General features: G+C 32.3%; 2 protein-coding genes across 2 annotated transcripts in view; both read right to left on the reverse strand.

The window, feature by feature from the left end:
* LOC127719122 (uncharacterized) overlaps window positions 1-498 on the reverse strand; it is a 648-nt gene extending 150 nt beyond the window's left edge. Inside the window, exon 1 of the mRNA XM_052225146.1 lies at window positions 1-498. This exon is cut by the window's left edge and continues 150 nt beyond it. Within this exon, the coding sequence (XP_052081106.1) occupies window positions 1-498 (498 nt within the window).
* Window positions 499-17,350: 16,852 nt separating this feature from the next.
* On the reverse strand, window positions 17,351-56,841 carry LOC127719123 (atrial natriuretic peptide receptor 1-like). The gene is made up of 11 exons (XM_052225147.1): window positions 56,808-56,841; window positions 49,094-49,240; window positions 48,305-48,476; window positions 45,863-46,012; window positions 44,873-44,996; window positions 43,861-43,929; window positions 33,287-33,461; window positions 31,946-32,044; window positions 30,180-30,271; window positions 28,937-29,171; window positions 17,351-17,367 (listed from the first exon to the last, which is right to left on the reverse strand). Exons 1-11 carry the CDS (start codon window positions 56,839-56,841, stop codon window positions 17,351-17,353), a joined length of 1,314 nt encoding a protein of 437 aa, XP_052081107.1.
* Between the last annotated feature and the right edge of the window lie 15,248 nt (window positions 56,842-72,089).

Below are 72,089 nucleotides of genomic sequence, written 5' to 3' on the forward strand. Positions count from 1 at the left end.
GAAAGTATCCTCATATGTGACTCTGTGGAGAGTATCCTCATTTGAGACTCTGTAGAAAGTTTTCTCATTTGAGACTCTGTAGAAAGTTTTCTCATTTGAGATTCTGTAGAAAGTATCCTCATTTGAGACTCTGTAGAAAGTATCCACATTTGAGACTCTGTGGAAAGTATCCTCATTTGGGAATCTGTAAAAATTATCCTCATTTGAGACTCCGGAGAAAGTAACCTCATTTGGGACTCTGTAGAAATTATCCTCATTTGAGACTCTGGAGAAAGTAACCTCATTTGAGACTCTGAAGAAAGTATCCTCATTTGAGATTCTGTAGAAAGTATCCTCATTTGATACTCTGTAGAAAGTATCCTCATTTGGGACTCTGTAGAAAGTATCCTCATTTGAGACTGTAGACAGTATCCTCATTTGAGACTCTGTAGAAAGTATCCTCATTTGAGACTCTGTAGAAAGTTTTCTCATTTGAGATTCTGTAGAAAGTATCCTCATTTGAGACTCCGTAGAAAGTATCCTCATTTAAGACTCTATACACAAACATCATCCTCGCCGCGGTAAAGTCAATCTATACAAAGTATTATAATTTCAAACTATACAAAGTATCATCATTTCAGACTCTATACAAAGTATAATCATTTCAGACTCTATACAAAGTATCATTGTTTCAGACTCTATACAAAGTATAATAATTTCAGACTCTATACAAAGTATCATCATTTCAGACTCTGTATAAATAATCCTCTTTTGAGACTCTGTACAAAGTACTTAATATGAGATTATGTTCAAGAGATTCTTATTAAAGTATTCAATTTGAGATTGTGATGAAAGAGTCTATATCAGTAAAAGCTATCTTCGTTTGAGATTCTGTTTAAAGTATCTTCGTTTGAGATTCTGTTTAAAGTATCTTCATTTGAGATTACATGTATTTACAAACTATTCTTACTTGAGATACTGTACAAAGTATCTTCACCTCAGATTATATCAAAAGAATATATAACCTCATTTGAGATTCTGTTCAAATTTTCATAATTTGAGATTCAAACTTCATGCCAGATGACGGATATAAACTCGTTAGATTCCATAGATTGGTTGCATATGAAATTAAATGCAAGAAATCTGATAGATCGGTTAGATATTATGAGACGGCAACCCAACAATTAACATCTTTATAATCAAAATATTTTTAAGAGTTCAATATTAGGTCTGTAACAGTTGTAAATTGTGTCAAGCTTAATATAATCTCCCAGAGTCTTTACACAACCTTGACACAACCTTGATACAACCTTTTAAAAAAAAATTATTACGACATTTTCCAAAGTCTTTTATTTTCAATGAAGTCTTTATGTTGTACTGTTACACCACTGTCCCAGGTTAGGGGATGGTTGGTGCGCCTTCAAACTAGTTTAACCCCTCCACATTTTGTATGTGCCTGTCCCAAGTCAGGAGCCTGTAATTCAGTGGTTGTCGTTTGTTGCTGTATATCATATTTGTTTTTGTTCATTATTTTGTACATAAATCAGGCCGTTAGTTTTCTCGTTTGAATTGTTATATATTTGTCATTTCGGGGCTTTTTATAGCTGACTATGGGTTATGGGTTTTACTCATTGGTGAAGGCCGTACGGTGACCTATAGTTGTTAATTTCTGTGTCATTTGGTCTCTTGTGGAGAGTTGTCTCATTGGCAATCATACCACATCTTCTTATTTTTATATTGTTTGTCTTGTTGTCTTTTGAAGTTGCCATGGAGCTGTTTGTCATATTTCAACTTGTAATTTTGTCCCCTATTTGTTTGGTATCTTCTTACTTCTTCTGCTATAACTATAGTGATGAGAACAGCATTTTATTCTCGTGTTAAGGCTTGTGACATCCATATTTTTCTTCTTATGATAACATTTTGAAAAGAAAGTTTTCGATTTTCATCATTAAGTTTACAACCGTTACGATTAAATTACATAAATAGGTACCAAACTGAGAAATACAAGACTTTCGGAACTCACTCTTGACATTTCTTTTCGATTCGTTTCGAATCAATTACAAAAACAAAATCATTGAATAATGAACTTTTTTTATGACTTAAGGTTTGGTGACAGTCACAAGAATCATTCAGCTAATAAGAGGTAAAGTAAACACATTAAAATTTGAAAAGTAAAACTTCAATGTTTGTAGATTGTGCAAGTATGAGCCCCTCCCCTCAAGTATGTTACTTGTTTTAACTTAATATTTAGTTAAATCGACATGTAATGTCAAAACCTGTTCATGATTGTTTGTGTTATTTTTCTGGTTATTGAATTCGTGATCTATCTATCTATTTGTTTTCTATTTGTTAATATTGGATAAGGAGATGTGATATGATAGCCAATGAGACAACTATCAGGCGCGTATCTACGTTTACGTCAAAACGCCCGGGTGTGCACATGAATTATGGAAGGAACATATTTTGATCCAAATAAATTAAAGGATCTCTATAAAACACACATGCAATTGTATAGCTTTCTTCGATGACTCGTAATTGAAGATAAAAGTGACGAAATTTTCTGTTTAATGAAATGTTATCATATTATATATTTGTTCATTTTCTGTCAAACTATTTTCTGAATCTACAGTGAATATTCTACTCAGATTACTATTGTTTATCAAAGAAATTTAGTATATGCTGTGATACAATACGTGTGGCTTGCATTTTTATGTTACACATGACCATCTATGAAAGTTAATTATTTCATGCGTCCATTGGCGATATACTTGGATGGAAAGTTGTCTCCCTAGAGATAACATAGACAACTAAAGACTTGGCAATACGAACCCCACCTAAAATCGGGCCCGATCGCAGGTACTCCAGAAGGGTAAGCATATTTTGTTTCACATGTGACACCTGTCGTGTTGCCCATTTAAGTAAAAAATCCGTGAAAAGTCTGATTAAGTATGTAAAATTCGACGGAAAAGAGGACGGAATTGTGGTTACAACAATGGAACATGTCCGTCGTCATCTGTGAAACAGTCAACCAACTCGTGATCACGATCTTAAAATTTTCGAAGGGATGATTTCAACTTCACCACTTGGAACTCTTGGCTTAAAGTAGCAACCTCATTCAAAGAAATCATGATGGGAAATGCAAGTTAATGGAAAGTTCACAACTGGGAAGCTGAAATCATCTCTTATACGTAGTAATTTTTTTTTCTCAACCAACCAAGTATGTTGCTATTGGTGAATTTTGAATGACAGAAATCGTATATATTTTACGATAACGCGTGAGCTTCCGTGGGCTTCGCCCATTACCCGCGGAGGTGCTCTGCCCTGTGTCTGCTTAGTGCCTTCACACCCCTTGTCGAGGTTCGAGCGTACACTTATAAAAGGCCTTGCTACGCCACTGACTATCCACCAAAGACCAAATTACGTACATTGCAGCACTATAGGTCATCGTACGACCTTGAATAATTTATAAGTTTTTTAAAATATCTAATTAGCCTTATAAGCTAATTACCTAATTACGTTGTTAATCAAGGTCTATTCATTCAAATTTTTCTGAGTGGTCAAGCAAATGACGTAATTACCCGGTCAGATTTGATTATAATAATATAAGTTTTTATAAGCTAGACATGTTCATACATATGTTGTTATACGGATTACAAATGTGTCTTTTAGTGGCACGATAACTACACAGAGATGGCAGTACATATTCCGAAAACTGCATGGGCATATAAGACGGTTTTTTTATCCAATTTGCAGCCTCAATGATGTCAAACATAATGTAACTAAATAACAGTGAACGAATTCAGAGGATAGATAATATGAATATCCTTCAATGGTACGTTTTTAATTTAAATTCACGCTATCTGCGCACCAAATACAAAATTAATTGCTGAAGTTATTATTCATGAATTATGGACTATTGACGAGGTCAATCCGTTATATATGGACCTGTTCAGATTAAATTGACCGAGGACGAAGTCAGAGGTTCAATATAATCTAATAGGTCCAAAAATAACGTATTGACTGAGTGAAAATCTTTAATTTATATTACATATGTAAATAGTGTATTATGGAAATATATTTCAGTGTTCTTTCTGTGTATTTTACATTGTATTTTGCAAAATTTTTAATATTAACCGTCAATATATATATAAATAGAAACATAGCGTTCATATATTTTAATACTCTTTGAATCACGTGATCGTAATAACTAATGAAGAAAACAGAATGCTACACCATATGTAATATTATAAAACATTGCCTACACAAAATAAGTATTTTCAATGGAAATTGCAAAATGTTTCACGTATGCGAAAAAAAATATATGGTTGGGTTTATCAATATTTCTGGTGTAAAAAAATACACAAAAAACTTGCACACTAACAGTGCATGTAGATGGTAAAAAAAAAATGTCGCAAAAATATTTCTAACTCAGAAAAAAATCTGATGAAAGAAATGCGCTAAAGTGAAGTACGCGAAATATAAAGACACCTAATATTGAATATCTTATATGCATGGTAAAATGTTCTAAAAATACATTATGTATGTATGCATTTTTTGTCATAAGACTATAATGATATTGAGATTTTTTTTTTAAAGGGGGTGATTGAAAATGTAAGGTCTTTGGAAAGGGGGTGTCCTGAATTTATTTTCCTCTTTCAACGTGGGGACTTGAAAAAGAAAATAAGATAAATTCCAATATTCCCATCCAGGTCCCCCAATGAAAGAAAATGACCAGTCTCTTAGTAGCTATATGGTTTATAAATGTTATGTCTATTAAAAATGGTGGAATATGTCTCTAATATCTGTTCATTTTGTTCTCGGGTGCCTTTGTAAATACTTTATAGTATTTTTTTTGCACCAATAAGATGTTCAAACAGAATTCTCTAATGTCTTTTAATTTTCAACACATTTGCTTCAAAGTTTCCGGCTTGCGGTTTATATGAGGTGTCATATTAGTGATATTAAAGGGTCTTCGAAGATATGGGTATATTTTACCGCTAAAGAAAACACAGACTTTTAAGAAATATACCGGACTATATCTACCAATTTGCTGCATCAATTTGAATTGTTGTGCATCGGTCTGATAACCAAAAACAGTACTTAGCATTATATACCCATCGTTGCCCATGAGCACTTGTGTGTGTGAACGGTGTGGTTGGCATGACGGGCTTACGGTCCCGTTACGACACACCCCTACTTTGTTGCGAAGCGATAAGAACATGGAGAGACATTCTAAAAAGGATTTAATTGCTATTGGCTGGCGGGAAGACTTGGGTACCTTAATATTTATAATTATATAGTTGCAGAAGAAAAAATTGAAATTTAGTGTGACTTGATTGCAATATTACTTGAATGTTTATATATTTCAATGTGAAATGTTTTATTAATACATGTAATAAGTATTATATGATAGAGAAAGAGAAAAACATCAAGAATCAGCAAAAAGTCATTAGCTTAACCGCTTTTTCTTCATTATGGTCCAACACCATTAAATTGAATTTGAAAGTTATTTTTGAATGATTTATATTTGATAGTATTGAGATTCAGTTACGGTGATGACGAAGACAATATTCCGGATTTTTTTCACACTTTCGATTCATTTCCATTTTTTGTCACAATGACAGCTGTTTTTGAATGTCATGTCGCTACTTTTTTTAATGAAGTGTAAGGTAAACGACGTCATAAACCAGCATGGCGTATGAACAAAGTAAAACGATCAAAAACAAATACATAAAAACAATAGACTATTTTCATTCATATAACCAACTTTTACCTCTGGTTTAAACCTGTCGAAAAATTAAATACTCCGGAACCAAAAGTAGGTAATAGTCTATTGCAAATAGTTTATTATGTCTCACTAAAACCAACAAACAAAGAGGTTGGTGCCTCTCTCCATATAATCCATTTCTTTATGTTGTTCCCGCCAGGAAATTCGATTTGTCAAATTAGTATGCAATATTTTTTTGCTTCCTCAAATAAAAGAAAAGAAAAAAAGACGAGAAAACGAAACAAGAAAAAAGGCCCGAAGAAGTTGTGTTCAATAAATATTCCTTCCGTTCACTCTTAAAAAACATTTCTGATATTTCATTCTTAGAACTATATTCAATTTTCTTTAATCAGGCAAGAAAAGAAGTCAGAGTCGATATTTTTTTTGTACAACACACAAATGTGGTTATTGCAGCGGTTAGAACAAAAACGTTATTAGATAAGTTACATGATTTGTAAATATTTTGAGCAGATATAAAGAGGAGACTCACACGTAGCCTCTGGCTGTTGGTAATCCTCTTTAAATAAATAAAGAATCAAATTAAATATAAAGTATTTGAGATTTATTTGCTATCGACAAGTGAAAACATGACCACCATAAGCTAGTCTGTATGATCGGCTTTTTTTGAAATATTACTCTTAACCATCAAGACCATTTATGTTTCAAATGACCAGTGCAATAAACGTCAGTGAGACAACAACCCAACTACACAGCAACGAAAAGATACGTAAAGCTCAAAATATGGTCTTCATAAATTGTAGACAAATGTCAGGACTAAAGAAAATTTAAGAATGAATTTAACAGTGACTATCCCAAAACATTAAATTCTCTAAATGGAAATAAAATTCCGAACATAAAGCTTAGTACGAGATTCTGAACACAGAATCCCATTTGATATTCTGTACAAACTATCCTCATTTGATATTCTGTACAAACTATCCTCATTTGATATTCTGTACAAACCATCTCCATTTGATATTCTGTACAAACTATCCCCATTTGATAGTATGTATAAACTATCCAGCCCATTTGAGACTGTACAACATATCTCCATTTAAAACTGTACAAACTATCCCTATTTGAGACTCTGTACAAACTATCCTGACTTGATATTCGGTCAAACTATCCCTATTTGAGATTAATAATATGTTCAAATCAAAATTCTCAAAATTTGAAAGTCTATTAAAATGATGTTCTCAATTCAGATTCTATTAAAATTATTCCCATTTGAGATTCTGTTAAAATTATCCTTATTTCCGATTCTATTCAAATTATTCTTATTCAAAATTCTGTTCTAAATATCCTCATTTGATGACGAATTTCGGATAAACAATGAGCCAGTGTAGACGAGTGCCAATTAATAATCGCCCTGAGTCTTGACAATAGTATTCCGGTGTACTCGTACAAGTATCAAGATATTTTTCGTGTTGTCATAATTGTTCTGGCCATGGTGTTTTCTGTCTTTTCGACTTTAGATCCCCCAATTATGTTTTTTTTTTTGGGGGGGGGGGTATATCTTCTCACTATTTTCTGTTATAATTATAATGATGAACCGTGATTATATACTCACACGTGTTTAGAAATGTAACATTCATGTTTTATTTGTTTCTTTTATAACAGACACATGTGTGAAAAAAGGCTCTCCATTTTTAACAATAAATTATACAATGATAAATATACATTAAATAAGACAGCAAATTGCATCGTGTGAAGTACCAAACTGTAAAAATACGGCCCTTTCGTAACTAATTTTTGACATTTCATAAGTAAAAACTCGCATTTAAAACCATTGAAACCTAATGCATGTAGGCAGAAGTATCATTCAGCCCTGACATTTGTATAAGACTTGAGAGATAACAGTTCAGAGTTTTCTACATTTTGTAAGTATAAGACATTTTCTAAATTATTAAGTAAAAGAGACAATTTCTCATGTATGTTTATTTTTGTCTATTTGATTATTGAATTATTTATTTATTAGTTTATAATAATATTAATGTAATAATAATAATAATTATTATGATCGTATTTAGACAGGAAAAAGACATTTTTTATATATTTTCTTAGTTTTATTATAACATATTTTTTGTCTACATGTAATCATTATATCGTCCTGAAAATGCATGAAATATTTGCCACTGGACATTAATTATGCAAGAAACAATTAATCAATATAAATATTTATCTTTTTTTATAATTTGTTGACTGGGCCTTTTTAACTGCATTATCCGTTATTTTCAAATAATTTAATTTGGGATGTAACACGTCTTCTGGTAGGCTGAAAGTGTTTTGTCTATCAGCTCATATACATAATTTTATTTGTATGACCGTGACGTCACCAACGTTTTTATCATAATTTACTCCTTTATAATTAAATTATAAGGAATGACTGTAATATTTTTTCTGTCTATTCGAAATAACCTAAAAAATGTGGTGCACACTGTACGCGAGTTATTCCGTGTTCACCACATTTTTGATGCTATTTCTTCATAGACAGATTAAATATTACAGTCATTCCTTAGACAACAACCCAACTAACTACATAACAACCAAAAAACATGTAAAGGTCAAAATACGGTCTTCATAAATTGTAGACTATTAAGTGTCCCGACTCAAGACAATTTAAAATTGAATTTAACAGTAACTATCCCAAAACATTAAATTCTCTAAATGAAAATAAAATGCCGAACATAATGGTTCGTAGGAGATTCTGTACACAGAACCCCAATTTGATATTTTATCAAACCAGAGTTCTTGAAATCTCTCAGTCTCCCCCGGTGGTCCTTGTAGAACATTTGCTGGTCTTCACTTTTATTTCTATTACAAATGACCAGAATTGTGTAGGTCCTTTGCAAAATTTTGGTGGTCATAACCTTCGGACCACCACTTTTCAAGAACTCTATCAAGCTTTCCGCATTTGATATACTGTACAAACTGTCCCCATTTGAGACTCTGTATAAACTATCAAAATTTGAGACTGTACAAACTATCCATGTTTGATACTCTGTACAAACTATCCCCATTTGAGACTGTAAAAACTATCCCCATTAGACACTCTGTACAAACTAGCCCTATTTGAGGTTCTGTTCAAATCAACTTTCTCACCTTTTGAGATTCTGTTCTAACTATTCTCATTTGAGGTTCTATTAAAATTATTATCATTTGAGATTCTGTTCAAATTGTCCTTATTCGAGAATCTATTCAAAATATTTTCATTTAAAATTCTGTTCTAATTATCCTTATTTGATGAAGAACTGCGGATAAAAAAAGAGTCAGTTCAGACGATACCAACTGATTTGTTTACGAATCCTTTTCTTGTGAAATGGATATAAAAAGCTCGCTGGAGCATATATTTATGTCTGATCTGGGATATGGGGTTATCTATATATAAATGAGACATTAACCCAACAAATAACAAATAATGAATACAGACAAGACTTTAACGTCTGTGAATTGAATATACAAGTGTCAAGGTAATAATCTCCTTGAGTCTTGCCTACAGTTATTCCTATGTACTCTAACATGTCTGAAGTAAAATGTTTTCAACGTAATGATATTTTTCTAGTTGTCATAATGCGTCGTTTTAGAATCTTTTACATTCTGGTTAATATTTTCGAAAACGTACATCAGAGCAATGTGATTGGCAACCAATGGCGTGACGCGTATATCATTTTGGGGTACAATGCAATTACCCATAGTCCTTTATCGATTCTGAAATGTCGAATTGTTCTGACCATGGTGTTTTCTGTCCTTTTCGACTAATGATCATCCATTATTGGGTTAATATCTTCTCAATTCACTATTTTCTGTTATAACTATAATGATGAGACCGGCATCCATTATACTCCCTCGTGTTTAGGAATGTAATATTCATGTTTTATTTTTTTCTTTTATAGCAGATGTGTGGAAAAAATCTCTCCATTTGTAACAATAAATTATACAATGATAAATGTACATTAGATAAGTCAGCACATTGCATTGTGTTAGGTACCAAACTGTAAAAATACGGCCCTTTCGTAACTTATTTTTGACATTTTATAAGTAAAAACTCGCTTTTAAAACTATTAAATCGTAATTTATGTAGGCAAAAGTATCATTCAGCCCTGACATTTGTGAGACTTGAGAGATAAAAGTTCAGTGCTAGTACATTTTGTAAGTATAAGACATTTTCTAACTCATTTAGTAAAATCGACAATTTCTCATGTATTTATTTGGTTATTGAATAGATCATTTATTCGTTAATTATAATGATAAAAATAATTATTATTATGATCGTGTTTTGACAGTATAAGGACATTTTTGATATATTTTCTCAGTTTTATTATTATATAATTTTTGTCTACATGTAAACATTATATCGTCTAGAAAATGCATGAAATACTTGCCACTGGACTTCAATTATGCATGTGTGTTTAAAAAAAAAAATGATACCGTAAATAATTTACACTATTGAACCAAATGATCCATGTGTTATAAACTTGTTATTATCATCGGCTAAATGGTTGCATATTTCAGTATTTCTAATACTGAAAATTCCCAGGTATGCAGATGATAATTAAACATAAAAATGAATTCTTAAATATTAGTGGCCATCAAATTATAAACCTTTGTGTAGTGTATACTACATGTATATGTACAAATGTCATGTACAATTAAGTGATCCTATAATTTTTTTAATGCTAGTATTTTAATTGAAACGGCAACTGCAAAAAAGAAAAAAAAAAGAGAAGTTCACTGTTGGCAGGCGCTTTTACATAGTTTATATTGCGCAATTAATCCTTTAGTGTTTATACAAGATACAATTATTTTTTGTATATTTTCTCAGTTATTATCATTACATACTTTTTGTCTACATGTAAACATTATACCGTCCAGAAAATGCATGAAATACTTGCCACTGGACTTAAATTATGCAAGAAACAATTAATCAATATAAACATTATCTTGTTTTCATAATTTGTTAATTGACCCTTTTAAACTGACATCATACGTTATTTTCAAATGAAAATCATATTTCATACTGAGAGAAGTGTTATAATCGCTCTACCATTCTGTGAGTTAATTCCGCCAATGAATATATGTTATGTAGACATGTGACCAGTCGTCTGTCACTGTTTGTCATTTGGGCATCGTTGTGCCGGTGTCAGCAGCAGAGTCTGTTGATCTGAATCAGTCATTTCAATTACAACAGCGTTGTTAAAGTTATCATTCAAACAGCTGGTGGATAATTAGCCCCTATACAATAATAAGAATTTCATTATTTTCTGTTAACTGATAAAAATGAGACCGGTATTATACTCCCACGTGTTTTAGGAATGTAACATTCATATTTGTTTTGTTTCTTTATAAAAGATGTGTAACAAAAAGCTCTCAAATTTAAACAATAAATTATACAATGATAAATTTATATTAAATGAGACAGCACATTGCATTGTGTGAAGTACCAAACTGTAAAAATACGGCCCTTTCGTAACTAATTTTTGACATTTTAGAAGTCAAAACTCGCATTAAATACCATTAAATCGTAATGTATGTAGGCAAAAGTATCATTCAGCGCTGACATTTGTGTAAGACTTGAGAGATAAAAGTTCAGTATTTGTACATTTTGTAAGTATAAGATATTTTCTAAATTATTTAGTAAAATCGGCCATTTCTCATGTATTTATTTGGTTATTGAATAATTCATTTATTCGTTAATTATAATGATAAAAAATTATTATTATGATCGTGTTTAGACAGTATAAAGGCATTTTTGATATATTTTCTCAGTTTTATTATTATATAATTTTTGTCTACATGTAAACTTTATATCGTCCTGAAAATGCATGAGCTATTTGCCACTGGACATAAATTAAGCAAGAAACAATTATTCAATTATTATATAAACATTATCTTTTTCTTATAATTTGTTGACTGAACCTTTAAACTGACGTCATCCGTTATTTTTAAATAAAAATCAAATTCCATACTGAAAGTGTTGTATTCGCTCTACCATTCTGTCAGTTAATTCAGCCAAAGAGTTTATGTTTGATAGGCATGTCGCCCGACCAGGCATCTGTCACAGTCTGTCATTTTGGAATCGTCGCCTGTGTTAGCAACAGAGTTTGTTGATCAATCAATTCATTTTCAGTAACAGTGGTGTTAAAGTGGCATCTGGGACTATTATTCTAACGTTAGTATAATATTCCCAGGTTGCATCAAGGATGTTCGCTGATCTTCTTTTTGACTTTTTGTCAGATATTCGGAATCCTCTGGTTTTACCAATGTAATGCCGTTAAAAATGTTGCCACTCTAACCCCCTACTTTTCTTTTTCATAATTTTATAGCATATACATATGTATTTAAAAAAAAAACATTTTTGGAAATATAATTAAATCCTTGTTATTTTTTCATAGTTTTAAAAGAACAAGTTTCGCTGACGTATCGATACACTTAACTGCGGCCAAGCTTAGAGAAAGGTCGTGCGATATAATCAGTCAAACAAACTTTATTAGACCAATTCGTAAAGGAACGATCATTGTCATTGATCAGTTCAAACCTGCGACCTCAAATAAACTTTCAAGCCCCGCCCAAACACACCTGGGGAAAAAACATAGCCTGGTGCGTACATGATTGGGTACTTGATTATTTCATGGCAATTTAAGCTGATATACATGAACATGAACATGTAAATTTATCTTTGATATAATGTTGTGCGATAGTTCAAATAAGGTCATTTGTATTAAATTATTGAACTTTATAACGAAGCTTCTCTTTTTTTTCACGGCGAATATTGAATCCAACTTTCTTCTCAAATAGTTCTGGATTAACTTCATTCATCTGTTCTATATATTAAGGTTGAATGATTTATGTGTTTGCATTAAGAAAAAAATATGAAATATGAAAAAAATGACTCGGTGATGTTTGATAAAGGTAACTGAATCCATAATTAACGACCGAAAAGACAAAAATACAGATATTGCATTCGTCACAACTCGGCCGATTCCGTAACTCCATCGAGAGAAGCGGAGTCACCCGAGGTTTGCCGATTGACAGATATTGCTAAATTTTACAGGATTGTGAAATAAATTGTTCAAAATTCATATTATATCGGGAAGCTTGGGGTTTTAGGAATTCAACTCGGGATAGTGTGATTTTTTTTTCTTGGTCAGTTTACTCTGTTTTGAAAAAAATTTCCAAGAAAGATGGGTTTCTACTAAATATTTGTATTCTATGTAAATTCAGAGAAAGTAACCATACTGTGTTGATAGAAAAATGGAGATGATTGTGTAACGTATTGTACTTTATGTAATCCCGGTGATGTATTTATAATTAGTATTCTGCTGTTCTCAGCTGGAAAACAAACGTAAATTAGATCTTTGCAAATTTTTATAATGCCAATTAACTAACTCACTGCTAGGTTATGAAAAACAATCAGTTTAAAAAAGTGTGCTTATTCATTATGTGTAATGATAAAAAGGCTAGTCCATCCTTGACCTTGTATGTATATTGTCATCCTTAATTTCTTTATATCTCGTTTAACAGTTTATTAAATATGTGTTATTTCATATTTCATCTTAATTAGCACACTACATTTGTTTACCTTCAATTGTCGATGTGTATGGAAGGGAATATCCGCCAAAATTATACATTTTTTTAATTTGTAATATGCAATTTCTTAATTTGTAACATGCAATTTCTTAATTTGTAAAATGTAATTTCTTAATTTGTAACATGTATTTTTTCCATCCGTAATATGAATTTCTATATTTCTTGATTTGTGAAATGTAACTTCTTAATGTGTAAATGCAATTTCTTAATTTGTTAACGTATTTTCTTCGTTCGTTACATGAAATTCAACATTTCTTAATTTGTGAAATGTAATTTCTTTGTTTGAGTCACGTTTCGGGAGAATGTGTCGGTGTAATTATTACCGCTGCCAGCCAATGAAAAGTTCAGTTTCTCAAGAATAAACTACAAGTTACAAATCAAAAAGTCTTACAAATAAAGAAGTTTTACAAATTAAAAATGAAATAGTTCCACAATATTCCGCACGAGGTCGCTGTGGATCCATGTCAACTCGTACCTTAGCCAACTCGTACTCCACCAACTCGTACTTTTACCAACTCGTACCCAATATTTTATTATTTATACGCATTAAAGTTTTCATGTTCTTTTATATAATACACAAAATACTATAAAGTACAACTTTATTGATTGGTAATCTGATGCAATTTGTTTTCAAATCAGAAATATCTAAAGTTAATCATTCGTCTTTAGAAGTAAGAGCTTATGTTTGTATTGTTATATGTGAACCGAATCAAAATAAAACTTTCGTATTTCGTATTCGTATATGAAATTGTTTGAGCGATAATTTATTTCATATACATGTTGAATGATTATAATCATACAATGTTCTAATCAGTGATCATTAGTCAGTGCCTTTTGTATGGTGACATATGGTTGGAACTCCCCTTTTTATATGACTGACATGTGTTGGAATCCCCTTTTAAAAATGGCAGGATCGCGCCTGATTATGGATAATAGGCTCGGACCTACAAAAATATAATGGGGTTATTTAAAAGAAAAAGGACATAGAAGGGTTTATGAAAACACAGATTTCGGAATAAATGCTGCACCAAAGTCCGTTGATTTTTACTTATCAACTTTGTAAAAGCCAAGCTTTGGGGAGGGGTGGAATAAGGGCGAAATGTATGATCTTACATTTGTAATCATGGTTCGTATCTGTTATAGTATATAAATAACTGTATATGTAAATAAAGAGCTGCGCCATGAGCGCATGATACACCCGTTGCTTTTTCAAAGAATAAAGTTCCATAACTCCTCAATGGCATATCAGAAATTTATAAAAAACTAAAGGGAGGTTATTCTAATAGATATAAACCAGTCATCATTGCTCAAAGCACCTTTCAGTTATTGTCCGAAAACTGGATAATCCCCCTTTTTAATGAATAATACCCCATAACAATGAAACGTAAAATCTAAAATTTATAAAATTAAAAGGGAGACCAAGTCAATAGATATAAACAATTCACCAAAGTTTCATGAAAACTTCTCAAAGCATTTTTGAGTTATTGTTCGAAAACTGGAAAATCCCCCTTTTTTAATGAATTACACCCCATAACTCGGAAACGTAAAATCTAACTTATAAAAATCAAAAGGGACATTACGTCAATAAATATAAACAATTCACAAAGTTTCATGTAAATTGGTTAAAGCATTTTTGAGTTATTGTCCGACATGTTGACGACGGACGGACAGACGGACGGACGGACAACGGTATACCATAATACGTCCCGTAAAAGGGCGTATACAAACTTTTGGACTATGTTTTATTCCTGTGCTTGCTTTATCGCTTCAAAAAGATTAGAAAGGCTTCATATATAAACTAACTTGAAAAATCTTCTTGAACACATGTTCAACGCAAAAATCAGTAAACAATATTCTTCTCCCATATTCTATGGAGCTTCTTTTTTTTTAACTGGTTTTTGAGATGAACATTTTGTTCAAGAAGATTTTTCTAGTTAGTTTATATATGAAGGCATTTTAAATCTTTTTGACAAGCATTCAATTCATTTTACTTTGGTCACCTGTGTCAATTCACGTGCACAATTCGATTGTTGCTGTATTTCTATCTTTCGGCCAATAAAATGGGACGTTACAAGTTGTTTGTTTCTGATTTGCCAGAATGTTATCAATGAATTACTAAACGCTAAAGGCAGGTGAACGAAGTCAACTTTGGAGCGCTGTGATTGGATGTAAGAGTACAATATATTTTTTTATTTATCTATAAATAACTGCAGTGTGTATATTTACAAAATAAATTTTGAAACCAATTCCCTCCACTCCCATTTCGATGTAGTAAAACAAAACTCAACACATAAGTAGTGATAATCATATTTTGGCATAAATAACATTTACAATTATATACATGTCATAAATAATTTTTCATTTAAGGTCCATATTAATTATATAAAGATTAACTTCCAAAATATATAAATGCACCAAACCAACGGCTACTATAAAGTGACCAGTGTTACATAAAAACTACACTACAAAATGAACATGCCTGATAATACAAACAACAAATACTGGAATCCTGCAAACTAATAGAGGTTCACAGGTAAACCAGATGTAGAAGTAATGGTCTAGCCCAGCTTTCTTGACCATCATCTTCTGAAAAATAAAGTAAAAAACCACAAAGTATCTTGACCAAAAGAGTACATGTAAATACAATATTCTAATTACAAATGATTAACTACACCAATAAAAAGTTTCGTATGACAGAAACCCCAAAATAACTTAAGTGTAATCTATCTTTACAAAAACATTTTCTTTTATAAATAGATCCTGGTTGCTGAACAAATTGCTTGTACGTTTAAACAAATAAAATACTTCTCTTCTACGTTAACTTCGCCAATGCTTTATTACAATCTATAACAGTTTGTTTTGTATCATCAAAATCTATGGGTCTTGACAAAATTGCCGAAACTATTATCTTTAAAGACGGTAAAGTGTTGCAAATAAAATCAATTAAATTATTGTAGTATTGAATACTAGTTATCAATTTGCTGGATAAACCATTCCCAAAATCATTTGTGCCTACATGCAATAATAAATGTGTATCTTCTCAACAGTGCTTTATTGTCTTTCACAAATTGATGAAGTGTGTATATATTAGCACCTGATATAGCATTGCATTCCAGCCAGTTAATGTTATTCACATATTTACAAGTAGAATCTGACAACAAGAAAACCTTATTTTTTGACACATTGTCTGCAAAAAAAAAAAAAAAAAAACAATTAGTGGGAATTTCTTTAGCCATAGCTCGTGATATAGACAATTTGTCATGTAAATCAAATTCTAAATAAACTTTATAAGCGTCACTACGCCAATCCCCGTGAAATTGTATTAACTCAGAAGGAACTTTACTGTGAAAAGCCCATGTAGCCCCTACTCTGCGAAAAGAATTAGAGGAAAATTTAGAAGAATCTAAACCACACATTTCTAAAATGTGTCTGAGTTTTCTCTGAAAATATGAATAACATACAAATTTTATTGCTTAATTTAGTTTGTGGAATAAAAAAAGGCGGGGTCATTAACATCGGCTGGTACTAGAGTGCACATACGATTGTAAGCATTATACGGACAAAGCGGGGAATCCTTTATCTTAACCAATGGTAACTCAAGTTTAATTCCTATTACCAAAATGAATGGTTTTTGACCATTCCATTTTAACCAACAAGTAATCACTATAAACAATGACGTTATTTCTGCATAATTGTTTGCATAAATAAAACGTGTTGAACTGACCAGTAAACTAATTCAAATAACAAGGGAATTTCAAATTTGCCAGAAGTGAACAGATTCTTCTATCAACCAATCAGAGGAGATTAAAATACGGATGATAAATTATGCATACAAACAGGTAACGAGTAATGTCGAAAGTATCCGAGATGGAATTAAGCATTTTTAATTAAAATTTACCCATTGAAATATTTTCTTGAGAATTATTCGAAAAGACCACCAAAGATTCATAAATTTGATGTAAAATGACGGTGGGCATGGATACCCTAAACAAGCTCAGTTGGAAGATGGTCATGACACTAATTGACTTCAATTTCTAAAAAAGAATAAAAAAGTGCTAATGCCACACATGACTGTATTGTCCAGGTTTTTATCATAAAAAGTGGTTAATTTAGAAAATGTTAGTATTGTCGCCTATGGCAGCATAAATACTACCGTTTTCCCTAACCTTGACTGCAGTTCAGTGTAATACAGTAAATTGCATATCGGAGTCGGTTTCGAGCTCCGGATTCGGCACGACTGGTGTGTTTTCCAATTTTCAATGGCAACAAGAACACGAAGGACCTTTCATTTTTCCTGCTTTTTTAGTTCCGTTATTTATACACTATCAATTTGTAACAGTCTTTTTAAAACGACAACCTGACAAGGATCCTGACTAAGAATCGGCAAATGGACACTTGATGGTGTTTGTCTTCTTTTGGGCAAAATTACTTAAGTCGAAAACTATCGATTGACTGTCAAAGCCGTGAAATGGTGGTTTGAACCGGTTTTAACCAGATATATCTATATGCCATTTATAAAACATCGATAATATACTGTGAACCAAACAACTAGAGTGTCAAACTAATTAACATAAATAATATACTTGATATTTGATAAATTAAACGGTTTATTGCTTGAATGCCTAAATCCTTTAATCTGCCGACAAAATACATGTAAAAATATGTTGGCATAGAAACAAACAGTAATAATTATAATATGTGCAGGTAGGCTTAAACTTCCTTGATTAAAATTCAAGGTAATATTTCCTTTTTTTTCTGTTTGCAATGAATACATATATACATATTCGTCTTTTATGTTTGTTTGAATGAGGAAATCTTTTTGGGAGGAACGGTAAAAAAACGTGTATCTCTTGTTGACAGCTTAGAGAAAGCATATTCAAGATATATAGAATATATTCCTCTAGAATAAGGAATATATATTGAATGAGGTAACTTTAAAGGATACCAATAATGGGTTCAGCCTTTTTGTGGGAACTACAGTTATCTTTAAGATATATCATTTTCAATGACAACAAGAACACGCCAGACCTTTCATTTTTCTGCCTTTTTAGTTCCGTTATTTATACACTATCAATTTGTAACAGTCTTTTAAAAACGACAACCTGACAAGGATCCTGACTTGGAATCGGCAAATGGACATTCCGTTTTGAATTTTCATATTTTATTTTTATTTTTATAAGGTATCAATTGAAGTATTGGCAACTAATTACTTTGTTTAAAAGTATGATTATAATTAAAAATTTTGAGATTCTTTGAAACTTTTCTGTTGGGATGCATAAGATGTATTTGCTAATGGTGCATTCAAGTGGTGTTGTCACTTGCTTTCATGTCGATTTTTTGTATTTTTCTCCAAAAAATATAGTGTAAAATCAGAATAAAATTTAATCTACAAATTGGCGTAATCGTATGCTAAATATTTGGAGCAAATGGTATTACATGTAGGTTTTCTAAAATCCAGTGGCGCAAACGTAATACAAGTGTAGGCGCAAATGAGTTGTGGCACAACTGGACGCATTTTTGGAGCAAACGGATTTCTTCCCCAATAATCATGTAAACAAGTGCATAGATATATATACTACGATAATAAAGAACAAAACAAACACATAAATATCAAAAAGCACATGCCACAATCGTATACAAATTAATAACACACATATATTTAAAATTTACAACTTGAACTACATGTATGTCGAATAGCAAAGGTTTGAATAAAATACAGTTCGTCTCTACTGGGAAGGAACATTCTAAGTATACAAACCATATTTTGGAATAAAACACATGCAGTATGCAATTTCGACAAGAACAATATATAAGCCAGTCCATGATCTGAAAAGACTCTGGACCATTGTTGGTATGTTTTGTGCTTTCATTTGGAACAGTCGTCCACATTCTTTGCGGTATTATAGACTCACTGGTGACGTAATTTTTAAATAAGTGACCTATAGTTGTTAACTTCTATGTCATTTGGTCTCTGGTGGAGAGTTGTCTCCACCAGAGACCAAATAACATCGAAGTTAACAACTATAGGTCACCGTACTGCCTTCAACAATGAGCAAAACCCATACCGCATACTCAGCAATATAAGGCCCCGAAATGAAAATGTAAATAATTTTCAAACGAGATAAAACTAACGATCTGATTTATGAACAAAATAATGAATGAAAAACAAATATGATATATAGCAACAAACGACAACCACTGAATTACAGGCTCTTGACTTGGGACAGGCATGTATATACAAAATGTGGCGGGGTTAAACATGTTAGCGGGCGCCCAACCCTCCCCCTGACCTTGGACAGCGGTGTAACAGAACAACATATGAACAAACTATATAAAAATCCACAAATATTGAGCACAGATTTTACATTCTTAAACCAAGCTTTGTTTCCATTGTAACTACCAGTAACAAGATTGTATAAAATAACGGGACGTTTCTTTTCTTCTCCGGTTACAAGCTTATCCCATTAATTGATAGTTCGCAATTTGATAAAAATATCCAGTGGGTATCAACCAAGTTCCCCATATATCATGAGGTCAGGTGTGGATTTGTTTTGATTAAGCAGTAGTTTACAAAAATTTAAGACGAAAACGTTATATCCATTCCCCAGACTTCACATCCGTAGAATAATATTGGCTTAACTTCTTTGTCAAATAATTCTAGTCGACATTTAATGTTCAAATTACGTAATCTCCTTTTTTTTAAATATCGTACATAACCCTAGTTGCTTTCTCAGCGTGTGCGTTTTTCGATTCTGTAAAACTTCCTGGAATGCCTTCATTTTATAAAATATATTTATCCATTCCTCAAATGCCAACAAAATAAATTGAATAGATGTTGTTTTTAGTGAATGGGTGTTGTTTTATAACAAAGTTTGATCATTAAGAAAAAAGCAGTTTTAAGGTAAATATTATTTTGCACATCAAAGGAGTAGGGGCAATAAGGCCCTTATTTGGCCCAAATATTACTGCAAATTTAAAAGTTATCATACATATTCTGAAATTTGTCATAACTACACTAAGGTACCAGGTATTCAGAAAATAAAAACAAAGTTCAGGTTTAACGAGTAACCATGGCAACAAACCATGACGAAATTTGTATATTTTTGTAAAATTTCTTGATTTTCCTTGTTTTTCATCAAATTTTAAGTATATTTTAGATAGGCAAAGTATGTGCGCACACAAGAAACAACTTTATATTTGGTGAGATTATGTCAATAGTTATAATAAAGCTTCTCTTAAATTATTTTGTTGTTTCTTGGCTGCGCACGATGTTTCCGTAATGGAAATAAAGATGGAAACTGCATAAATTCTGTATTTTTCATCGTTTTCATGAAAACGGTACATATTATGACGTAATTGTGACGTCATTAGATAAAAATTCTTATGTTTTTCATTTATATTTCCTGACTCTATGCATTTCTAAACAATATGTCCAAATTGGAAATAGTTGTCAAATATTTTATTTTCTTGGGCCAAAACCGGGCCTTAATGCCCCTACTCCTTTGAAATAAATTGGAAAAATAAGGAAAATAATATAAAAACTTAAAAAAAAAAAAAAATAAAACAATTAAACGGAATAAGTTGCATTTGTAGATGTTTTAAAATTACCGAAACGGAGAGGTGAAAGATAACAAAGGGACGTCCCACAGAGGATTATGTTCCGTGGGAATCGAATCCAGATTTTATTTCTCCACCGTTACGTTCTCGTGTAATTACTCCTCGGGATTCGGATCCCTTCGTGAATTTCGGATCGGGATCACTCGGTGTGCTTACGAGTTAGAACGTTAAAATCCGAATCCTCGTGTCGGTCTTGTACGAAACATGTTATCTTTAAGTTTCGTCGTGAATATGCATGCAATAATTTCTGCGTGACATAAAGTAGATATCAAATAAACAAACACTCACTCACGAGACAACATTAAAAGATGTTTAGGAAAATGACAAAATATCAGTACAAAAAGCTTTTATTGCTGAGCATCATCTTGACATTTGCTGAAAGGTCTTTCGGCAAAAGGTAGTGCATACATATTGAATATCAAGAAAAGAAAACACAACGTCGAATTTGGCGCTTTACTATTTTACATTCAATGATTCATGTTTAAAGGTTTTGAATAATCGAAAGCTTAATTTAATATATTTCAAGTCTTAAGTCTTCCATGGTGTTTAATTTTAAGAATGTTAAATATATTCATTCTACACATATATAAATCTGTTTCTAGGGTGATAGATTTTTCACAATTATTACAGAACCTCAATTGAACGGAATAGTTTGACATTTACACAGCTAATACCAATCAAAGTGAGACAAAATGGAAAAGAGAAGCGTATCAATATTCGCCATGCTCTTCTATGCTATAAGTTTTAAACAGAAATGGACCTTTATCGATCTTCTTTCTTATGTTTGTTAAGTCTTGGACAAATTGAACAAAGATTTGATCATGGATTCCACACTCATCTGCATCGAAAGAAAGAGACGGCAAATTGAATTGAAATCATATAAAAAGTGCCGATAAAAAAGCTTTATACAGGAATGATAAACAAAGCAGAATGACTTCTAACGAAACTAACGTCAACGTCACGTCAGAACTTGAATCTACGCCGATTCTAATTGCCACAATAGTTTTGATACCGATATGTACTGCAATATTCGTATTGAATGTCCTTGCTCTCGCCGTTCTCTCGAAATCCAAGAAACTGAAGCAAAATAGATTTCATCGCCTGACATTGTATCTCAGCATAAGCAACATCATTTCAAGCATTTCGTCATTATTCCTGATTGCAGATTTGTTGCTCAGATTGCAAGACATCTCTGTACCGTACATATGTTCCGGAAGCACTCTGGTGACTTCAATTACAGTATTGTTTTCCTTAGTACAAGTGCTCTTCATTTGTTTTGAACGGCTGTTGGCAACATTTCCAAGGACACAGGCCAACAAATGGAGCAATGTTTATGATTTCCTAGGAATCGGGTCTTTTGTTATCACTGGTGCGTATTGTTCTCTGATCCACATTTTATTTGAAGACAAACAGACCCATGGCTGCGATATGAAGTCCCTTTTTGGTGACAATCTGTGGAAATTCCAATTAAGCCTCGGGATTGTACACTTAACATTATTCACGATTATTTCAATTGTTTACGCTCTTGTCGTCCGAAGATTACGCAAAATGATCTCTCCTCTTAAGCCCATAAGCAGACACACTGACAGTTTATCTCAAAATCTGACTTCCGTTCGACATAATACTATCGGTCCCCAAAATAATAACAAAAACCAACAAAAAGAAACATCAATTGGCGGAAGAGATCAACGAGTAAGAAGTCTTGAAAGTAGGGCGGTAACTGTCGACATTAATCGCACAAAGTGTGCGCTGTCCACGCTTGGTATGATAATATCAGTGATGATCGTAAGCAGCCTTCTTCCGGTAATAATGAATTTGATGTCTGCAATTACTGCAGACGTTTTTAGCCCAGATATACTAACTTACGTAAATGGACTGTTCATGATTAATCCATTATGCGACCCGATCATATATGTTTTGCGAATCAAAGAGTTTAGGAGTATGACTACATGTTGCAAATGAAAATATCGTCATTGTCATATGTTAACATCGGAGTTGTCTGGTATATGTTTCAAGATTTATTTGAAAAAAGTTGTTCAATATTTGAGGGTCTGGATGGGGTTTATAGAATAGAGAATAATGTGTCAATACTACAGAAAGATGGAACAAAACAAAAAAGAATAGAGAATAACGGGATGCTAAATTATAAAGAATATAGAATAATGTCTTAAAAAATTAAAGAATGTAGAAATGAAGGACCTCCCATCCAGACCCTCATACTTTTGTTGTAATGGTCTTAAACTATTGTTAACTCGATTTACATCAATAACATTAAGAGTGCAGATTATTTTGTATCGTAAAATTATAGTATAGCAATAAGCAATAAATTTATGCTGAAACTTATTATGAATGAATGACGATTCCAAAGAAGTCGGTTCGATAATATGGATCCAAATTCTAGTTTATATTTCACAGGAGAATTTAAGATTTTCGTAAATCGTTCTTGTTTGTTTTTGAAGTCACAATTAACATCAATTTCAATATAAAAATAAGAAGATGAAGTATGATTGCCAATGAGACAACTCTCCACCAGAGACCAATTGACGTAGAAGTTAACAACTATAGGTCACCGTATGGCCTTCAACCTTCAACATTGATCAAAACCCATACCCCATAGTAAGCTATAAAAGGACCCGAAATGATAAATGTAAAACAATTATAACTAACAGCCTGATCTATATACAAAACAATAAACGAAAAACAATTCTTATTTTTATATTGACAGACAGCAACAAACGACATCCTCTGAAGTACAGGAACCCGACTTGAAACAGAATGTGGCGGGGTTATACATGTTTGCTGGCGACAAACCCTCCCCCTTACCCAATCAATTTTCCACCGAATTCAATGAAATGGGCCACATTCCAATGATTTCAGGAAGGGAAACACTATAAAGCAACAACAAAAATATATTGTAGCATTATCGTTGTTAAAACCAATGACATATTTGACTTGAATATTTAGTTTGTTGAACACTATGATCTATGTTTCCTAGGCCTAAGGTTGTTTACAATCTATAGGCTTTGTTAAATTTCACCAAAATCTATACTTTTGCACTATTTTGCGTGAAAATGTCAAGGACTCATTAGAAAATTCAACACACATCGCTATATTTCACTTATTTTCATGTTTAGTCTACTTGAACCAAACTTCCAAACCAAATCTTTCTATCTTTGGAAGAATTTAGTAAAGGTTTCAAGTATTTTGTGGTAACGAAATCCCTGACTTCGAAAGGACCATCACCGTCTAAAAAAGGAAAATTGACAAAAAGCGGTAATAATACGTGTACACTCATATTTTGGACTGAATAACGATATTGTATAACACTCGTTTTAATATTATGTAATTTACTAAAAGATATTTGACCCAGTTTGCATAATAATTGATGTCTATCAAATATGTGACCACGTCAAATCCATATCGACATGACAGATAACTTGAAATATTAGTAAAGATTGTCCTGGCGAAGGTATTCATATTGTTTGTAACTATCTTAAAAGTCAATTATGATGCATAGAAAAAAACTGCACATTACTCATGAATTACGGACAACACAATGACCCCCTTCCCCCCAAAAAACAACAAAAGATGGACAAACAACATTAACCTAAACACTACACTGAATAGAGATTAAGCAACACAAACCCAACAAATAACACAGGAATTAAAAAAATATTGAATTTTCATCTGGAAAGTTTGACTTTTAATCTCAGTTTGCTATTCTGTAATTGAAAAGGGAAACATCTTGTATTAAAGTGTGTAAAACAGAATCAAATCGGTAATTGGCGATATACTGTTGTAATACAATGGAATAGATTTGGAAGACCGGAAACGGATCAAAGTTTTTTTTTAAGATCCAAGCTGCATATAGAATAACCTGAAACATAGCAAATAGTTTCACCTTCCATCCTTGTGTTTGGATGACTGGTCACATAGGTCTTCTTCCGACTGCCAGTAAAACCCATGCCAAAGTGGGGCGTCCGTTTGGCTGTGCGGTTATTACAAATACGCAGCCACGTCCGGTCATAATGGGCACGTTAAATGTCACGCTCTCTGAACGTTAAGAACCCTTTCAACAAATCTTTGAAGGATCCGTATAGGTGGCTTGTTGCAAGGCAAGATTCCGGTCCCTATCCAATATACGCTCATTTTCCATTGGCAGTACAAATTCTCCAACCTTCATACCGGAGGGCCTATATTCTCTATTACAGGACCTACATAATGTATTTATTGTGAATTTGTTCTCGTCCTGAACATGCAGGAACTATCTGCTACTGAACATTAAGCAACCAACACTTGTGTTTGTTACATCTACTATGGATATAGATTTCATTTTTTCAAGACAGGTATTGTGAAAAAAAACTTCAGATATTTTATTCCAAACAGGTTTTTTATAATGGTCATCCAGCTCGTAGCTGCACCGTGCAAAGTTTTTTATTGTGTGTTTTAGTTTAACGTTATAGTGTCTAGATAGGCAAGAAGGGAGGAGTGTGCACATGTAAAACTGATTTAACCCCACTACATTTTATACCTGAATTTATCAAATCAGGCTATCTGAACCCAGTCTCCGAAACAGCGGTGACGTTGCTTTGCTTAACTTTCAACGTACAAAAGACGACTTTACCACGGTTTCTGAGTTCGATCTGAACCATGTGTTGTTCGTTGTTGGTTGTCTTTGTTTGTCTCTATTTTTAGGAGTCCGGTGTTGACGTAGTCTGTTTTACTTCCCAGCAATGTTTCTGGTTCCTATTAACGTTGTTATGAATTATAAATAAACAAATTACAAGCATGATATATGCATACGGCCTAAATTCACGACCCAAATTTAAGAACAGTTAAAAAGACAGGTGAAATTCAAGAAAACTTTTGCATCTGAGTCCATGATCTAATGTAACCACTTTAACTGCTGGCCTTGCATATTGTCCTAGCTCCTAAGGATACTCTGTTAACATTCCGAACATAAAGCTTTACTGGCTTTGACAACCTGGTTGCCGGTTGTGGGGTGAGCATTGCCTTTTGAAGTACTACATGTTATTAGTAACACAGTTTGCTAGTGACCTAATACGATATATATGGGGTCAGTAAATTCCCCAACAGTGTGCTAGTGACATAATATGATATATACAGGGTCACTAAATTCCATATGGTGCGCTCGAGCCATATTGAATTTACTGACCCTGTATATATCGTATTAGGCTATTAGCACACTGTGTACCAAATTTATCTTAGCGACTATCTAATCAAAGGTCAGTTAACTGTCAATACTAATAAAACAAAAGTAACGGTTTTCATGGAAACAGTTAATCACAATCATTTGTTCCTCTATAAACATCACCAGTTATCTGTAGTAAAAGAGTATACTTTTCTTTGAAATATTATTGATATTTAAAAAAGATTTAAGAGTTCCATACAGGATCTATCAAAAAGTTCTCTTTGCTGTGACATTGGATAGAGAATGGGAATGTGTCAAAAAGACAACAACCCGACCAAAGAGCATAAAAAAGCCAAAGGCCACCAATGGGTCTTCAACGCATCGAGAAAATCCCGCATCCGGAGGCGAGCTCCAGTCTGTCCCTAAACAATAATGTTTGCTAGTTTAATGAAATGGACGCCACTCTAAACTCCTCTAAACACTTACCTTAACATTAGTTTGTTATAAATAGATATAAGAAGATGTGGTATGAGTGCCAATGAGACAAGTCTCCATCCAAGTCAAAATTTATAAAAGTAAACCATTATAGGTCAAAGTACGGTCTTCAACACGGACCCTTGGCTCACACCGAACAGCAAGCTATAAAGGGCCCCCAAAATTACTAGTGTAAAACCATTCAAACGGGAAAACCAACGGTCTAATCTATATAAAAAACGAGAAACGAGAAACACTTATGAACCATATCAACAAACGACAACTACTGAACATCAGATTCCTGACTTAGGACAGGTGCAAACAAATGCAATTATAACCCTATAAATGTAGTCCTCACAAAATACTAAATAGTGAAATGCATTTAACCAAGAATTAAACGAAGTAAAATGCTGATTTCATGCAGTTATCCAATCCTTTTCTAATGTGGAAATTTTGGCCACATATAACGATATAGGTAATCTAGTCGTAAATGAATATTTTAATAGTTGATTTAATGCCTTCAAAAATACCATAAATCAAATGTCTTGAAAAATATATTAGATTCTACATGTAGTTGTTCAGAGTTCTTTCTCAGCAAAATAACAACAACATTATTAAAAAAAGCTTTATTACAGCTAATTACAGATTTCCACCAAATATCAAATTGTTACTTTGGATGCCCATACTTTTCCAAATTAAAATATACTCCAAAATTATACACAATAGGAAAAACATAATATGTTCAAAATATACTAACGTTGCAACATGTATTGCTTGTTGCCGTCATGGTAACTCGTCAAATGTAGAATACATTTTTTTTTACTTATTTGACCATATGGCAAATTAAATATCATGTATGGTAACTTTTAAGTTTGTCCTTAATTTATTTGGCCCTTATTATCACCACCTTTGATACCTTAAAAGTTAATAACAAAATCTTTAATTTAAGAAAAGAAACCAGCAAAAGGACAGAAAGGGAAGTTATAGAACACTTAATTGAAACCAAGATGAAACGTTATTGGACGGGTTTTGGTGTTAAGGTTGCCAATACACAATATTGACCTATATATGTTAAGAGGAGGATTTAAGATACAACGTGGTAATGATATGATTATTTACTATTTGACTATATGTAGAGCGCACGGTCTTCAATGTAAAAGTGATAATTTCATTCTCAACAACTTGCGTGTAGTATTTACGTCACACCACTACAAAATTGTTGGCTGCTTTGTCGGCCCGTACGAACACAACACCCGTTTTGAATACTTGAAGTTTGTTTTAAACCTAGTCTGGTTATTGCGTATATCAGTAGAATATTAATGCACGGTTGTGAGATATGCAGTCCACAAAACTCCTGTGATAGATAAATTTCATCTGGACTTCTTTAAAATACTAATTGTCAAAAGAACGACATCAAATGTGATGGTCTATTTCGAATTGGGTTGATTTCCATTTCAATATATTGGAATTCGTAAATTGTGGTTCAAAACTTTACATAGTAATAATTGTATTGAAGGTTTTGTTATAAAGAGCTCTTATTAAATTGTGAAAAAATGATTGAATTGGGCAACATGCATATGAAAATATATACATTTCACATTCAGAATAAGAAACACTTCATTTGCATTGTACACAACATAAAAATTCTGACATCACCAATTATGTATATATATATATATATATTATGGATATTATTTGTAATATGGCATGCGTATATGCGTTTTGTATAGTATACATTGATGAACCGTACGGTTCAAACTTGATATGAAAATAAAAAGATGTGGTATGATTGCCGATGAGACAACTCTCCACCAGAGACCAAATGACATAGAAGTTAACAAATGATAATTCACTTGAATTTGAAAGTCCGCCCTATAGAAAACGATTCGATCTGAAATCGTTGTCCCTAACATATTCTTTCAATGGACCAAAGGCACATCTGCCTATAACTATATCGAGGTAGTGTTATCTTTAGAAAGTCTACCATCAGCTACACTTTCAGCGATTCTAGGTTTACTTACACAACAAATTGCAATTAGATGTAACAGTTTTACAAAGGAACTATCCAAAATAAGGGATATGAATACTTTTATATCACATAACTATATAAGGTCAAAGTTTTGTATGAGTTCTTAGATTTTATGTCGTATGATATATCATTTTTTATTTTGTCTAATATTTTTAACATATTCTTCAGAAATATCCAAATTCGTCGTTGTAAAGTTTCACTTCTACTTCAAATTGAAATGTGATCATTGAATTTTGAATAGCACCGCTTCTGCTTCAAATGTTTTCAAAATAGGTTGAATTATCAGAACTTCTAGTCGAAATGTTTTCAATGTCGGTTAAAAAAATATTACTTCTAGCTGAACCAGTCCCATTTCTGGCTGATATACCACAACTCCTGTTTGAAATATCTTCATATTTGATCGAAGAACCAGTGTTTTTAAGCGAGATCATACTTGTGGATGGAAAAGCACCATTTCGTAGTGAGATTAAATCATTTTCAGTAGACATGACTCCATTCTCTGGTAATGAGCAACCCACAGAAGGGGATTCCCCCAACAGCCAATACGTTGTCATTTCTCCTTTGCCCTTCAAAATTATCATTAATACTAGAATTATTATCATCATTGTTATTATAAACTTCAAAAAGACAATAACTTTGTTCCATGTATTGTTCCATTACCATACTTATTTGAATGCAATTCCATCTTAGTAAAAAATATCAGAAATCAACACATTCCAGAGTATTATATAAAATATCCCAGCGCAGCAAAAATGAAAGGATTACTATCACTGGGTAATATAAAGGTACTAAAACATGTATCTCTATTCGTTTCAAAGTTAATTAAAATATTATAAAGTATAGTAATTATTAATATATTCCATTCTATAGTTGTTTTATTTCTTTCTATGATTGTATGTGATTGTATTTTGTATATGTTTACCTCTTGTTCACATGTGAAAGTGACAGAGTGTTTTTAAATAAAGCATATTGTATTGTAATTGTATTGTATTGTATTGTATTGTATTGTATTGTTGTATTGTATTGTACTGCATTGTTGTATTATATTATATTGTATTGTTCTATTACCTGGCTTCGAATGTTTCAAAAATACGTGTCGATATAGCACTGTTTTGCTCTTAGGCGACGTCAAACAGTCATCGAGCAGTCGAACAATCGATCGAATGTTCCCTTTTTTACCGAATTTTAAGAAAATCCGTTCTAAGAAATGAATCCAAAAACAAATCTGTTTAAGTGGACAGGTCCGTTCAAAATTAATACTAGTGATTATTATTCCAGGACCTGTCACTTTTTATTTTTCGGGGGGATAACTGTTTACTGCATTATATTTTTTGTATACTTAGCCAGACATTTATATGCATTTTATAGGCATGTTTCATTTACTGTGCGTCATGATAGTGTAGTAAATATCACAGAACTTGCCACGAACCTCAAATATAATGAGTAGAACTTTGTTGTACTATTTGTTTTAATTCTGAATAACAGTTCCTTGTTGATATGTTGCCAGGACTTTAATTCAAAGAATTAACACTAGTTAGGCTATGATTGTTATATGTCTTGAGTTTTTCGATTACCTTTATTTGAACAATGCCCCTTGATGACAGACTGAATAATCCAAAGCCATCTAAGAGCAACTTTGACTGCGGACTAACATGAATCTTCATTGCTGCAATATAAAAAAACATAAATAAAATTGGATCTAATTTAATACAACCTCTTTTATTATATATTTTTGATATATGCAGACATTTAAGAATTATACTTTCGTTCTATACCATTATATACTTTCAAACACTCTAGCAAAGGGGGAATGTTATTCCTATTACTAGTATTTATTTTTGCTGATTTCCATCCAAACAAACTTTCAAGCAACCAATTTTCAAACCTGAAACAAATCTTACCACTACAATGTAGATTCCATCAGCCATACAAAATACCAAAAACAAACAAGTGGAATTCCGTGTTTATAACACTCCACTGCAGCTGGAGGCCAACAGCCAAGTAGTCAGCACTTCTGTGTTGACATGATAATCATTCATATTGTCTCATTATAATTTAACTGTTTACAACACTTTGAATTGTTTAAAATACTAAGGATCTTTTACCCCTTGAATATCTTACCTTAGGTGTATTTGGCAAAGCCTTTCGGAATTGTGGGTCCTCATTGCCCTTCAACTTCGTACTTTATCTGGCCTTTTATTATTTTTATTTGAGCGTCACTTGTAGACGAATAGCGCTTCTGGCGTACAAAATTATCAGCCTGGTATCAATTATGAGTTTATTGACCATGAAGTTATCGCTCTCACTAATAAAAGTTATCTCATTTGGGTCTTACATAGCTACCAACGGTTTAAGATTGTACACATACATGTTTCAGTAGACACAGTATATAGTTCTTTAAAAATAAGATTATTTCAAAGACTCGAATCGTATACCAAGACAACTACATAATTTTGATTTGATGCCTTCCAGTTTATCATTTGGTTTACACGATTCAGCTGCTACACATGTTCAAAGTCTATATTGGTGCCGAAGGAAAATCGATTGGAAAAAAACCAAACAAATGTTCGATACATACATACAAGTAAAGAGATTGTATTTTATTGTCCATGTGAATCCATTCGCTTTCTTCCAATGTCCATGTGACTCCATTTAGATTCATACCTTTTCCGGGTGACTCCATTCACATTCTTACCTTGTCCATGTGACTACTTTCGTATCATACCTTGTCCATGTGACTCCATTCGGGATCTTTCCTTATCCATGTGATTCAATTCGGATTCTTACCTTGTCCATGTGACTCCATTTGGATTCTTACCTTGTCCTTGTGACTCCATTTGGATTCTTACCTTTTCCAAGTGACTCCATTCAGATTCTTACCTTGTCCATTTGACTGCTTTCGTATCATACCTTGTCCATGAGACTCCATTCGGGATCTTTCCTTATCCATGTGATTCCATTCTGATTCTTACCTTGTCCATGTGACTCTTTTCGGATTCCTACCTTGTCCATTTGACTCCATTCGGGTTCTTACCTTGTCCATGTGAATTCATTTAGATTTAATTTGTCCATGTGACTCCATTCGGATTCTTACCTTGTCCATGTGAATCCATTCGGGTTCTTACCTTGTCCATGTGACTCCATTTGAATTCACTTTGTCCATGCGACTTCATTCGGATTCTTACCTTGTCCATGTGACTCTATTCGGATTCTTACCTTGTACATATGACTCCATTCGGGATCTTACTTTGTCCATGTTATTCCATTCCTATTCTTACCTTGTCCACATGACTTCATTTGGATTCTTACTTTGTCTATGTGACTCCATTCGGGATCTTACCTTGTCCATGTGACTCCATTCGGGATGCTGTGTTTACAGTATCACCGAACAGACAATAACGTGGCATCTTCTTCCCAACAACACCTGCACAGACTGGCCCTGAAACGAGAATATGAAGAGATGGAAACCCAGTTTCATTCTCTTGTATATGCATTTACTTTGTACAGTTTTCTTGATAACAATATTTAACGGTAACAATGCATTTCCCCCCTATTCGCAGTTCAGTAATGCTCGATATAAATCACATTACCAAACGTTGAATAGATGATATAATCGAAAATGGCAAAAAGTATAGCAAAACCCGATAAAGAAATCAGAGCTATACACGAAAGAGATAAATTCTAATTGCCAATGGTTTCCTGATATGTTTCACTGCAAATTTTGTAAAAAAAAATCCGCATTTGCATGCCATTCTGAATAATACATACAAAAGATAACAGGAATTTTCAAAAATTTGGACAGTTCAGGTCCCATCAACCAAGGCCAACTGAGAAATGAACCAAGCACTGGAACCAAGACAAACAACACAGAACAAAACAACCGTACTACTGAGCAATAAAATGGTTTGACTTCCCATGTTTTATTTGCATCAGAATTCCAGTTTATTTAAAGTTGGAGAAGTTTGGAACACCCAAGAAACAGCAACCTTTATTTGGTGAGATTACGTAAATAGCTATCACGAAGTTTCTTTTAAATTCTTTTATAGTTTCGTGACTGTCTGTAAATATGGATGGAAAATACATTTTAATGTGTATTTTCTACATTTGGGTTTGAAAGACGAATTATATGACACAACTCTGACGTTATAACATTGAAAATATCTAACTCATTTACATTTCTTACTTCTATGCATTTCATTTAAAGTTTCAATAGTGCCCAAAATCTTAACTTTCTTTGACCAAAAAATGGCCTTGAAAGCACTTAAATTTAAATTGACACAAACTCCAAACTCGGTTATTTCACTCGTCTGACGTCATACAACAATGGGTGTTTTCAAGACGTTCTCGATGACGTCGCATCTAAGCAAATTGTGAATGCGTAGAAAAAGATATAGTTCCTTGTATTTTCTACTTTTATTCCATTTAAAACCCCATTGCCGATGAAATAAAAAGAATAACTAATGAAAGAATTCAAATATCGAAAAATATTCAACTCGTAACCGAACAACACTGATAATTAACTCATGCGCTACGCGCATTCGTGAATAAATGTGTTGTTCGATCACTCGTTGAATATTTTTCTGTATTTGAATTATTCAATTATCTATTATATAATTTTCAAATATTTATGGCCATTTATTGATCCTGGTAAACTTTACATGGAAATTTGTTTTTTAAATACCTGAATGCAGTCCAATACGAGCTTCCAAAGTAATGGTGGGTAAGTGACGAATCTTGAAGTTACCGATTTCTCTAAGAATAGCTAGTGACATTTGAGCAATTTGTTTGGCATGGTCATTCCCATTCCTTGCAGGTAGGCCAGATACTACCATATAAGCATCACCAATCGTTTCTACCTACAGGTATAAGTTAAATCAGTAATCGGTAAAACCTTTTCAAGAATACCAGAGTTGAAATTAGATATGTCAGACGTGCGTTTCGTCTGAACAGGACTAGTCAGACGTGCGTTTCGTCTGAACAAGACTCGTCAGTTACACTCTTATCATAACTGTTGGAAGACCAAATAATTTATGAAGTTGAAAGTTGAAAGCATTATCGGTCACTTTACCAGAGACATATATGTTATATCCGAGGTAGGTAATTTTATAGCTATTATAAATTGTACGAGTTCAGAGGCTTGTACGAGACATCTTCGCCATTAATATCATGTGTTTCCTGAAACAATTAACATAATAAAAACATTGAAAAATTGACGAAATCATATAAAAAACGTATTTTGTGTGCATGTTGAGTGTTTCGATCAACGATTTATTACTCTTATCTTGTTTTATACAATATATAGTTGAATGAAATTGGGATAGTTGTTTATTTTGACATCTCGGGTATTATGTGTAAATGCTTTGACATAATTGGGACTGTTGTATTTCGACCACTTTATGTATTTTGACATCTCGGGTATTATGTGTAAATGCTTTGACATAATTGAGAATGTTGTATTTCGACCACTCTGTTTATTTTGACATCTCGGGTATTATGTGTAAATGCTTTGACATAATTGGGACTGTTGTATTTCGACCACTCTGTTTATTTTGACATCTCGGGTATTATGTGTAAATGCTTTGACATAATTGGGATTTTTGTATTTCGACCACTCTGTTTATTTTGACATCTCGGGTATTATGTGTAAATGCTTTGATATAATTGGGACTGTTGTATTTCGACCACTCTGTTTATTTTGACATGTCGGGTATTATGTGTAAATGCTTTGACATAATTGGGACTGTTGTATTTCGACCACTCTGTTTATTTTGACATCTCGGGTATTATGTGTAAATGCTTTGATATAATTGGGACTGTTGTATTTCGACCACTCTGTTTATTTTGACATCTCGGGTATTATGTGTAAATGCTTTGACATAATAGGGATCATTCGTAATATTTCTTCCTGTAGACGTCGCTGGTGTTCCATAAGTGGTTGTCGGAAACGTTTTAATCACTTGGACGCTTGAATCGCATTACGTTGCACATGTTTACATAAGTAACCACAATCGACATTCGCTAATTTCACCAAACTAAGCTTCAAAATTGTTGTGTCCCCGGCTGCAATTATTCTGAAGGGGGACCACAGATTCCCAAAAGACCATGAAATTCTTTTGAAATGGAGAGAAGGCATCAAGAGAGTTGATCCACCCATCAAAAATATCTAGGGAAACCCGGCGGAAAATTCGACCAAGTTTGCCATAACCAGCTGATAACCATGTCATGCCAGGAGATTATATAACAACAGGATTAGGTTATTATGTATTTATATTTTTCCTATATTTAGTACATTATTAAACCTCTTTGTTTTATTTTTTCTCGATTAAACAGCCCAATAATTTGACAGGTTATTATTTATTAAAATAGGGGGATGACACAGGGATGTATTTTATTCTTCAAATATACCCTCACACTTTGTAAGTTTTTTCCTAGTCTTCACATTTTTTCACCCTTTTACCTTTGTTTGCATTGACCCGATTGTAAAAAAGAAATAATAATTATGTTGTGCACTTAATTATAGCAAGTGAAATATATTTCCCTGACAAAACAATGCATGAAAGGAAGAGAACTGCATGTATTGGGAAATATGACAATCCCTATATTGCATTCTAAAAAAACCATGGTACACATGAGCATAATTTTTTTATTTGTTTGTCGCAATAAAGTCTGAATTTTCTAAGGACTTTACATTAAACTTATGGCAAAAGCTGTCAGAACAATTTTTTTTTATTCTTCAAAGTTGGAGATCTAGAGTATTTTTGTGAGAAAAAAACATCACACACATCCCCGCATTAAACGCTTGTCCTTTATAAATGATAAGAAAAATTTCCGAACCTGCAGTTTATTAAATAACATGATGCTTTGTGGTTTCCTGTTTTAATATTTCAGAAGCCATCATGGATAACAGACTGTTAACCCAACCAAGAAGTGATGGATTGGATACATCTTTATGTTTGAAATGAATTCATGGTTAAAATCCAAATGGCTGCAAGTGCGAGGACCAATACTTCTGTCAGAACCAGAGGTAAAAAAAAAAATTTGACAAAGGTGACAACAAATGGCAAATAGTGGAATTATGGAACAGGATTTATTTACTAGCCAAGACAGTTCCTTATATTAACACACAAACTTTTCTGAAAGGGAAATTCCAACTAGATCAGAAGAAAGTAGTTTGTGATAGAAAAATGTCGTCCAACCGAATTCACATTAAAAGAGTCCTTGTATTGTCTAAAAGTTACACAAGGGTAAAACTTAATGCCCCTCCTCCGCTGTGGCAGGGGCATAAAAAATCTGAAACATGTAATTCCACGTGGAAACTTCAAATTCGACTTGGTTCCAGAATTATCTATGTTTGCTGTGTTCTTTCTAATTTCATAAAAATACATTGTAAATAAATATGCATAAAAGATGAAATGGATTTACATGCAATTGATTTTATTATTTGTTCTAATGTGGTGCTGTTTCGCCACTGCTTTCCCAGTTAGCACCAAAAAAAATAGAAAAATGTTGAAAAAATATTGTAGAAAAATATCAAAATCATGCAAAAATGTATGGCGTTAAAAATATTTTCAAAACATTTTCATGATACTTTTAAAACATCATTAAAATGTTACTGAATTTTGATGACAATGTTTGTAAAATGTCTTATAAATGATTTGCATGTGTTTGTTAATCAAATATCCCTGAAACATTTTAAAAACATATAAAAATTCATTTCTGCAGGATAAAATGTTTTGAAAAAGTTCAAAAAATATTTTTTAACAAAATGTTTTAATAATCTTCATATTCTCAAAAAAATCATTAAAAAAAATCATTTAAATGTTATACGAAATATCATTATAAAAATGTTTTCTAACATAATCTTTCAAAAGTTTTTTTATAAAATATTCAGAAACATATTAACAATGATTAATATCAGAGACTGAATTAGGAGTGGGGTGCTTGGGTTCCCCCTTTATGGCCCTTATGAAGCTACATTTATGGTTAATCCAGATTTTTTTATTACTCTCAAAACTTTGTCTAGTTTGGGGCCTGATGACCCCTTTTCATGCCCCCGCAACTGAAAGTTGGGGGGCATATTATTTTACCCCTGTCTGTCCTTCTGTCAGTCCGTCCCATTATGGGTATATAGTTATTCAGCACAACTCCTTCTACAGTTAGAATCCTAGGAAGTTTTCACTTTGGTGTCTGTTTGTACATATATCGAAGATGTGCATGTGCTCAGGGTTTTGATTTTTATTAATATTTGCTCTTTTGGGAGATAGTTGAACTTTGTCATTTTTGGGGTATAAGCGGTTAAATGGTATAGTTATTCTAAAATAACACTGTGCATCTACGGGGGCATCAATTGTGTCTCCCAGACACAATAATATCTCAAAGAAAGTCCTACATTGACTTTGTTTTAATACAGTTACTTCAGAGTGGAGTGGGGGGTGGGGGGCATCACTTTATCTAGATTCAAAATCCTGGATCCACATTTGAGAAAACAACTGCCGTCATACTGATCTTTACCCCACATCTCCTTTTACATTTGTATGCATGCTGTTGATACCAGCTTAATCTACATATATTTTGGCTATTTTTGTCGGGTTGATGTCTCATTGACAAACCCCAATATTTCCTGTCTTAGATATCAATTTTATTGAATAGTCCATTTTTTGGTATTTTGCACTGAACACATATGAAAAAGAAGATGTGGTATGATTGCCAATGAGACAACTCTCCACAAGAGACCAAATGACACAGAAATAATTACAACTACAGGTCACCGTACAGCCTTCAATAATGAGCAAAGCCCATACCGCATAATTTGTTTCACTTACACAGAGGTAATAATTTTTTCAGATTATAAATATCCTCATGCATTTCATTTGGTCCAGCATTGAACAAATTTTTTCTTAGAAGTGTTTTTTTTTTATCTTTTGTTTGATCATGTGTAGCATCTGTCATTTTTTTATCTGAACAGCTTTTCGATGGTTTCCTTTGCTGTCTTGGTCAACAATACACAAGATAACAACAATACACAAGATAACAACAATAAGAAATGCAAAAATTTTATTTAATTTTGTCATTTCACTGTTCTTTTTCTATTTTTCTTTTGTTCCATTCTTTTTATTTCTCTTGACTTCTGCTGGCTTCTGTAAAGAAAATGTTAACAAATTAGTCCTGTTGTTTAGTGAGTAAACTAGTGGAGATAATTTAAATTTCATCAAATTACACAAGAAAATTTTATTTTAATCCAGTCTGGTTTCATAAAAATTTATATTGAAAAGCGACATCTAATCAGTGTGGCTGGATTCGGAAGGAATATTTATAGCTGTTAGATATACACGTACATCTGTGGAGTTTCAGGTGTATTATTATCATACGAGTCTGTAACGGTAGAGTTCACCAGTACTAAAATAAAACTGTACAGTACCATTTTCCCAACTGAGATTAGGACCTGTAACCTTTACTTGGTCTTACAAAAAATCAACTCTCTTAATGGTAATTGTATATTTTAACACAAATACATTTTTGTGATATAGATTGAGGCTATAAAAGGATAAATACCTTCACACAATCTGCTCCTCCAGAATGTTTTGAATCTAAGCTTATAAATTTTGGCTTTTCTAATTGATTCTACAAAAGATAAAAAAGAAGTCAAAATATTAAATAAAATACAGTCAAGAAAAAATCACATTGTACTAGTCAGCTACAAAGGTCACAACATTCAAAAATGAAAGAAAATTCAAACAAGAAAACTAATGGCTTGATTTTAAATTATAAAATAAGACAACTAGAGGCTCTAAAGAGCCTGTGTCGCTCACCTTGGTCTATGTGCATATTAAACAAAGGACAGATGGATTCATGACAAAATTGTGTTTTGGTGATGGTGATGTGTGTGTAGATCTTACTTTACTGAACATTCTTGTTGCTTACAATTATCTCTATCTATAATGAACTTGGCCCAGTAGTTACAGTGGAAAATATTTTGTAAAAATTTACCAAAATTTACAAAATTTATGAAAATTGTAAAAAATTGACTTTAAAGGGCTAACTCCTTAAGGGGTCAATTGACAATTTTGGTCATGTTGACTTATTTGTAGATCCTACTTTGCTGTACATTATTGCTGTTTACAGTTTATTTCTATCTATAATAATATTCAAGATAATAACCAAAAGCTGCAAAATGTTCTTAAAATTACCAATTCAGGGGCAGCAACCCAACAGTTTCAGTGAAGAATATTTTTGTAAAAGTTTACGAACGACGTGATAAGAAAAGCTCACTTGGCCCTTTGGGCCAGGTGAGCTAATAAAAAAAACAAATATATATGTATATATATCAGAAATTAACCAACTATAACTATTAAGTTAAAGGCTCCTGACTAGGATTGACACATTAACAATTATCTATACTTACAAAAAATGTATCTGGTCTGGCTTGAAGGGCTAGCGTTTAATCACAGGCACTTGTCTCAGAAAAAAATTTCCTATATACCTTAATAACACGTGTTATATTAAGGTATATAGGAAATTTTTTTCTGAGACAAGTGCCTGTTTTTAATCATGAAAACTGTATAATGAATATATTGTCTTTCATGGTTACAAATATCTACCAGTAGAAAATGTCTGCAATATTTCACTATTTTATATTACTTTACTAACTAATACATTGTTGATGACGCTGAAAACAGCATACATAATATATGCTATGTCTTGCTTTTGGACTCTGTCAAGGCAAGACAAAAAGGAAAGAAATCAACGATTCAAGTTCAAATATATTAATTGATTGTTGGAATCTTAATGTCCAGTGGCAAATATTTAATTCATGTTCCAGCCAAAGTTTAATTAAACAAGCTAAGGAATGGTTTGAATTTTTTTAAAACATGTAGGTAAAGATTTTTTATAGTACTATTACATAGATTAAAATGTTAGGATTACAAAGGAGGTTTCTGCTTGCCATGAAATATTTGAAAAACAAGATATCAAGTGGATTTAATGGTATAACTAATGGAATTTTGAAAAATTCTTGTATGCTGAATGTTGGGCATGATATGTATATAAAATAATGAAAAACTACTTTTTGTTGAGCCTTCGACTTTAGTCAAAAAAGCGAGACATAGCGATCCTACATTCCGTCGGCGTCGTCGTCGTCCACAAATATTCACTCTGTGGTTAAAGTTTTTGAAATTTTAATAACTTTCTTAAACTATCCTTGATTTCTACCAAACTTGGACAGAAGCTTGTTTATGATCATAAGATAGTATCCAGAAGTAAATTTTGTAAAAATAAAATTCCTGTTTTTCCGTATTTTACTTGTAAATGGACTTATTTTTTCTGCCGGGAAACATTACATTCACTCTGTGGTTAAAGTTTTTAAAGTTTTAATAACTTTCTTAAACTATCCTGGATTTGTACTAAACTTGGACAGAAGCTTGTTTATGATCATAAGATAGTATCCAGAAGTAAATTTGTAAAAAAAAAAAAATTTCCGTATTTTACTTATAAATGGACTTTAATTGTTCTGCCACGAAACAATACATTCACTCTGTGGTTAAAGTTTTTAAAATTTTAATAACTTTCTTAAACTATCCTGGATTTGTACCAAACTTGGACAGAAGCTTGTTTATGATCATAAGATAGTATCCAGAAGTAAATTTTGTAATAATAAAATTCCTGTTTTTCCGTATTTTACTTGTAAATGGACTTATTTTTTCTGCCGGGAAACATTACATTCACTCTGTGGTTAAAGTTTTTAAAGTTTTAATAACTTTCTTAAACTATCCTGGATTTGTACTAAACTTGGACAGAAGCTTGTTTATGATCATAAGATAGTATCCAGAAGTAAATTTGTAAAAAAAAAAAAATTTCCGTATTTTACTTATAAATGGACTTTAATTGTTCTGCCACGAAACAATACATTCACTCTGTGGTTAAAGTTTTTAAAATTTTAATAACTTTCTTAAACTATCCTGGATTTGTACCAAACTTGGACAGAAGCTTGTTTATGATCATAAGATAGTATCCAGAAGTAAATTTTGTAAAAATAAAATTCCTGTTTTTCCGTATTTTACTTGTAAATGGACTTATTTTTTCTGCCGGGAAACATTACATTCACTCTGTGGTTAAAGTTTTTAAAGTTTTAATAACTTTCTTAAACTATCCTGGATTTGTACTAAACTTGGACAGAAGCTTGTTTATAATCATAAGATAGTATCCAGAAGTAAATTTGTAAAAAAAAAAAAAATTTCCGTATTTTACTTATAAATGGACTTTAATTTTTCTGCCACGAAACAATACATTCACTCTGTGGTTAAAGTTTTTAAAATTTTAATAACTTTCTTAAACTATCCTGGATTTGTACCAAACTTGGACAGAAGCTTATTTATGATCAAAAGCTAGTATCTAGAAGGAAATTTCGTTAAAAATTTTTACCTGTTTATCCGTATTTTACTTATAAATGGACTTAGTTTTTCTTCCAGTTAACATTGAATACAGTCTGCAGTTAAAGTTTTTAAAACATTTAGTAGATTCATAAAATATCCTGGATTTATACCAAACTTTGACAGAAGCTTCTTACAATCAAAAGATAGTATCTAAAGGAATATTTTAATTTTTTTTTCTCATTTTTGTTGAGCCTGCGATTAACAGCAAAAGTAGGCGAGACACTGGTTTCTGCGGAACCCTTACGAATTTTTTCTTAAAAATTGATAAAATTTTCTCTCTAGCAAGAAGTTCTTATTGGAGAGAAAATTTATTTAAGCCATATTCAAAGGAAGATGTTTTAATAGCCCTTCAAACAACAGAGGTATAACCCTTTTTACTAGTTTAGGAACATTTTTTTCTAGAGTATAATAGTTTAGAAAACTATTTAGAATCTTATAAGATTATCTGCCAAGAACAGATAGGATTTAAAAAAAGACGTAGAACTATAGGGACCACATTTCTAAGTTTAAAAAAATATTTAGTTGGGTTAGTTTTCATAATTATTTTCTAATCAATTTTGCAGAATATGAAATTATTCCATATTTAAATAATTCCTTGTTTGAACTTGAATTGCAAATAAAACTTCATTATAGATGTACATATTTTTAAAAATTTCTAAAAATGGCCCAATCATGTTATATGTAAAAAGTTTGCAGAGAAGGGCCTTTATATTTTTTTTACAGTGTCTTTTTTTAAGTTGATGAAGCTGAGACATATTAAAAGATTTAAAGCTTAAAAATGTAGAATCATGTCTTGTTTAAAAGTGGTATTGGGAGGATTTAATACTTTCCTTGTGTAATTGTCCCATTTTCAAAAGTAATAAATTGTTTATATATAACTGGGACTATTATACTATTAGTATAACAGTCCCAGTATATAACAAGTTAAATTTAATTTTCCCTTGCCCAGTCTGCATGGTCTGTATCACATTTCAAGGCCAACAGATAATATCTGTATAGAACCCCTATTTTTAATTATTATTATACAAAATCATTTAAATGTATATATCCTAGAAAGTTTAATTATAAATTCATGACTATTTATATGTTCAGTGGGTTTTTTTTTTTGGTTTTTTTTCTAACTTGGGGTACATGTATTTGTCACTTGGTATTTCACACTAAATATTTCATATAAAATTGCATTTCAAAAGATTATTTAGGGGACATTTCTGATTTTATTTTATGCAACTTGGTACCAACAGCAGAATAATTATTTGTTTATTTTCATTTTCTTCTGAGATAAACATAAATATTATTGTCTATTATAAACAATCTTGCTATATATTTATATTTCAACCAAATTAAATTGTAAAAAATAGTATATGTGTTCACATCAGGAGAAAATAAAAACAACTGATGACAGAGCTATGACAAAACAAACAAATACACTGTATATACAATTCAGCGTTTTTCAACACATTACTTGTAAAAATACAACCATAAATGCCTCCAATAAACGTGTTTTTATATGAAATATATAGCCCAAAAATGTAGGTGACGAAATCTTTTTGGCCATGTACTGTAGCGGCGTTTCCGCTTATAATAGAAGAAATCTCAATATTTTTTAAAATACATCGTTTACCTTTCTATAAGATCTATATTTCTTTCTCTTGTGACAGCTCCACGTAACGTTAGTTCTGGAACATACCAGGTAATGTAATCATCGGATGCCATTGTTTACGTTGTAAATACAGATGCAAGCGTTTTACGTGATTGAAGCGTTCAAGTAACCACTTATGGAACCGCAGCGCCGCCACGCGTGAAAAGTCGTGAATGATTCCTATTGGGATTTTTGAATTTCGACCACTCTGTTTATTTTTACATCTCTGGTATCATATATGTACATGCTTTGACACAATTTCTTTTTATTAAACACTTAATTTTAGAATGAAATTGAAGTGTTTTTTTCACATATGTGTCTTTTATTTTTGTATTTTGTCTTTACTTCTCATATTGGTGTTCGTATCGAAAAACGAATCTGCATGGTATATCTATAAGCTTCGAATGGAAAAATATAAAACCTTATAGGATTTAACACATTTTTTCTAGAGGTTATTGATGTGTAAACGGGGGCGATTAACTCGCAAACTGAATAAAAGACATCAATAACCTCTAGAAAAATATGTTAAATCCTTATAATTCTTAACCAAAACATTTTCAATTTTTAATTTAATTTTTTGTTTAGTGGCTACTATTTATCGTCAAATGCACAATTGACTTGTCGTAACTAAGGAGTTAGCCACCATATTGACTTTCTAAAACCCATAGATGTTCTAAAATGAATAAACACCTACCTCAGTTTTTATTCGTATGACGTCATGTTTTGCCATGACGTTAATAAGCCAAGGTTATTCATGAAATTTCGCGGAATTTTATTTATTTAAATATTATATTTTTTTCAACCTTCAATGCATTATTTCTTTTTTGTTATGAATTATAATAGAAATACATGTTATGTCTTTGTTTTTCAATCTCAATTTGGTTGGAACCCCTAGATCCAATGCAATGTGTATCGCGCATGAATATATTATAAGGTTATGAAAGTAGTTTAGGCAACATGGTCTATCGAAGTGTAACACAAGGGGAGAAATTCCAACAGACCAATCCGATTCAAGTATTTGTAGATATGCAAATCATATGAGAATTGTGTCTGTATATTGCTGTAAATCCCCTCGTTAAAATATGTTGATTAACTAACGCTTTTTAATCATCTAAAATCTGATGCATGGCGTGTTTTGATAGTTTACCCTGAATTTTATTTTTGGAAACTATATTTAATCATACATACCTTATACACATCGAATATGTCAATAATGGCATCAAACATGGTGTATAAATCATTCAAAAGATCAACAACCTGACAAAGAAAACATATAATATAATGTAACGTTGATATTTCGCAAGGGACGATTTTGGTCTATGAAAACGTTCGCAAGGGAACTATAAAAACTTAACCTTTATCAGTAGAAAAGTGATATTGGAGGAATTTTGTTTGAAGTCTAATTGAAGTTCCTTTTTTATTTCACCATATTTCAATTTTAATATCCTAACAGTTTTCATAACTCCGGGCTTTTATTTTGGAAACAATATAGTGGTGTATAACCAAAGTTACTGATATAATAACTAGTTACCTGGATCTAGTATATGTGAAAATAATACATTAAAAAGACAACAGGAATTTCCAAACATATTGGACAGTACAAACAAAATAAGACAACAAGGAAAAACACTTGATTCAGATAGCCCGGCTTGGTTCAGGCAAACGAAAATGTTGGGGAAACCGGTGTTATATACCAAATTATCTCCTTACCTATATACATCACATGTCTTAAAAGTAAAATACACGTTAAAAAAACATGCACAGGAGAGCTACCAATATCATGAATATGTTAGCGCTAGTTTTGACAGCTGAAGGAAATTAAAGGCGGAAAATAATTGCAAAAGCAGAGTAAAGTTTGTTCGCTACTACGGAAATATTTGTAAGGTAACCAAAGCTGTTGGTTGAATACTGCAACCAAATAAAAAAATGAAAGAATACACCATTTTGCAAAGTTTTAGTTGTGATTATGACATTACAATAAAAGTTAAGGTGAGCAATATCCTCGAATATCAATTTTTATAGAAGATGCTGATAACGATTGCAGAATTTTTGAAAATACACAATTGTCTGTGGTATCTTCAAGCTCAATTTCTATGTTTGGAACAGTGATAAGACATCAAGGATTTCATGATATAAAATATTTCAGGATATTGTGAAAAAATAATGATTAGTATGATTACAAATCAATAGATTTACTTGCCTCTATGGCACTACTCTTAGCCGATATGGCTGTGAATCCAACAATATCACTGAAGTATATAGTTACACACTGGTATGCTTCTGGATCGACAGGAAGACCATTTTTTAACTTTGTAGCTACACTCCTTAAAAAAAATATCGCGGTAAATTTTATTGTCTTCTCATTTGTATCGTTCAACTCCATTTATTCTTTGGCAGTTTACGTATTCCAAACGGATTCTCTGATATTAAGTTTGCGTTGAAATAAGTAACGAGCAGAAATCTTTTTCTTTAGATGAATAAATATTGCCTTCGTTTTTACGTATTTAAAGGATGCATATAGGCAATTATAATCTCCTTATCTTAGTTAATGTTGAATTTACCATACAAATATATATTACAAAATTATTTCCAAATATCAAAAACGTGTTCTTATAAGTTTTTGGAAGCTACAATAGACTGCAGAGATGTTTAAGTCCTCAGATATGCTGATATATAAAAACATCGTCAGTCAGTGCAGTGTGGTGGGTTATCAGTAAATAGAATTTTTTATTTACCTTTTTAACATGTTTTATGTCCGTTTTATTTCCGTAAAAAAAACTGTTGCATTAGTGTATGTCACACACTTATTTGGAATATTCTAACTGGTATTCTTTGTCTTGTTTTAGCGTCATTTGTATTCTATTTTGGTTTCTTGTTCTTTTATTATCAATATTTTCAGAATTCATATATTGTACTTCGAGCTACACCGATGAGAAATAAATGTTCACATATCTTGAACTCTTTGTTATCTGTTTTGTTCTAACAGATATAGCAAATAGGGTGACAAAAATACCCGTATATTGCATTGCAAGCAGGAGATAATCAGCATATTGTGTATTAGATTAAATCCTGTATCATGTAATAACGTTTTTTCAAGAACACTGGGTCTAAAATCTAACGAAGTCTACACTTGGTAAACGTTTGACAGGGCTACACAAACGGTTTCGAGATCAAATTCATGGACACAAACCTCGGTAAAACTTGATCTAATAATGCTTCTGATTTTCTCTTTTCTTCAATTAATGCATCTGTTCGTTGACTGACCAAATCTTCAAGATTATTAGCATACTGCTCCATACGTCTGAGAAGCGAATCCAATATGTTATGGCTGCTTGAAATTCTACAATATTGAATTAAGAATGAAACCAGGTAAGCAGTCACATCTTCAGAAAGAGTTAAACTGTAGGGCCATTCATGTTATTACTTTCAATTGAAAATAATAGTTCATGGAATGTACAAGTTAGGCAGAAGGAAACGTTTATGCGAATTGAAATCCCTGACAAAAGCTTATCAATACTTTATAAAAAATTAGACAATATTCTTACTTATTCTTTTTAGTTCATAGAGGACATGCAAGCAAGATTTTTCATCAATATAATTAAAATATGTCTTTTTCACGTTATAATTTTGATACGACTGGACGGGAGAGAAAATGCGAAATAAATGGAGTTAAACTTTCTTATGCGTTGTGTTATTTTTGCTGGTTATAGATTTGATTCATTCACTTTTCTTATTCCTCTAAATGATTTGTTGTTGCTGTAAATAGAGACTTTTTATTTTTCATTTGAATGAAAATCCCGCTTGTTTTATTGTTGGAGTGTATGGTGTTCTCTTTTTGCAAGATTGTCTTTCAACTTTAACATTATAAAGAAAATACCTACTTGGGAATAATCATGATACCTATAATTGCAACATTTGTAATTACACAGTGAGGACTCCAAATAATTGTTGTTCATCAGTGTAGATGTTTAGTTTAAAAAGTATTTATTATTAAAAATTATAACAGCATAATAGTGCAATTTTATAAGTAGTCAAAAAGGGAATTCGGAAACAAGATTTGAAAAAAACTTTTATAAATCCGTCTCTCGAAATGTACATGTTTAGTTAATTCTAACGCATCTATCCCATCGAACTTGAAATAAAGGATACAACAGATACAGTAACGTCTCCCTCATATCTTGACTAGAAATTGACAATGAGGGTCGGTTGAAAACAAAACTTTACGACAAAAGTGATGATTTCGGCTTCCCAATTGTGAACTTTCCATTTCTATTTAGCAACATTCGAGCAGCGCCTGTATACGGAGTATATATATCCCAGTTGATACGATATTCCAGGGCTTGTATTTCCTATCATGATTTCCTTGATAGAGGGTTTGCTGCTCACAAGGAAGCTATTAAACCAAGAGTTCCAAATGGTGAAGTTGAAATCATCCCTTCGTAAATTTTACGGACGCCATCACGAGTTGGTTGGCCGTTATGGAATATCCATTTCACAGATGATAGCGGATATGTTCCAAATATCGTAACTACAATCCTGTCACCTTTTCCCCGAATGTAAACTTCCGAATTAGACTAATAGCCGGGTATGTACTAACATGAGCACACGACGGGTGCCACATGTGGAGCAGGATCTGTTTACCCTTCCGGAGCACCTGAGATCACCGCCAGTTTTTGGTGGGGTTCGTGTTGCTCAATCTTTAGTTTTCTATGTTGTGTTTTGTGTACTGTTGTTTTTCAGTTTGTCTTTTTTCTTTTTAGTCATGGCGTTGTCAGTTTATTTTCGATTCATGAGTTTGAATGTCCCTTTGGTATCTTTCGCCTCTCTTTTTCTAACAAATCAGACTTTGAAATGAAAAGATACAGAATACCTTAAATGTTCATGAATAAAAGGAAAACTGTTTCAACTGATGCACGAAGGTTCAATGAAAATGTTAACATTATTTTTGTTAATATAAAGGAAATCTTTTTTTTTTTATATTTTTATAAAAATTATGCCAGGAACAATACGTAACACATTCACCAAAATAAATGCTTTCAGGAACATTGTGTCTTAATTAACACATACAAGCGTATTTCTTTAACGGAGAAAAATAACAAAACGAGCATTGCATTTTTATGCTTTTAATTTCACTCTTATTAAACACAAGAATAGCTAATTTTTGATAACACATGTACGTACAATTTTTCCTTCATTGAACAAACAGGATGGCATGAAAATCAGAGATCTTTTTTTACATGTATCGATTGAGATACGAAATTTCTCCACTTGATATAAAAAAAAACTTTTGATGGATTATATTTCTTACCTTTCCGAAGCAACTGAGATCACCCTCGGTTTATTTTTGGTAGGTTTCGTGTTGCTCAGTCTTTTGTTTTTCTATGTTGTGTTGTGTAAACTGATGTTTGTCGATTGGTCTTTTTTTTCATTTTTTGGCATGGCGTTGTCACTTCGTTTTTGACTTACTACTTTTCATTATCCCTTTGGTACCTTTCGCATTTCTTTTATAACTTCATAATTAAGTCAATCGTAGAAGATGGTATAACATTATTACCTAGTATCCGTTTAAAGAAAACTATACCGAGCCCTAGATATCAATGCAATTTGGAAAAACTTGGTGAATATAGCATACCCAGTTAGTGCCTTCAGTTGTTTTTTTATCGCTTTGAATATTGGTCTATTGGATAAAGATTCATCCCAGCACTCCTTCATCAGCTCAATGATCGTTGGTTTTTCAGTGTCACCAGGCATTGTTGGGCGAAACGGTTGTTGTAGTCCATCATCTTGTAACTTACTAACAATCTCTAAAACATTGAATTATTTACAAAAAACGTGATAATTGGGATGTGTTCGATACTGATTCATTCTTCCGCCTCTTTTCCGCGAAACAACGCCAATGAAGGCATGCTTAGGTTTAACTAAAAGAAAGTTAAGCTAAATATATAAACTTGATAGCAATAAGAATAAGTTCTTATATATGTAACTGATTAATTGGCTGAAATAAAGAGCATCTTGTTAATCTAATCAACTGGATGATTTTCTTATCTGAATGACCAAATTTAAACATTTGGTTGGAGCAAGCCTGATGAAAGACACCATCTAGGCCATAGTTATGAAATATATTTATACAAGACCTAAATAAATTAAATTGTTCAGAAAATAAAACTTCTAACAGTGAGTATAGTTGAATTTGTATGACTTTTGAAGAGCTTGTGCGCATCGCCTTCCAACATTGCGGCAAAGGGAAACAACTCTAACTCAAATAACATCAATGAAAACTAATGTAGAATAAAGTTATATTGATCTTATTTTAGGCAATTAAATTTCAATGAGTTGTTAGAAGCGATGGCGATGTAGCAGTTGGACATCCTTAGGGTATGTGTTGAATAATTATACTTTGATTCGTGTAAATAGAATTTACCTTTAACCGTCAATAAATCCAGATCTAGTTCAAAAGGCGCCATACGCGTGAGGACCTCAAACATGATAATTGAGTAACTATAAACATCAGCTGCTTGTGACACGTTACATTTCCCTCTTAAAACTTCAGGTGCAAACCATAAATATTCTACAAAGGAATTTATTTTTATTCTGAATGCAAATATCATTTGTCATTTACTTTTTTATATAAACTGAGCTAATTGATTTTAAGGAACAATATTCTAGAAATATTTTATAGTTTCATGATTATTATTCTTATTATAATGGTTATAACACAACTGCAGAACGTGAACTATTTACGTCATGCAACACTTACTTCTGCATTGTTGCGTCCGACATTTTCTCTTATGACGTCAATATTTTACAGGAACGTCTGTGATGGCTAGAAATGGTGGAAAAATATCGAACAGATGTGTAAAATCTACTACTTTTTCTACTTATTTTATGGTTGTACTTATTGCACATTTAGACACTTTTTTTATTACAAAAACAGGCGGACTATTTAAATCAAATTAGTCAAAATTACAATAATGATATTTATACATATAAAAGACCTGGTTCATTCTTGACTGATTTTAAGGGATCATCTCCACGAATGAAATTCAAACCATATCCGTTGATCTTTAGGACAAATCGACTGTCTATCACACATCGTTCACTGTTCAGTCGACCATGAACTAGAAAAAGGGAATCGTGAAGAAACGCCATTCCCTGAAATTTAAAAGTGAATGATTTATTGGATTATATCAAAAATCCAAACGAACAAAATTGGTCAATTGAATCGAAAAAAAGTCATGCAAGTCAGCAACACCAACAAACTATTCAAAAAATAAAATATTGATTTTTTTTTAAATGTGATTTCACATGCTCGAATAAATATGGAAATTATAATGTATTAATTATGAATGTTTCTGAAAGCACGAAAAGTTATTATTAACTTACATTAGTAAGATCAGTAAGCAATGCCGCTTTGAAGTCCCAGTCTAAATGGATTGAATCATTTTGGACAATATCCTAAAAACAAACGTTTAATTAGTATAGCATGTATAGTTATTGTTTTTGTTTTAAGTTTTTGTGAAAACGTTTTAGGTATACCATCCATTTGGAATTTATTTTTATACTAACGATACTTACTATTGACAGAGCTAATACAAACGATTAAAAATGTAGGTTGTAAGTAGACCCATGAATTTATATGCTTTATATGAAATATATGTCTTCTAATATTGAGTACTCCAGATGTGTTTCTTAAACATAAGACTCATCAGTGACGCTCAAAACAGTTTAAAGGCCGACTTAAATACAAAGTTGAAGAACATTAAAAACCTAAAATTCCAAAAAAGTTGTGCAATTTTGTGGTCATTTTTTGTATTCCTGTCTTTCATTTTTGCTTATGTGCTTTGTCTATATGCCATTTTGTTTTTCTTTGGAGGCATATTTGTCTTTTTTTTTTTTTAATAGTGATTAAGATTATATCACAATGTTGACTGCCGTACCCGTATTTTGACATTTTTACCTATTATGTCTGTTTGTTTTGTTCACACAATGATGTCAATATAATGTTATTTTATACGACTGTCATACAAGTGAGAGGTTTAGCTAGCTATCAACCCAGGTTTAATCCACCATTTTCTACATAAGGAAATGCCTGTACCAAGTCAGAAATATGACAGTAGCTTTCCATTCGATTGATGTGTTTGAGCTTTTGATTTTACCATTTGATAAGGGACTTTCCGTTTTGAGTTTTCATTAGAGTTCGGTATTTTTGTTATTCTACTTTTTGGTAATTCTCACAGTAAACAAGTTTATCTTAGCTAGTTGTGGCATCCCTTTTCTGGCTTTATTTCCTTTTATATGTTTTACATTTCCTGATTTCCAAATTTGGTCTTGAGCATGACTGATTTTTTTTTATTTTGTTATGTTGTTAATGTGTATTAATGATGTTTATTGGACATCTATCTATTTATACTTAAAACCATTTGAGAGTTCCGTCTAATATGACATTCAAAATGGCCGCTACAACTTATTGTGCTTTACGTTATACCTGTAAACTACCTCTACTGCTGTACTCTGTGATTCTGTAGATACACTTTTCAAAGTGGTACAAACCAATAAACTTTACCAGATTTGGACAAGTCAAATCTCTAATCTGGAACGGAAAAAAAACTAAAATAAATAAAGAAATGTTATTGCTGAGAAATTTTTTTAATTTATTTTAACATTTTTGTTTTAACCCTTTTGTTCTAATTTCAAACATATTCAATACTAGCGTAATGGCAGATTGAAAATCACGTAATGGATATACATAAATTAAAACGGATTTGTAATTATAACTATATGTCGCAACTCGTCTTTTTAGACGCTAGGCAAACTTTCATATCTTCCCTCTCGACATTCAAAACCTTGGTCAAGCTTTAACTGTCCAACAGGAAGGTTGTATGACTGAACACATTCCTTGGCGAATGAAATACATTTTTATATAACTTCCTCTTTACCTCATGTTTGGTTTCGAAAATGGAATAATATTCTGATGCTGTACAATCCGATGATAATGAGGGAAAAAAAGAATGTAGGGATAAATATTCAGAACGTGACGGTGTTATAATTTTCATTGCCTTCACCTCACAACGATAATGCCAAGGCATGATAACAAATCAATTAATACTAAAGAAAACTTATGGTATTAAAATGATACATGCATCTTCAATGTATTGAAAAACAAATTTTTCATCTGCCTGTGTGTTGTTAAAATAGAAATGAAACCAAATGCAAAAAAAATCATGTTGACCTGGTTAAGTTCGACGAGTTTGGCACGGCTCAAGTTTAGATTTGTCAGCTTTGTTCTCTTTAAAAACACAACATTCCCCTGAAATTGTAAAAATTCAAATATTAAGTAAAAAAATATCGATAATTTTCGACAGAATCGATTTTGCTTTGTTTTGTATTTACAGATCCAGAATGTTGGATGAAAAGAGAGATAAATATAATACCAAATAAACTCATCACAGATACCAGGATTGAAATTGTGTACGCCAGACGCGCATTTCGTCTACAAAAGACTCATCAGTAACGCTCGAATAACAAAAAGTTAAAAAGGACAAGTAAAGTACAATGTTGAAGACCATTGAGTACCCAAAATTCCTAAAAGTTTTGACAAATACAGCTATGGTAATCTATTCCTTAGGTAGAAAAGCCTAAGTATATCGAAAATTCAAGAGGGCAATCATAAATCATCAGTCGAATAAAATAGCCATCACTATGGTAAAAAAAAATAAGCGACGACAAGATAAAACAGTCCATTTCACAGAATACTAAGGATTTAGGAACACGAACCACTCCAAAAATGACAGAACAACTCCAATGATCCGGAAAGGTACGTTATTCCTACTCAACTAATAGAAACCGCGTCGTGTTTCTCATAGCAAGTATTATTCCGACTACTATATGCAGTCGTTAATGTCACAATCAAGGAAAAGAGGACCCGGTTGTGGGCATTGGAATAAATGACTTTTCTTGTCAAATAAGAAGAAAAACATAAACTATAATTGATGAAATGTCTTTCCATTAACCCGTTTTTCTTATTCATAACAAAAGACCCTCCCCCCCCATTCGTTTCTGTGAATAGTTCCACTGGTAATCATTATACATCTCATATCTTGAGATTACCATTGGAAGTATTCTTTCCTTAATTCTTTTATTGTCAGAATTAATTCATATGACATGATGAATATGACTATACGGTATGAGATCTTTTTCTCATATACAGAAGGCAATACGGCCACTCCTTTTGAACTCTAGTGGAGAGTTGTCTTATTGGTAATAATACCACTTCTTCTAATTTTCATATTGATATATTGACAGTTATCCACCAGTGACCAAATAAATGCATATAGATTACTCACGGTCACCCTACGCAAATGAAGCTAACAACTTCATCGTCAAGTAGTGGCAGGTTAAGCTGAAAATACATTTGATATAACACGTCATTTATTTCAAAACATTTAAACTAACATTACTTTTACCTGGTACATCCCACAATGATCTCCTACAAAAGCACCAAATGTGTCCTTATATGAGTAAATGTCTTCTGTACTCTACAATGAGTAAAATAGCAAAGTTATGAATTAGAAAATATAGTCTAGCCAACCAGTACACTAATGTTAATAATGTGACACCAATAGCATCATAAACATGTAAAACATTTTGGATACAGATATTTTCACAGATATTTGTTAACATTTGTCATAATCCAAACCCAGTTTCTTAATATTATAGTTGTATGACTTACCGAAATCTACATGTACCTCTTTTTATATCAAAGTTTATCACATTGGTCAACTAATTTTTAGGGTAACTTTCAATATCAAATAATATTATCGTTGTGAGAATTTAATGCTCCAAAGGTTGTCTGTTTAGATTAAAAACAAATAATATTTATCTATACAAAAATATTATCTGTTTTAACAGTTATGGTAATATAAATTCGTATCAAACTTTTGCACAGACATGTGCGGTCTTTTAGATTTGATTTGATGTAGATTTTTGGTGTTTTAACGCCACTTTTAAGCACCGCTTTTGGGCTATTTCGTGGCGGCCAGTTTATATTGGTGGAGGAAGCCGGAGCGCCCGGAGAAAACCACCGATCTTCGATAGGAAAACTGACAATCCTAGTCAATTAAGATTGGAGTCGAGTGCACCCGCACGAGCGGGGTTCGAACTCACAACCTCAGTGTTGACTGGCTAGTGATTACAGTAGTAACTACTTAGACCACTCGGCCACCGAGGCCTTCTCCGCGGTCTTTTAGATGTATAAGTATTAAATGTGTATGTCCTTATAGTGGCCATCTGAATTTGCCTAGTGAATTAACTCCTCCATACATGTTTATTGTTGCTTAATTACGGTATACAGCATGAAGGAAAATACATTGAAGTTGGAACATGAAAACGTTATTCGCATAGGTAAAACCGATTTTACGCTTACTGTAACTCCTTTACGATATTTGAACATCCGTTAACTATGGTCGCCTTAAACTACAGCCAGCTGTTCCCTATTACATTTTTTTTATATATCGGATGGACATACGGTTATTGTGCATATGATGAGTTTTTTGTATGAAGACTCGTTTGTTTTAAGTATTACTAATTACAAGAACGTTTTCTCGCGAACTTATTATCAATTACATCCTAGCGGATAACATGTCAAACATTGAATAGTTGTTTGTAAGTTTTGCAGCGGGGATTATTTTTTTGTCGCTAGATTTCCCTACTGTATTCGGGTAATTTGTTACCAATGCCACCTATCATTATTGTCTGTTATAGAAATGACAGTCTGAAACAAACGTGATAACTTCCTTTTTCTTGGTTATTTACCTTTAGCATAGAAAGGCGACTCCGTCTACTACTATAGCTATTATTTTTACTGTTATTTAATTTGACATCACCAGACTTGATTTTCCACCAATTACTTTTAAGCTCTGCTTCTTTTTTCATTTTTCTGTAAATTAAAACGATTCATTAACTGATCTGAATTCGGGAAAGGGTAATCCTCAACATGTAAGCAGATAACAAAATAGAATGATTTCCTTGAACAATTACCACTGTAAAATGCGCGATTCGAAACCGATACCCCATGGCAAAGTACGCTACCTCTCATCCAACTGAGCGAAAAGAGTATTCCATAGCGCAACTAATGGAAGGCGGTTTAACAACTACTGTGTCACGCGAGGTACTGCTACTCCTAATAATTTGGAAAATGTGAGGATTCAGTTTTTAAATCCATCAATATCTTTCTAGTAGTGATAAATGTCATTGTAAAGATATACTGTAAAAATAGTAAAGACAGAATATTCAGACAGTTCTGAAAAGGGGTTATAACTGACCCTATCTCTACTGCTATGCGTCATCACTAAATAAAATGTAATGATATGACAGTTAATTTTTATAAGTTGCGATAATGTACTCGGACTGTGTATATCTTACTTTTACTATTCAGTTCAATTAGTCTATTATTTCTTTTTTGATTAAACAAAACTTTCTGGTTTTTATTGTGCTGCTATGAATAAAAGGCCAGTGTGATATATGTCGATGAGACAGACACCCAAATAAATTTAAAAAAAACATAGATCTTGTAGTGTTTTTTAATATTCACTTTTTTTGTTGAAAAGTCAGTTGATTAAAAACATATAACATTGATTTTTTAATCTTTCATCGTCTCATAAATACTAAGATACAAATGAAATAATTATTGTATAATTCACTCACCTGTATCCAAAAAGCACAACAAGCAATATAAAAACAACCATACCAACCAGAGACCCAGCAACTATCGCCAACACGTTCAACTCTGAAGCAAAAATTTGATGAAAGTTTCATTGAAACATATCCACGAAACATTTTTTGGGAATCAAATATTTGGTTTTGAGCGTTCCTGATGAAGGTTAATCCAGAAAAAAAAACGCTTTGGATGCATAAAACTTTTATATAGTGTTATTTCATTTTGTTAAAGCACTGGGTCGATACCACTGCTGGTGCACCATTAGTCCCCGAGGTCCCTGAGGGTATCATCAGCTCAGTATCCAGTTGTTTGGAACTGACATGATTTATAACAAAAATTTCTTTAAATATCCGTTTATAAATCTAGAATTTATTAAGAAACCAAGGTTTCAACTCCCTCACGCAGAGTTGACCTTAGATTAGTTTGGCTATTATTGTAGGTCCCTTTTGGTCACATTTCTCTTCACTTATTTCGGTACTTACAAATCCTTGACTTTCAAATATTTGGCTTTAAGCGGTATTGATGAAGGTAAATCCAGAAAAGCGCTTTGGACGCATGGAGTTTATAATGTGTTTTAATTTTTTATTGTTTAAAGGAGGTAGACCCAGGTTCATGTTCATCACTATTAAAACTGGAACGTTTGTGTCAATCATTTTTAATAATATATCATCGGCAAAAACTATTTTTTTTATTTTGTTGCACATGAATGCTTTAAACGTATTGTTGTAATTCACTTTCAAAAAAACATAAGAGAGAGGCCAAATGATATTAAAGGGACATTCAAACTCATAAGTTGAAAAACTGACAACGCCATGCCAAAAAATGAAAAGTAACCAAAAGACAAACAACAGTATAGTAAACACAACATAGAAAACTAAAGACAGCAACATGAACGTCAATAAAAACCGGAGGTGATCTCAGGTGCTCCAGAAAGGTAAGTAGATCCTGCTTCACATGTAGCACTCGTTGTGTTGCTCATGTAAGTACACACATATAACTGATCTAATGGGTAATCTCCTTTGAACCATTTCTTTCCTCTTTAAACATGTTAAAGAATAATTTCTCATTTTTAGAAATTCTTAACTTGGAGTGACAGCTCTTGAAATCTTTAACAAAATAATTTGTCATTAAGTCACCAAGATTTATTCCGAAAGAATATTTAACAAACTTGATTATAAAGAGAATGTCTTGACTTTTATTATTTTTATATTTTTGTCTCTTATCCGAACAAACGACAATTCTGAAAATAATTAATAATTTATTATAATTTTAAGTTTGTAAAGAAACTTATTATCTTGAAATGAAATTGTAGGTAACATTATCGTCAATATACAATACAGTTATCATAAATGCAAGCAGTTGTTGAGTTTTTCACAAATAAACTTCTTTTAACCTTGAAATGTTTAGTTTTTAAACTTACCAGGGATTTTTAAGAGTAAAGTCTCTTCACCCATTCTTATAATAAAAAAAATTCAGATGTTTACATAAAACAAGTTTGTTAGATATCGATATTTATATTTTTTACATTTTGTGTGACAACTATTTGCCTTTTGACTTAAACTTCTTGCTTTAACTTTTTATTCCAAAACATCCCCAAAATGATATTTAAGCTAAAAGATGTCGTATAAAACCTTACAGATACTAATGTCGGTAAACATGTGTTTAGATAGATAAGGCCATGAATCATAACCTATTCTACCAAAATCATATGTGCAAGATGACAATATTAAGCCAAATATTCCATTTCAACATGTTTTGTCGTCATAGTGACATCACAACTGACATTTCAGTACAACAGTCCAGATCATATCATGTTTTTCATTAATCAATATTAGTGAGTCTGGATTGGGTTTACAGAATAGAGAATAATGGTCAAAAGTACCGATTAAAGGACACAAAACATAGAGAAAAATACGGCAAAAAATGCAGAATAAAGAATACATAATATACCTTTTGGGGAACATGCTGCATTTTCATTCACAAATCCACAATAAGGTTCATTCCTAGGTGGTCCTTTATCACCTGGCCAGTGAATAGACGCATTGTTTAGGATTAGTTGTCGTGAAAAGCTAAAATAATCTCCGACGACCTAAATAAAAAATGCAAGGACACTTCATATTGATTTTCAAATAACTACTAAGCCGTAATATTTCCTAATTTGAAAAAAAACTGAATTATGGTGTTGTATCTATTGGTATCTGAAATTTCCGGCTAATTAAAGTTATTTCGGATCTGAAAGCAAAGTTACGAAACTTTTTAGGACAAATTAGTGTGCAATCTTACTTCGTTTATTTGTTCTTCGTCAAGATTACTGTATGACAAATGGGTTTGGTTTATAACATTCAGTGTTTCTGTTGTTCTGTTGTTTTCCTCTTATAGTTTATGTGTTTCCCTCGGTTTGGGTTGTGACCCGGATTTGTTATCGCTTAATCGATGTATAAATATTGAACAGCGGTTTACTACTGTTGTCTTTATTTATGGACAAGTAACCACGGAGAAAAGGTAATCTCATGTCCTATTACCGGCTATCGGTACGGCATATAAAAGGTAAACAAGGATCAAAATCTGCAGTACATGATACACTACAAACAGGTAAAAGTCTGAAATGGCCTATATCTGTACTCGACTGTACTGATTTTTACCTGACCAGTCAGAATTGGTCTGAAATTAACTTGATTTTACACGACTGTAGTCTGAACCATACTTATGAGGTGCAGTTAATAATGACTGGAATATCCGGATTTATGAAATAATTTGAAAACATAGTTACGAACTGATTTAAAACTAATGGGTATGAAATGTTTTGTCCCTTATTTGTTATTTGGCAACATCACTGTGTAAGGATTAATGAGTTTTGTTTTTAACATCAATATGTTATCAGACAGAAAAGGTGATTTGTTACTACTCATATTCTGTTATATTTATTAGGTGATTTTAATGAGACAATTTGAAATCGATTTCACGATTAATTTAATCATAATTGCCATTCAATCTTCTATAGGTCATTCTTAACAAGTAAATTAATTAAACAATCATTTTTCCAACTGACTTAAAGTTGTTAACGTGTATTTATACTTTTTTATTAGTTACCTTAAACTCCCCTGTAATTGGATTGATATCGTGAAGCGAATACTCCGGTTCCAGTGCCCCAATGCTGTCAAAAACAAGGTTACCCTTTATTCCTGGAAGTAAAGAAAATAACAAAAATCACAAACATTATTGATCAACTAGAGAGATTAGACTCATTAAAATATTACTCGATTTTTTTTCACTTTAATTTTAACTTACGATTGCTGTTTTCATATTTCCATCAAATTGTGAACAGTTTTACTTTTATCCATTCTTTTTTTTGCCTTTGAGACAACTATCCACCAAAGTTCAAATGAAGTGGATGTTAGCAATTATAGACAACCGTACGGGCTTCAACAATAAGAAAAACCCACACTGTATAGTCGGCTTTAAAAGACCCCGACATAAAAAATATGAAACAATTCAATTGAGAAAACTAATGGTCTAATTTATTATAAAACAATATACAAAAAAAAAACAAAAATGACAGACATGAACCAACGACAACCACTGAACTACAGGCTCCTGACTTTGGACGGACACATATAAAATGTGGCGGGTAAACTTGTTTGAAGCCCTCCCTCTAACCTGGGACAGCGGTGTAACATTATAAAAAAATAAAATAAAAAAAAATACCGAACTCCAAGGAAAATTCAAAACAGAAAGTCCTTGATCGAATGGCAAAATCAAAAGCTCAAACACGTCAAACGAATGGAAAACATGTGTCATATTCCTGACTTGATAGAGGCATTTCTTTATGTATAAAATGGTGGATTGAACCTGGTTGTATAGCTACAACATATGAAAAAAGCTATACAAATCAGTTGAAAAGGGCTAAACTCAACAGATCAATACAAAGCAGAAACAATATCTAACAAAAACACTTAATTTCCGGGCTCGGTAAACAACATTACCGTAAAAATAAGAATGTGCTATTCCGTTTGAAATAAGTTTTCAACAGGTCCAGCCATGTTCACTGTATAGTCCTGAATATGTAGGAACTATTTGCACTGAACGCTCAGTAAGATACACGAAATCAATCAATTTATCCACTGTATTCGCAAATCAAAACCGATATACCTGATATTTATTAAATATCGTTTCCTGCGATTTTTTAAATGTAAGTTTTAACGTTTGGTAAACTATGCTGTTGCACGTCATCATTAAGATTATTAGTTTCAAGAACTCTAGAAGGTTTATCTTAACACTATAATGCCAAACTCCACTTGCCTTTCGTCATTATTACCTATAAAAGTCTTTCCTTTGATTTTCGATTTCATGTAAACACCATCGCTATAGTTTCCGCCCTCTGCTATGGTTTCATTCAGAATTTGGCCATAAGTAAGAAATAAGTCGTAATAAGCTATTTCAACAGGTCCTGGCTATAAATGAGAAACATTTGAACTATTAAAAATATGAAAAATGTGTAAATTGTTTTTAAAGAAAAAGTTGCTGTAAATGAATTTAGATAATCTGCATCAACTTCAGAAATATCAGAAAATCATCCAAATAAGTTATCGTTATTTATCACAAGCTTACCATTCGAGCAGGAACTGTCTACCATGGCGTATCTTCCAATTTTTCTACAATTTGTAGGGCTTGTTAACAATTATTCAATTTACTTCCTCACATATCCAGGAATAACTGGATCCTTTGCTGTAATTTTTTAGCGTTCTTGATAAAGTAAAATTCAGAAAAGCGCGCGGACGCACCCAATTTATATAAAATGGTAGCACCTGAAGTCATCCGCGACATCCGCAGGGTTCATTTTGTTATCTGTGTATTGAATTGTGGGCTGTTTTGCTTTTAAACTTCATTATTTTGGTCAAGGTATTGTGTGCTTTTCTCCATTTAGAGCTTTTGATTGCCACTTAGTAATTTCCCATTTGTTTAGTAATATTTGTAAATTCAGATTGATATAATTTTACATTTTCATGTAATATGACATTCTACAATAAAATACAAAGCAAATTATCAAGTACTGTAAACCAACTAATTTTCGCGAGCAATTTAATTTCGCGACTTTCGCGAGTAGAAAAATAACGCGAATATAAATTGTTGTCAAAATTTAAAACTTGGATCTTTCCTTATCTAACTACAACAAGTAAATCGGAAAATCGCAAAATTAAATCTCCGCGAAGTGGGCTAGAAAGAGATAAACGTGAATTAAAGTATCCGCGAAAATAAGTTGGTTTACAGTATATGTGCATGTGAATTTAACGTGCAAAAGTTATTTCTTTCATGATTTTTCTTTCTGATACTAGTTTCAAAGTTATGCATATACTGTTCATTTTGTAAACGACTGACCTTTTTGCTATGGTTTAAAAAGAATGTTTTTATGGTTAGGGTGCTATAAAAGCTTTTATAAACCACAAACGCAAGTTACTGTAAAATCTTTTAAATAATATGATTATCTATCGTTCTGAAAATCAAGTCAAAATATTTTACATGCTGAAATTCAAAGCAACAACATTTTTTGTTGATTCATTAATTTCAAAAATATTGCATACTAAATTAAAATTATTGAAAAATAAGGTAGACTCGTGTGGGTTACAAAATTACAAAGAAAAGACTAAAAATGTATATTTTCATATTACCGACTTTAGAATCCGGGTTATATTATTTTCGACCAATTTGGAGAAAAAATCAACCTTATTATGTTTTTTATACACGACAAAATCATCAGAAAACAGTAAATAGAACGTCTTACCACAGAGAAGGTAACCTGTCGAAAACATTATATGCTTCGAGTCAAAAGTCGGGAATATGAAAAAAAAAAAAATTTGTTATTTATGCTTACCACTGGATCGTAAGTATAGTTAAACTCTTTCCATGCTCGATTTATTAAGTCTTGCTCAAACTGTAAAAATTCGGCACCAACTTGCTTTCTAAACTTCACCATAAGTACAGATTGCCATGCCTTTCTTGTTATCTAAACATTAGAGTGATATTTTAGACGAGTTTTGATGCGTCCAATTCGTTCAACAATAGACTAAGAAACTGGCATATGCAAAAGTCTTAGAAATAGTTTTTTAGTATTTAAAGTTGTGGTAGAGTCTGTTCAACAATTTCTTGAATAGTTTTTTTTTATAATTATAAATGAGAAAGGAAATGGAAGGTTGGCTATACAACCAGATTCAACCCACCATCTTCTTTGTAAAATGCATGTACCAAGTCAGGAATATGAAAGTTGTTTGCCAAACGTTCCGTTGGTTGATAAACTCTACTCGTTTGATTTTGTTAGGTTTTATGGACCGCCTTTTTGAATTTACTTTGGAGTTCGGTATTTTTGTTAAAACTTTTATATGTAAGTAAGACAACAACCCAACTCGCAAATAAAACCGAAACACATTTAGTGGTCCACAAACGGTCTCCAACGAAAGACAAGTGACTAAAATAATGCATAAAAATAATACTAGGAATAACAAACAAACTACTTGACATTACAACAGACAAGTCCAACCTAAAAAAAGACGACACCAAAAAAGTGCCGCTACCAAAAGGGTTGCATTAACTTGAACAAGGAAATAAATGACGCCATATAATGTGATAAGGAGGATCAAAATGTGTTTTCTAATACATGAAACTAACTAAAGAAGACACAGTGGTTAATTTGAATACCGTCTCTCAAGAAAAGAAAATATCAGAAACAACCCTCCTTACCAAGTTCCCAGAAGGCAAATAACGATTAGATGTAAACAAAAGGCAACATTTAATGAAGCACATGAGCAATGTTAACTGTATGCAAGTAATAAGCCCACACATTCGAAAATAAACAACAAAACAAACGACATTCCATAGTGCATTATACATCCAAACCTACTTAAGAATATGTATATTATACACTTAAAAATGACGTAAGTTTTTAACTTTCCTTTTCTACAAATATGTGTTACTTTACTTGAGTTTGGTTTCTAATGCATGTATAACCGTAACGAAATTATAACATTACAAAGGTGAACAAACTATCGAGAATCCCTTTTGTAGACCTGTCATAACCTACATCGTTGATTTTATAATTTGTAATATATGGATAGGATATTTATTCGAGAGGGTGTGAAGACTGGGGTCTGAATTAATTGTGTCGTTAGGTTGTTGAAATCAATGTTACAAGAAGTTGTAATACTAAATGAAGGTAAATAACTGACAATAATAATGGACCGTACCTCGTCAAATTCATCCCCTCTGTACCAGCTATAATTTCCGAAAAAATCTCCGTTGTACATTGTGCACATCAAAAACACATAGTCACCATTCGTCATGCCAAGATTGTGTGCTGCAATCATTAGTTCCCGAAAGGTATCCATGTGGCAGCAAACCGAAAATACTTAAAAGATAAAAGAATTCAAAGATTAAATTTCTATTGATCGAAATAGTTAAAATACTAAATATTGAGCCATAATGCATTTACTTATGTTGTGCTATTGAAATATTGTTGAGTTTTTAGTGCGGTTCGTGGTGCCCAGTCTTTAGTTTTCTATGTTGTGTTTTGTGTACTTATGTTTGTCTGTTGGTCTTTTTCTTTTTTAGCCATGGCGTTGTCAATTTATTTTCGACTTATGAATTTGAATGTCATTTTGATATCTTTCGCCTCTCTTTTAGGGGAGGATTGAGCACTTACAAACATATTCAACCCTGCCACATTCTTTATGTGTCAGAAGTCTGATATTCAGTCGTTGTCGTTGTTTGCTGGCTGCCTTATTTGGTTTTAACATGAATCAGGCCGTTGGTTTTCTCTTTTCAATTGTTGCACATTTTGTAGGGCCAGGGCTTTTTGTATGAAATAAGGAGATGTGGTATGATTGTAGCTGAGACAACTGTCCTACTATACGATATCGGGTTTGTTCATTGTGAAAGGCCGTACAGGGCCCTACATATAGTTGTTTACATTTAGGTCATTTGGTCTCTGATGGATACTTTTGTCATCGGCAATCATACCACATCACCTTATTTTTATATTTAGAACCAGTTGAAATCATTAATTGTACAGCTAACGCCTGCAATAATCTTCAATTTTGCCCGTTAAAAAAATGCGATGATCACAAAAACTTTTCTTGTGCCCCAAATTAAAAAATAAAGTGTAAACGTCGTTGCCTCATGTATTAAAGCATTAAACTTATGCATGTTGAAAATTTTACCAGCATTAGAGAAGTGTAGAAAAATCTATTATTTTAATAGCCAGAAAAAAAACTACAGAATTAAAAAGAAAAGATATATTCATATATATATATTATTTCATATACCTTTCCGAAGCATTGTCTGTTAATTTCAGAAGTGAGATAATTATTTAATCAGAATGATGGATTTGGGTTGGTTTTTTTTCATATGTTTGTTATAAATGGCATTGATCGACAGTTAAAGTCTGGGTATAAGATTTTAAAAAGACCCGATTAATCCTGTCACATTTAAATGCGCATCTGCATGCATATGTTCCAATTCAGGAACCGCATACGTGATTGTCTTTCGTGTTGGGTGTTTGTTCACTTATCATAATATAAAAATAAAAAGATTTGGTATGATTGCCAATGAGACAACTCTCCACAAGAGACCAAATGACATAACTGTTTATTCAGTCATATATTGCAGATCTTTAAAAGTACTAGTATCTACTTAATGTATTTTCAACTTTTTCTAAAATTGATGTGATTAAACAAAAGACACTTGTTTTTTTGTTGAAGATCGTATTTTGTCTCTAAGATGTCTCTTGGATTAGTGTTACTTTGATGTATGTCCCTTTTATCAACTATATGCTAACTTTGTTATCCGCATGCATGTTCCAATTTAAAAAAAAAAATTCTGAATTTTTAGTTTACTATTGAATTTAAGGAATTACCTCTGGATACTTCACTAGCTTTTTGAAGTTTTTCTTTAAATTCAAGTAATCCAGTGGATATTGATCTCATCTTTATTACAGTAACCTGGTAACCATTGGTTGCTAAGGCTAGTTCTAGTCCTTCCTGCCATCTTGGACAGTAAATCGCATTCTGGTCATAAATTACGGCAATATCCGTCCATGAAAAATGGGTAAAGAATTCCAGATAAAACAGAGAAAATTTGTTTACAGAAACAGAAGTTCGTACTAATGTTGGAAAATCTTCCTGGACATCAAACATGGCGTCCGTTCCGACTGTTACCAACATCAAAATATTCCATGATGCAGCCATTCTTCCAACTGGTTCAATAGTCGGTGAACATCCTGAAAACAAATCACTACGTAAGACGCCAACCATATTTGTTTTTAAAGATAAACGCTCGGGATTTTATCTTAAGAAAAAAAAAATGAGCAAGCTTGGAAATTATCAATATTTTAAGTATTTAATGGGAATAGAACAATTTTTTCTATATATAGATTCCTAGGCAAGTGAAGTAAAGGGGTAAACAAATACATAAAAAATCCCAAGCAGAGTAACGTTTTGTCATCAAAAACTGAGTTTCAATTTTTTTCTTCAAAATATTCTAGGCTACTCTTTTGAGATGAAATGGTTGATGCCTAAAATACAGAAAAATATGATAACCTCAAATCAATTAATGCTCTTGCAACCTCGATGACCTTGTAGTGGCAAGCTTTACCCAAGTTGGGGAGATAAAAACCTTTGAAATAAGCATTCCTGCTTTTTATGCCAAACACACAGCATCTTCGTTTTCCTGAATCAGTCGCCCAATCCTTACTCTTACTTATATTTCCAAATGCACATTTTTTTTGCAGAGATGATTATATGCGTAAACCGTGCCGCTGATTCACAAAGTTTATTCTTATGGTTTTCGTTATTTGGAAAATTGCGTTTTGATGGCAGATTTTTTATTGTTTCTGTTAAATTTATTCACAACTTTAATATGAAATGAAAATAACATTATAGAAATGTCCAGCGTCCGAGGCGTTTTTTTCTGAATATACCTTCAATATGAACCCTCAAACCAAAACATTTGAAAGCCAAAGATTTATAATTATGCAGAAATTAAGGGGCTATATGACCAAAAAGGTATTAAGAATAATAGCCAAATCCATCTATGGTCAGCTTTGCCTTATAGATTCGACAAGATTTACTGTTTGGCATATTACATAGAAACCTTCCTATTGTTAATGACTACATCTATGTCTTTTTGCTATTTTGTGTCGTCGGGTTGTTGCATCATTGACATTTTTATTCCTATATTATTAAGTACATAATGTTGAAATTAATTTGATACACCATTTGTGCATTCGGAGAGTTGATTTCTCATTAGCATAGCTCAAAATCAAATATTGGAGATAAAAAAAAAGTAACATAAGTTGGAGAAGTGGACAAATACCACAGTACTTTACAAAAATAGGCCAAACACCAGCTATGGAACATATATATATATATATATATACATCCGAAGGACTGTTTAGAAATGTGTGGCAACAATTTCACAAATGTCGTGCCTGAAAGTACTGTCATTTCAGGACGAAAGCACCGTCTATTAAAAAACACAAAAATATTCATGTTGTTTAATAACATTAATGGAACCAATTTTTTCTGCACCAGATGCGCATTTTGACAATAATGTCTCTTCAGTGATGCTCGAGGCCAAAATATTTGAAAATCCAAAGCTTATTTAAATTTATATAGGGCGGTATTTTTGTCGTAAACGCTGATTTCTTAAAAGAAGTGATTTAACTTTCAGGGATATGAAGTTAATCCATTCTTTTATTTATAATGACAATACTAATCTTTTCTTTGATATAACATCTTAGATTTAAGGAATGGCTATTACATATGGTGATATAAATGCAAAATATATCCGGTTCTTAAGACAGCTTTTGTATCATTTCTAAGAACTATAGATGCTTTCAAATTAAAAAATAATGGACGAAGTTTAATGACTGGAAGATTCTTTGTCATTAGCCGGATGTGATTTTAACCCCTTAATTTATTACTACAATTCAATAGGATTTTGAACCGTTATATGATATCCTGTTATTTATGTACAAAACAAATCTTGGGAAAAATACTTAAACCTTATATTGGTAATTTATAAAAAGTCTTTGATACATTCAAATCGTTTAAGATCAGTGGTTGGAAAACCTCTTTAGGTAATTGATTGATATATAATACAAATTGAGATAAAAGGAAAGATAATGAGAAATACGGCTTATATATCATTCAACGCGAGACATATGCTCGTGGTCGATCATTGATCATCTTGGAGCGTTTGAATGGGGTTTACAGAATAGAGGATAATGAGCAAAAGTGCAGAATAAAGGGACAATAATGGGATGCTGAAATATAAAGAATATAGAAAATAAGGGTAAAATTAAACAAATAATAGAAAAATATGGTCTGATAAGTTAGAAAATACAGAAATGATGACACCATCCAGACCCTCATCTTGAAACACCAAATCAGTTATAATTTGAAAATGCCGATTGTTTTCATTTTCCCTATCGTGTCATGTTTGAATAGTCTTGATTCGCATTGCGGCTGATCCGTGCATGACAGTAGCCGCTATCCATGTCAATTGAACTCGATTAGCTCTGTTTGCGAATTCCTAATTTTTTTCTTTCGTTGTATTCAAAATTAATTCACTAATTGAAACCAAACTCGTCAAATCCATCCTAGAATTCAGACCATTGATAAACTACTGGCGCTTCCTAATTGTAAGCCCTATAAAAGCTGAAATCTCAACAACGCAAAACCTAGTGATGCTCGGCTGTGGAAGCTAGCGAAGAAAGGATATTTCTTTTTTTTTCATTAGCTAGCTTTATATATAGGAAGTGGAATTTGATAGTAATCAGGACGTCTTTAATCCTGGTCAGCTGACCTTGCAGAACCTACATATTGTATTTGTTTCTGAATTTGTTATGCATGAAATATTTGTCACTGAACGACAATAAAACAACTACCTATCAATTGATGAGGAGAAAGAATATGCTTTACCGTCTTTCGCTTTAATTACTCCAATTTGATTGCTCTTAACACTTACTACAGAAATATTTGTTGAATATTTGTATGTCAATGCAAGTACCAAAAGTATTGAGCTTATTGGCTGGTAATACCCTCGGGGACTTAACAGTTCACCGACAGAATTACCAATCCAGTGGTATAAACAACGGTAAAAGTTGTCGATTTTAAGTTAACAGATGCGTATATACATGTCATATATTTTTTAACGATCTTCAGGAAATCAGTTATTTTCGAGTTATAGACAGATGAGGATCATTTATAATTTAAATCATTAAAGTCACTGTAAGTAAACTCAAAATAGAGCAAGAAACACCATGCCAGGCATGGTATAGAAAAAAAATTGACAATCGTATGTAAGGCATCTTTTAAACTTTTTTAAAAAACAAATTCAAAAAATGTTCCATTTTTTACACGTTTAAATGATTTATCAAAACTATATTATGCCAATATTTTTTATTCCTGTAGAGATTTCTTTTATAATGCTATACAACATGCTGGCAAGCAACCCATACAATATGTTCTTTTTTCAAAATAGAAATACGTACTTAAATATACATTTCGAAAAACAGTATTCGGTTTGTGCTCATTCTTCCAGGAATTTTAAAAGATAATATTATAGCATGTTTGCATTATCGTTGATCCAAGCAAACTACTTTTCCTGTAACATATTTAAGTTTCCTGCAAAATTTTTAATTTTTGAGTAGCTTTTGTAATTTAATTGACAGTTATGATACGCGTTTACAAAATACCACTGAGTTCAGTTCAGTTTAGTTCAGATGAGACTGTTAATACTTTCACATTTAGTTTTTACCAATAGTTCCATTAATACCTTTTAAAATGCGTTATTGTTCTTAATAGTGTAACATATATTCTAGTGTAAGAGTCGATATTGAAATTATCGTATTTATTGTAATTTCTGCTTAATTGGCAAGGAAGACAACTCTAACGTAGGCCAGGTGTTCCCTGTCAATTCAAGCATGATCTAATATTAGTAAGCAGTCAGGAATTTTCCTTCCTATACCACATATTTTCAATTCGACATGAATCAAGTCTACAAATCGTTGCATGGTATTGATGATATCAACTGGATGAATCTATTCACTTTAGCACCATCTAATACAACCAGAGGTCACTCTTAAAAACTATTTAAGAAACAGTGTAAGACGACACATAGACTAAATACTTTTTCATTTAGAGAAGCGGATCAGTGGAAAACCTGTCAGATTTAACAGTGACGGCAAAGACTTTGAATAATTTTAAGTCTGCGTTAAATGGCGAAAATTGGAACCCGTATAAATTTATAAGTTCGTGTTAATTGTTAAGATGCGCACACCTAAATAAGTTATTATTTTTTAATAAGTATAATATATATATTATTATTATGCGATGAGAAATTTCATTAGTACATTCCCAGATGAGGGGTCAGTAGAAGCCATTGCTTATTTATGGACCCGAAGATAAAGGTATAAAGGTATAATTCCTTTTATCCCCGCCTGGCGTACACAATTTCATTCCTCGTATTCGTGTTGAGTCTTTTTATAACCACTGGGTAGCTGTCACTGATGGGGGATGTTTCCTCCTGGAGGGTATCACCAGCCCAGCAGTCATATCTTCTGTTTTGACATGAATTATCATTGATACGGTCATAATCATATAACAACTGTTTACGAAACTTTGATATATTTTAGGAATACTCAGGATGTTCAACCCTAGGAATAGATGTATTTGACTATACCGTTAGAAATTTTTGGTTCTCAATGCTCTTTAGCTTTGTACATTATTTGGACGTTTTAACTTTTTTGAATCGAGCGACACTGATGAGTCTTTTGAAGACAAAACGCGCATTTCGTTTACACAATGTTTTTCTGGGTATTTATGATGAGTTTATTTAATCATAAATGTGAAGTACAGAATTGATGGCAAAGTGAATGTCTATCCCACACTATATTATGCTTGTGTCACTTGCTTTGTATAGACAGGGACTACAGTTTAGTCTACCCCTTCTTTCCCTTAATTGTATATAAATCTAAAATTGGACACAAACTAGTGTTGCTGATTCAAAATTGATTATTATGCTTTTTTATTACGAACAACTTAAATTAGTCAAATCGTACATTGATATCAAGTTTTCAAAAATGTAATAGAAATGTGTTAAACTTCCAATGGTATTTCTAAACGCAATAATAGTCGTGAAATCCCACTTCTTATTTTTGTACTAACGAACCTCTTCAAATGGTTATGATCATCGAATACACAGTTGGATTTTATATTTTCATTTCCTATGATGAAAGATAATTTGCTTTCATCAAATCCATAATCAACTGTGAACAAAATGCTCTGCAATTGTTCAAATCTATAAAATCAAAGAGTTTTGTTTTAAATCCGAAATTAATTACAGTGATTCACTGTAACATCAAAAGAGTCAAACATAATCTCAAGATGAATATATGCACATTGACGCCTGGTTGGAATGTGGACATCAATGAAACTTCATTCCTGGAGTTATAGAAATTGTCACGCTTACCATACGTTAAAGAACTCTTACACACTTTTTTATGGTTCCGTCGGTGGCTTATTGTTAGCAAATGCCTGCCTTGATCCGAAATATCCAAGTTTTTTTTGGTGACAGTCTTTATTTCTTACCTTTGATCCCAACGTACTCACATAACAGATATAAAAGAAAAATGACTATGCCATTCATGTAGTATGCTTAACCGAGTTTAAGATTATTTATTATATACTTAGCATTAAAATGATAGGTTTTGCATATGTGAAATGAGCGGAAGAACTATAAATTCACATCCAGGCTGATAAAACATAACAGGAGCCTCTCGTCCAAATAACCCGTAACAGTGCCTCTCGCGCAAGCTACTTCCGGTGTCGTCTGTTTACAAATGATATCGAATACACAAAGACACAACAGAGGATGATCGGTTTATTAATGTTGCAACTGTGCTATTTGAGCAATTATAGTCTTTATCCCAAATATTTCAATTGAAACAGATGTAAGAGTTGCAGTATATAAACAATAACCATACATTGTCTCGACATATAAATTTTATTTCTACTCGGCTCTAAAAAGATTAATACATGTTATTTACCTCATGAAAATGATTTGTCGGAAGTATATGATAAAAAGATTAATACATGTCCTTTTCCATATCGGCATGGGTATCATACCTTGATCCATAACAACCCTCGACTAACGTTTCGGGCCCATATAGGGGTCTTGGGATGATACCCGGGCCGATATGGAAAAGGCCATGTTAATCTCTATTTATTACTTCCCATTCTGATACTACTGGGAGTGACAACTGTTTGTTGTGCCCTCACACTCATTTCATATGTTTTGCTTTATCAACTTGCTTGGCCAGTCTCATTAAGTAATCTAAGTGCTTTACATCCGTTAAAGATCGTCTTATCTGCTTAGAGCACATGAAGAAGTAATCGTTTGGAGAATGGACAGTCCTTTTAAAATTCTGGTTGCGCGCGCAATACTTTAGGGTAACATTATCTCTCTCGTGGTACTTTTTTAGTACTCGTCTTATCGACAGGATGACTCAAATGTCAATAATCATTTTGAGATTGTCTAAGTGTTCTCTTAGCATATTTTAAGTGTTTCACCATAAACTTAATATCTAAGATAAATTTCTAAGAGTAGTCATGGGAACCATTATTGTGCTCTCAGTCCAGAAAATGGCACTTACTGCCTATTTGTCTTTGTGTATACAAGAAAGAACGAATTAGGATACCGAAAAAGGACGTTCTTTGGAGATTGTTTAATTATTGGGTTAAAGTTTGATATTCGAGTTTGATGTAAAGCTCGAGTTGAAATAAATTCGAGTTCCAACTTTAGGTTGAGTTAAATTTCGAGTCTGGTTTCCGGTCTCTATCTCAACACCTCTTTATAGGATGTGGCGTTAGAGCATAAGTCTTATACATCCGTTCACTTTGCTTTTATTTTCAAAAAGGAACTTAAATAAAAAACATATTTGACGAAGGACCAAGTCACTAGCATGCTAGGGTTTTACCTCGATAACATACCTGCATGTTTGAGGCAGATTTACAGCATTCATATGGGATCAAACCGATTGTGCCCTATTCCATCTTGTTTTCTTGGTCAATATAATTAATTTGTCAGTAGGTCCCGACACATTTTAAAAGAGCACATGTTCTTTGAATTAACAATCGGTTTCATAACAGATTTTCTATTTTATTGTTTGTTCGTAGATTTTTAAAAACGACAAATACGAAAGAACTCCTAGTTGATATTTTTGCCATCCGATTTATTTTTTTTACAAAATGTTGACATTCCCTCATTAAAACTGTGCTTTGCAACTCATTAAAACATCAATTTATTTTTGAATGTTATTATACAAAAATCAAAGTACATTGTAATGTTATTACACACATTTTTTCTGACTTTGGATGACAAACGATTTAATTGGGAGTGGGAATAACCAGACTCAAGTAAACGAACAATAAAAAACATGAGCAAGACTGGTAATGCCTTAATACCGAAATTGTCGGACATTGAACATTATTGCAAACTAAAGAGAACCATTTCAACTTAAAAAGAGACTTGCATTAGATTTTCAAAAGAAATTATTTAATTCATTGAAAACTGTTTTTATCCCCGCCCTCTCCCCCTTTTTTAAAGTCCTTGATGAGGAACTGTTTTGCATGTAAAATAATATGCTATGTAA

This window comes from Mytilus californianus, unplaced genomic scaffold, assembly GCF_021869535.1.
Source record: "Mytilus californianus isolate M0D057914Y unplaced genomic scaffold, xbMytCali1.0.p SCAF_10, whole genome shotgun sequence".
NCBI lineage: Eukaryota > Metazoa > Mollusca > Bivalvia > Mytilida > Mytilidae > Mytilus > Mytilus californianus.

Bases quoted from the DNA above. Each gene is read 5' to 3' on its own strand.
- LOC127719123 (XM_052225147.1), bottom strand. From the start codon at position 56,841: ATGGGTGAAGAGACTTTACTCTTAAAAATCCCTG. The intron at 49,241-56,807 runs GTAAGTTTAAAA...ATTCCTTTGTAG, and splicing joins TTTACTCTTAAAAATCCCTG to AATATTTATGGTTTGCACCT. The intron at 46,013-48,304 runs GTATGCTATATT...TCAATATTGTAG, and splicing joins CAACTGAAGGCACTAACTGG to AATTTCAAGCAGCCATAACA.